The sequence below is a fragment of the Callithrix jacchus genome, chromosome 10, assembly GCF_049354715.1.
Source record: "Callithrix jacchus isolate 240 chromosome 10, calJac240_pri, whole genome shotgun sequence".
NCBI classification, from domain to species: Eukaryota; Metazoa; Chordata; class Mammalia; order Primates; family Cebidae; genus Callithrix; species Callithrix jacchus.
The window spans coordinates 25,480,802-25,550,716 of record NC_133511.1 but is presented as its reverse complement, the minus strand read 5'-3'; the positions used below and the strand labels follow the sequence as shown (position 1 = coordinate 25,550,716).

Sequence of the window (69,915 nt, the reverse complement as noted above, 5' to 3'; positions counted from 1 at the left end):
ACTTCTTTATGAACTCTAATACTCCTTTCAACTGGTTATATCATTATGTTTAAGTTAACAGCTGCTTTTTTTTTTTTTTTTTTTTTGAGATGGACTCTCGCTCTTGTTGCCCAGGCTGGAGTACAATGGTGCGATCTCTGCTCACTGCAGCCTCGGCCTCCCAAGTTCCAGCGATTCTCCTGCCTCAGCCTCCTGGGTAGCTGGGATTATAGGCATGTGCCACCACACCTGGCTAATTTTTGTGTCTTTAGTAGAGAGACAGAGTTTCACCATTTGGCCAGGCTGGTCTCGAACTCCTAACCTCAGGTGATCTGCCGGCCTTGGCCTCCCAACGTGCTGGAATTAGAGGCGTGAGCCACTGTGCCCAGCCAGGTTAATCACTCCTTTATGATATCTTTGCTTACCTCACCTCTTTGCTGACATTTTCAGACAAACTTCTTCAACTATAGCCCTCCCTTAATCTGACTAGTTACATCCTGTCTCTAATATTTTCAATTCTTCTCTGTTTAAGTCTTCTCAGTGTTGGAGGCAGAACAATAATGGCATAAAGAATAACAAAATGAAAATAAACAGCTTTCCCTTAACATCGTTGCTCCCTGCTGTCAGCCACCTGTCCATCTTCTCTCCCCTATATTCTTTGCTCAGTTGCTCCTTAAGTCCCTGTATTCTGGATTTTACCCTCATCAGTATATTCAAACTGTACTTTCAGAGGTCATCACTGATCTTGATAGCTCCAATTGTCTTGCTCAGTCCTCATTCTTTTTTGCTTCTTAAAAGTCTTTGGTAATAAATTCTGCAAATATTTAATGAACACCCGTTGTATGTAATGTGCTGTGTCTTGGTGATTCAATAGTGAATAAAAAGATACAATTTCTGCTTTTGGACTGATAGGAGAAATTGACATCGATCAAACAATCACAAATTACAGTCATTCCTCAGTATAATCTGGGTATTGGTTTCAGGGTCCCTGTGTATACCAAAAATCCATGCATACTTAAATCCTAAAGTTAGACCTGCAGAACTTACTTATGTGAAGAGTTGGAGCCAGGCACGGTGGCTCATACCTGTAATCCCAGCACTTTGGGAGGCTGAGGTGGGTGGATCACCTGAGGTCGGGAGTTCAAGACCAGCCTGACCAACATGGAGAAACTGCATCTCTACTTAAAAAAAAAAAAAATACAAAATTAGCTGAGCATGGTGGCACATGCCTGTAAATCCCAACCTCTCAGGAGGCTGAGGCAGGAGAATTGCTTGAACCTGGGAAGTGGAGGTTGCAGTGAGCACACCATTGCACTCCAGACTGGGCAACAAGAGCAAAACTTAGTCTCAAAAGAAAAAAAGGAGAAAAAGAAAAGTTGGCTCTCTGTATACCTGGGTTTCACATCCCTCAAATACTGTATTTTCAATTTCCTGTTGTTGAAAATAATTCACGTATAAGTGAACCTGTGAAGTTCAAACTTATGTTATTCAAGGGACAACTGTATTATAAATAGTTGTGTTCAATGCTAAGGAGAGGCAAATAGTTCAATGAGAACATCTAATAATAGGGAGATTTGGCATAGTGTCACCGAACCAAGAATTGAAGGATAAGTAGGTGAAAGGAAGTGGAGGGAAGTGATGAGGGTGAAAAGAGTTTCCTAGGTAGTGGGAAAAGCATATTCAAAGGTTTATGAGGATGGAAGAGTCAAGAAACTGAAAGACCAGCAAAGAAAATAATGGTAGAGATGAGAGTGAGAGATAGGCAAGGGTCAAATCATGCAGGTCCTGTAGGCCAAGGCAAGAGATTTGATAGTTACCCTAAGAGCTGTAGAAACTGAAGTGTTTCAAGCAGGGTTGGGGCATGTTATGCAACATATTCAGATTTGCATTTGAAATTATTTGTTGACTGCACTGAGGAGAATGGATTTGAAGAGGGCAAGATTATATGTGATGTTTAAGTGGGAGATAGTTGCATTATTCCAGGTGGAAGACTGTGGTAGCTTAGGCTAGGAAGATGATAGCCAGAGATTACAAGAAAGGGACAGAGATAGTTGCTAAAACTCATGATAATTTGAAATGGACTGACTGGGGTTGGGATGTGAAAGAGAGGCAGGTCATGGATTATTCATAGGATTCCTGTTTGTGCAGCTAGATTCTGTTTTCTGAGATACAGGAAGAAAAATGTGTTTTGAGAGGCAGAGTTAGATTTTGGGCATGTAGAATTTGAGATACACTGTGGGCATCCAGGTGGAGATAAAAGTAGGTAGTTTGAAATTTGAGCATTTAACTTAGATGAAACATATGGCCTGGTGATATGGATGTATGATTCATTTGCATATAGGTCGATGTGGTTTAAGTAAAGGGTAAAGAGCAAGGTCTTCCAGGGAGAGAGTACAGAATGAAAGGAGAAGGCAGCCTGTGTGGTATCTGAGAGTACCCTGTCCTGGCTCTCTTCCCACCTCTTTTCTGCCTCTTAACTATTGCTGTACCCCATGTATTAAACCTTTCCTTTCCTTTTTTTTTTTTTTTTAAACTTGGAGAGCTTAATGGTTTTGTTGCTTCTACTATCCATTTTATGTTGGGTAATTTCAAAATCTGTATTTCCAATCCTTACCTCTCTCCTGAGTTTCTAATATCTACCTTAGCTATATTCTAGCATTTCAACATAGATGTCTTTTCATCTTCCCAAATGCAACACATATGAAATTTTTATTACTCATCTTTCCCCTCTGGATTCACCTGTGATTCCCCTGTTTCTATCTGTGGTATTATTAATCACTCCCGACACTTACTCACTTTTTACTTTTTCCCATTCCTATTTATCTAATAAACATTAAATTGTTAAGCTTCATTTCCCTCCTTTGCATTTCCTTTTTACTACGAATTACTAGTTCAACCCTAATTATTTTGTTCTTGGATTCTTTCAGTAATACATTTAATAATATGGGAGCACATGGCTGTCAAAAGATACAGTTACAGCAAGTTTAGCTTAAAGTTCAAATTGGCTTTTATTTGTGATTCCAGAATCAAACACCTCATTTTATAAAATAGAATGAGTGTTCAGATGAGCCGTGCAGAGGAGTTAGCTTCACAGGCAGAAAAGGGTAGAAGAAAGCAGAAATGGAACAAAAAGTAGATTGGTCGGTTCAAAGTTTCCTTCCTTACAGTGTACAAACAGAGGGAACATCCCTATCATGCTAGCTTAGGTAAACTCCTATGCCTTCTGATTGGCTGTTAGGAATCTTCCGTTTTTGGAAAACTGGCCTGTTTCAGAGGTTAGTTTGATTATGTGGCACCTAATATGAACGACTTCATTCTGGTTTGTTTGGTCTCTTGGGACCTCGTGAGGGAAGCTAGTCCAAACGATGACCTCTCGAACTTTGTTTACATGGCATAGTTTAGAGTATAAATTCATATTATGGTGTCATATTATCCAGGCATAAATTCTGCCTCCTCTACTCCCTAGTTTGTGATAAGGACAAGTTACTTAGCCTCTCTGACTCAATTTTTTTACTTATAAAATGGGGTTAATACGATTAAGCCTTGGAGGTAGAGGCTGTAGTGAGCTATGATCACACCACTGCACTCTAGCCTGGGTGACAGAGTGAGACCTTGTCTCACTCTGAAATCTCATCTTTGAAATTTCTTAAATTTTAAGAGTGGCTTTTGAATGCTAGTGAGATAACTGGTAGCAGGATGGGGGATGGTCACCAGAAAGACCAAGGGATGATTAGAGTTGGTCTAATCATCCAACTCTAATTGGGAGAGAGGCTGCAAGGTTGAGTTGATCACCAATGACCAATGTAATCAGTCATGCCTATGTTATGAAGTTTCCATAAGAAGTTAAAAGGATAGCATGTGGGAGCTTCCTATAGCTGAACATATGGTTCCTTGAGGGTGGCATGCTCAAAGAGGGCATGGCAGCTTTACACCCTCACCTTCTCACATGCCTTGCCCTATGTACCTCTTCCAGCTGGCTGTTCATCTGTATTCTTTGTAATATCCTCAATAATTAATGAGTTGATGTGAGTAAAGTGTTTCCCTGAGTTCTGTGAGACGCTCTAGCAAGTTCATTGAATCCAAGGAGGGGATTGTAGGGGCCCCCAATTTATAGCTGGTCAGTCAGAAGTATGGGTGACAATCTACTTGTGACTGGCATCTGAAGCAGGGGAATTCTTGTGGTCCTGAGCCCTCAACCTGTGGGATCTGACCCTATTTCCAAGTAGATCGAACCACAATTGAAGTAGAAGACACCCAGCTGATGTCCACTGCAGAGTTGATTGCTTGGTGTGTGGGAAAATAACTCCCCCACATGTGGTGTCAGAAGTGTTATGTTGAGTGGTATGTGAGAATGGAGGGCAAAAAATTTTCACGAATTCAATTTCTTTTATAGGATAGTGGTGAGAATTAAATAAAAAACTGCATGTTAGCACGGTGTCTACCAAGTAGTAATAGCGAAATACATTACAGATATTGTGTAGTATTGTTATTTTTTATTCCTAGATGAATAGCTCCCTGCCTTCCCTTATATCTCTCTTGGCTCAATCCATCCTACATCACTGCCATATGTTATTCTGCCTAAGCACTTGCAGTGATTTCTCTTTGCCAGAGTAAATTCAGTTTCCCTGGGTTCCTGTACAGTCTGGAGCCATCCTGCCTTTTCAGCCTTATTTCCTCTCTACTCAAGTCTTCTATTATAGCTAATTTTGTTTCTTTGCTGTCCTGAAAGCCACTGGTTTATTTAAAACTCTGTGCTCTATACTGTCTTCCTTACTAGATTGTCTTCTTATCTCCTTCTAAATCATATGGAGCTCTTGAATTCTCAGCTCCAACTCACCTCTTCTACCAAACCATGCCTAACTACCCTTAAGCCATCGGAATCTGACTGTCCTTGAAATTACTGTAGAACTTACTTTTACTTCTCATTTAACATCTACAGCATTTAGATTGACACTGTTACTATTCTGTTTAGTCTTATATTTTCTTCTTGACATGCTCATTTCTTTCCAATCTTACTTTCTGATATTTCATAATGTGAGCCCTTCACCAATATGTTTACTAAAACTCAAATGTTAGCTGTGATGATGATGGACAATCAAAAATGTCTCCAGACATCACCAGATGTCCACTGTGGGGTCATCAATATCCAGATTGAGAATCAGCATCTAGTATTCACAGAGTCTAGCATTGCTACATGATGATGATGATGAAAAGATGATGTACATTTCCATTGATAGTCAGACAGGGTTTTCTCTCTTTCCAGCAACCACAAAGACAGTATGTTATCCAGGAAGCAGCAACAAAGGATCAGGAATCAGATGACTAGAGTTCTCGTCTCAGTAATTTACTGTCATAATTTGGATAAGTTAGTCTGTGTTTCAGCTACTTCACTTACAAAATGAATAGTTAAATGAAATATTATTAATTGCTTTCAATTCTAAAATTCTTTTCTTCTTAAATCTATTAAGGGCCAACTCAAGTTTGTTATTCTCAATTATTCTTATTTACATATTAAGCATTTTTATTTATATTTTTCCCTATTGTTATTACTGTGTCAAAGATGACAAAATATGAGTAAATATTTTTTACTCATATTTTGTCATCTTTGACACAGTAATAAATATTGTGTCAGTCAGTTTGAAACACAGACTAACTTATCCAAATTATGACAGTAAAAAATAATTTTGTCTTACTGTTATTACTGTGTCTTAGACTCTCCAAAATATTAAGCTTTTTGAGGCAGCATATGTCTTATATTTGTTGTTACTCATAACATCTAGTATTGCTACATGTACAATGAAAATGAAGTTTGGTTGAATTAATTTTGCTTTATTTTCATTTTTGGTAATTTGAGCCTTTATCCCTCAGGAGAAAAACATTTAGTTACTTCCTTTCACTTAGTAATTTATATCACTTAGTTCCTGTCCTGAAATTACTAATAATCAATGAGATTCCTCATTTGGGAGGGACAGATGTTGTAAATGTTGATGCAGAGAGAAAGATATTGACATTATAAATCAGTGCTTCTCAACCTCAGCACTGTTGACATTTTTGTCTGGATAATTCTTTGCTATGGGGGCTGTTCTGTGCATTTCAGGATGTTTGGCAGCATTCCTGGCCTCTACCCACTAGATGCAGTATCGCTCTTTCAATTGTGACAATCAAAAATGTCTTCAGACATCATCAAATGTCTACTGTGGGAGTTGAAACATCCAGGATTGAGAATCAACTATTGTAAATAAAAGGAAGACTAGATGCACCAGATTATGAATGAGGTTTTCTTGTATTTTTTTTAGATTTTACTTTAAGTTTTGGGATACATGTTCAGAACGTTCAGGTTTGTTACATAGGTATACATGTGCTATGGTGGTTTGCTGTATCTATCGCCCATCATCTAGGTTTTAAGCCCTGCATGCATTAAGTATTTGTCCTAATGCTCTCCTTCCCCTTCCCCCACCCCAACAGGTCCGAGTGTGTGATGTTCTCTCTATGTGTTCATGTGTTCTCATTGTTCAACTTCCACTTATGAGTGAGAACCTGCAGGGTTTGGTTTTCTGTTCCTGTGTTAGTTTGCTGAGGATGATGGTTTCCAGCTTTATCCATGTCCCTGCAAAGGACATGAACTTGTAAATGAGGTTTTCTTTACATCATATTTCTTTGTATCTGGTTTACTTCTTAAATTTTTAGAAACAAGAGATCATCTGTCACTTCACCCAGTTATGTCTACTGGTAACATCTTGCAAAAATACAGTACAATATCACACAAGGATATTAACATCGATAAGGTCAAGATAAAGAACAAGGTTCCCTCATGTTGTCATTTTATATCCACACCCAATGTCTTTCCACCTGACTTCTTATTTAAATGGAATATACAGTATAGAACCTTTTTGGGATTTTTGTTTTTTCACTCAGAAAATCATCTGGAGATTCATCCAGGTCGTGTTTCTTTTCCATTGTTGAGCAGTATCTCATGGCATGGATGTATTGCAGTTTGTTTAAACATTTACCCATTGAGGGACATTTGAATTATTTCCAATTTTTTTTTGCAATTGTGAACGGTGTCGCTATAAACATTCACATACAGATTTTTTTGTGTGAATATGTTTTTATTTCTCTGGAATAAATGCTCAAGAATGCAATTGCTGAGCTATATAATGGTTGCATGTTTAATAATAAAAGAAACTGCCAAACTAATTTATTTTCACATACATTTTACATTCCCATCAGTGGTGTATGAATGATCCAGCTTTTATGCATCCTCACCAGCATTTGATATTGTCAGTTTTTAATTTCAGCCACCCTCTAGGTATGTGGTAACATTTCATTGTGGTTTTAATTTACATTAAATTAAATGTAGCTAATAATATTGAAAATCTTTTCATGCATTTGTCATTTGAATATTCTCTTTAGTGAACTGTTTCATGTCTTTTGCTTATTTTCTAATTATATTATTTATTTTTTAAATATTGAATTTTGAGAGTTCTTTATGTATTCTAGATGCTAGTCTTTTGCCAAATAGGTGGTATGAAAATATTTTCTCCTGGTCTATATGTTGTATTTTTATACCCTTAATAGGGCCTTTCACCAAGAAAACTTTTAAATTTTATTAAGTCCAATTAATTTTTCCTTTTACGGATCATACATTTAATGGAAAGTCTAAGAACACTACTTATCTCTAAATCCCCAACTTTTCTTTTTTTCCAAAAAGTTTTATATAGTTTTACATTTTAAAGTCTGCAATCCATCCTGAGTTAATTTTTGTATAAGGTGGATATGGTTTGGATATGGTTTGTCTCCACCGAAACTCGTGTTGAAATTTGGTCCCCATGTGGTGGGACCTAGTGGGAAATGTTTGGGTTATGGGGGTGGATCCCTCATGAAATGGCTTTGCATTCTCACTCTGGTGACACTGGGTTAGTTCTTACAGGAATGGATTAGTTCCCATAAGAGTGGGTTGTTGTAAAGCCAGGATGCTCTTCAGGTTTTACTCTCTTTACACTTGTTCACTTCTCCTTTGACCTTTTCTGTCATGTTATGACGCCTTCACCGAAAGTGAGGGTGACCATGTCCTTGAACTTCCAAGCCTGTAGAACCATGAGCTAAATAAACCTATTTGATTCCTAAATTACCCAATCTCAGGTATTTAGAGAATGACTTACCCTAAGAGAATGGTTCCAGCTAATTTCTGGACTTAAAACCTCCTTGCTAATTGAGTACTGTTTTAACTGGGGGCAGAATGAGTGTCTTAAAAGACTATAGGGACCTAATGGCATTTTTTCTTGCCGATGGGACAGTATCAGAATTAAAATTTGGCTTTGGAGGACATTTTACTCCTAATTGTTGAAGGCAGAGTTTTCCCATTCACAAGAAGGGGCATAAAGCCTGGTCTCTAGTATAGGGGTGCAAAAGGGAGGAGCTTTGGGAAGCTAGTGTTACAGCAAAGGACCGACTATGTGCCTCATGGAGAGGAGACTTATTCCACTAGGTGGCGATGTTGACCTAGAAATATCATGTGCTTCCCAGAGGAAGGGTAGAGAGAGCAATGTTTATTTAGAGGCCTCTTTGCTCCTAGAAAATCACAGAACACAGCATTCCCTTGTGCTATATTCCCAGTTATTGTGGCATTTGCTGATCTTTCCTAACAGGACTATTTCCCTAAACTGTAAAAATTCTCACACATTGCATACACAGAGAGGATAGGAGACATGGCAATTGCGGATAGGAAAGGAGGAAATGTTGCGATAGGACAGCTGGAGATCCTGTTGCCCACACCCAGTCAGGGGTTGGAAGCTGAGATCAGTCCAGAAGCCCTCGCAGAACACCAGGGTGTAGACCTGGCCAGAAATCTTCAGTTTCTTTAGGACCTTTTCCTGCCCCACGTGACGGCTATGTCTTCCGTGAAAGGAAACAGGTTCTAAGAATGGCCAACATGCCGGATGACCCGTGAGTATTGGGAGGTTCTCCATGTTCTCCTAAGCAAGCCTAACATCCGAGACTTCAAGAACGGCGGCCGCCCTGTCAGCCTTTAGATGGATGTAGGATGCTCATTATTTGGTTTGATTTGATTTTAATTTTATTTTTAAATTGAATTAAATTATTATTATTACTTTTTTTTTTTTTTTTTTTTTTTGAGATGGAGTTTTGCTCTCGTTGCCCAGGCTGGAGTGCAATGGTGAGATCTCGGCTTACCACATCCCGGGTTCAAGTGATTCTCTTGCCTCAGCCTCCCGAGTAGCTGGGATGATAGGTGCCCACCACGCCTGGGTAATTTTGTGTTTTTACAAATTTGTTACAAAAAAGTTGGGGTTTCTCCATGTTGGTCAGGCTGGTCTCCAACTCCTGACCTCGTGATCCACCCGCCTCGGCCTCCCAAAGTGTTGGGATTACAGGCGTGAGCCACCGCATCCCGCCCTATTTGATTTTAAAATGGAGGCCAAGAGCCTCGAAAAGAAGGGACAGTGATGAAAGTTAAGGTCTGCACCTATACTCACTGCTCTGATTAATACACCATCTGTTCTGATTCTGATCCTGAACGAGTCCCCACAATGAGGCGGTTTTGTTTGGGGAAATAACTGAATTTCGTTGTCTGGCGCTAAGGAGAACAAAGATACGGGCACATACACAGAGTGGGTTTAAGAACAGGAAGTTTAATAGGTGAAAGAAACAATAGGAAAGCTCCCCTGTGTAGAGGGACAGAGTTCCCACGGGATCTCCCTGGTCGAGGTGGGAAGCGGCTGGTTTTATAGAGGGCTTGAGGAGGCGGTGTCTGATTTACATAGGGCCAGGTGTGGCATTTACAGTCCGCGAAGAGGCTGGCTCTCCCACCCTAATCTTTTATCATGCAGATGTGGTTTCCATCTGCTGGCTGGCAATGACATCGCACACAGGGCGACAAGGAGAATGGAGGAGAAAACCTCCATGTTGTATATACCTGGTCTTTGGCATAGCTGCGGGTATTCACCTATGCCTACCTATCTATGCTTGCAGCTTGATTTTTCTATGCTTGCTGCTTTCTGTTAGAAAACAAATGATTTTGGGGTGCTTTTTATATAAAAGAAAATCCTTACGAAGACTCCTGTACCTTTGTAATCTGCCTAAATAATTTCTTTCTAACTCCTATATTATTCCCTTTAAAGAATTTTTTTTGTGGTGTTTGTCCTATTATTAGGTTGTAAGAATTCATTATATATTCAGGAAATATATAATTCATGATATATAAATATATTTTTATAAATTAAATATAATTATATAAATATATAATTTATTACATGTTTAGGAAATATATTCAGTCCTTTTTGGGAAATATTTTCTCTCAGTCTATAGATTGTCTTTTCTTATACTTAACAGTATATTTTGTAGAGCAGAAGGTTTTACTTTTTAAAAATTATTAATATTATTTTGACTAATATCTTTGGCTAGAGCATTTCTGGTGTATAGAAATGGTGCTGATATCTATATATTAATTTTACATCCTTAAACTTGAACCGAATTCATTTATTAAATCTAAGAGATTTTTGGTGGAGTCTTTAGGGTTTCCAAATATAAGATTATATCATCAGTGAACAGGAATAATTTGACTTTCTCTTTTTCAATTTGGATGTCTTCTATTTTTCTCTTGCCTCATTGCTCTGGTGAGGACTTCCAGTAACATGTTGAATAAGAGTGGCGGAAGTAGGCAACCTTGTCTTGTTCCAATTCTTAGAGGGAGTGCTTTCAACTTTTTCCCATTTGGTATGATGCTGGCTATGAGTTTATTATGTATGGTTCTTATTATTTTGATGTATGTTCCTTTGATGCCTAGTTTGGTGAGGGTTTTTTATCATAAAGGGATGCTTAATTTTATCAAATGCTTTTTCAGCATGTTAGATGATCACATGATTTTTCTTCATTCTGTTTGTCATGTATCTTATTTGTTGATTTGCATATGTTGAACCATTCTTGCATTTCTGGTATAAAAGTCCCTTGATCATGGCATATTATCTTTTCAATGTTTTGCTGGTATTTTGTTGAGAATTTTTGCACCAATGTTCATTAGGGATATTGGTTTGCAGTTTTCTTTCTTTCTTTTTTTTTGTCTTGTCCTTATTTTCATACCAGGGTGATCCTGGCCTTGTAGAATGAGTTAGGGAGAAGTCCCTCCTCTTCAATTATTTGGAACCAATCAGGAGAATTGGTACTAGTTCTCCATTGTAAATTTGGTAGAATTTGGCTGTGAATCCATTTGGTCCTGACCCTTCCTTTGTTAAGAGATTTTAAAATGACTGTTTCAATCTCATTATTCATTATCGATATGTTCAGGCTTTCTACTTCTTCCTGATTCCATCTTGGATGATTGTATGTTTCCAGGAATTATCCATTTCTCCTAGGCTTTCTAGTTTGTGGGTACATAGGAATTAATAGTAGTCCCTGATGATCTTTAATATTTATGTGGTATCAGGTGTAGTGTGTCCTTTTGCATTTCGGATTTTGTTTATTTGCATCTTTTCTTCTCTTGGCTAGTCTAGCTAGCAGTTGATCAATTTTGTTTATCTTTTCAAAGAACCGACTTTTTGTATCACGAGTGCTTCATATTTTTTGTGTCTATATCTATTTTGTTTTATTCTGCTATGGTCTTTGTTAATTCTTTTCTTCTGCTAACTTTGGGTTTGGATTGTTCTTGTTTTTCTAGTTCCTTGAAGTGTGATGTTAAGTTGACAATTTGTGATCTTCCTATTTTTTTGATATGGGCATTAACATTATAAACTGTCCTTTCAGCACTGATTTTGCTATATCCTATAGGTTTTGGTATGTTGTGTTTTATTTTCATTTGTTTCAAAAAATGTTTAGAAATGTCCATCTTTTTTTTTTTTTTTTGAGATGGAGTTTCTGTTGCCTAGGCTGGAGTGCAGTGGCATGATCTCAGCTCACTGCAACCTCTGCCTCCTGGGTTCCCGTGATTCTCTTGCCTCAGTCTCCTTAATAGCTGGGATTACAGGCATGTGCTATCACACCCAGCTAATTTTTGTATTTTTAGTAGAGACAGGCTTTCACTATGTTGGCCAGGCTAGTCTCGAACTCCCTACCTCAGGTGATCTGCCTGCTTCAGCCTCCCAAAGTGCTGGGATTACCGGTGTAAGCCGCAGTGCCCAGCCCATCTTAATTTCTTTATTGACTCAATGATCATTCAAGGGCATGTAGTTTGATTTCCATGTATTTTATATTTTTCAAGCTTCCTCTTGATATTGATTTGTAGTTTTATTCCACAGTGGTCTGGGATGATACTTGTTATGATTTAATTTGTAAAAATTTGTTGTTGTTTGTTTTGAGGCCTAATGTATGATCTTTCTTAGGGAATGCTCCATGTGCTGATGAGAAGAATGTATAATCTGCAGTTGTTGGATGCTCTGTAAATGTGTATTATTATTGGTCTAATGTCTAAATTATGTATAGTGTTTCTTTGTTGATTTTCTCTCTCACTGATCTGTCTAATGCTATGAGTGGCGTGCTGAAGTAAGTCTAGCAATATTTGTTTTATGAATTTGAGTGCTCTGGTGTCACATGCATATATTTAGCGTTTAGATATATTTAGAATTATTACATCTCTTGCTGAATTGACTCCTTTATTATTGTATAATGACATTCTTGTCTTTTAAAACTGTTTTTGATGTCTGTTTTAGCTCATATACTTACAGATACTCCTGCTCACTTTTGATTTCCATTTGCATAGAATTTTTTTCACCTCTTTGTTTTCAGTCTATAAGTATCTTTATAAATGAGTGTCTTGTAGGTAGCACATAAAAATGTGTAATGCTTCACAAGTTTGCATGTCATCCTTGCACAGGGACCATACTAATCTTCTCTATATTGTTCTAATTTTAGTATATGTGGTGGCAAAGTGGCCACACACACTTTTACAAATACATTTATCTATGAATGGACACTTAGATTGATTACATAGACTGGCTATTGTAAATAATGCAACAATCAGCACAGGCATGCAGATGTCCCCTCAACATATTGATTTCAGTTCCTTTGAATGTATGGCCAGAGATGAGATTACTGGATCATACTGTACTTCTAGTTTTAGTTTTTTGAGGAACTACCATACCAGTTTTCATAATGGCTGTACTAGTTTCCATCCCCACCAACAATGTACAAGAGTTCCTATTTCTCTGCATCTTTGCCAACACATTTTATCCTTCATCTTTTTTTAAAAAGCTACTCTAACAGGTGTGAGATGCTATCTCATTTTGGTTTTAACTTGCATTTTCTTAATAATTAGTAATGCTGAACATTTTTTATGTTACCTGTTGACTATTTTTGTGTCATTTTAGAAAATGTTCAGGTCCTTTGCCCGTTTTTTAATTGGGTTATTATTATGTTTTGGCTATTGAATTGAGTTCTTATATAATTTGAGCATTAGCTTCTTATCCGATGTAGGGTTTGCAAATTTTTTTCCATGCTATGGGCTATTTCTTTGCTTTGTTGTTTCCTTTGTGATGTAGAGGATTTTTAGCTTGATGTAATACCATTTGTCTATTTTAACCTTTGCTGGCTATGCTTTCAAGGTCATATATCAAAAAAAAAAAATCAATGATCAGACCAATGTCATGGACCTTTTCTTTCCTATTTTTTCTTCCAGTAGTTTTACAGTTTCAGCCATTATACTTAAGTCTTTAATCCATTTTGGGTTAATTTTTATGTATGGTACAGGACAAAGATCCAGTTTCATTCTTGTGCATGTGGATGTCTAGTTTTCTCAAGACTATCTTTTGAAAAGACTATTTTTCCCTATTGTGTTCTTGGCAACTTTATCAAAAATCAATTAACTAAATGTGTGGGTTCATTTCTTGGCTTTCTTTCTTTATTTCATTTGTTGATGTTTCTATTTTTATGTAAGTACCATGCTGTTTTGATTACAATCAGTTTATAATATGTTTTGAAAGTAAGGTGTGCTTTCAAGATGCCTCCAGCTTTTTTCTTTTTGCTCCAAATTGTTTTGGCTATAGTGGGTCTTTTGTTGTTCCATACAAAGTTAAAGATTAAAAAAATATTTCTGTGAAAAATGACATTAGAATTTTTATAGGGATTGCATTGAATCTATACATTGCTTTTGGTAGTATGGACAGTTTTACAATACACTTCTAGTCTCTGAATATGGGATATTTTCTTTTTTTGTTTAATTTCTTTCATCAGTGTTTTATAGTTTTCAGTATACAGATTTTTTTACCTCTGTGGTTAAACCTATATATACACATTTAATTTTTAAATTGTGATTGTAAACAAAATAATTTTCCTTTAATTTCTCTTTTAGGTAGTTCATTTTTAGTACATGGAAATGCTGCTGGTTTTTGTATGTTGATTTTGTATTTTGCAACTTTGTTGAATTCATTTATTGGTTCTATAAGATTTTTTGTAGAATCTGTATGGTTTTCTATATATAAAATTATGTCATCAGCAAATAGAGACAATTTCACTTCTTTCTTCTTTCCTTTCTTTTTTTCTTTCCTTTCTTAAGTTAGTATGCCTTTTACTTGTTTCTCTTGCCTAATTTCTTTTGCTAGAACTTCCAGTACCATGTTGAAAAGAAATGGTGAGAGTGGGCACCCTTGTTTTGATCCAATCTTAGAGGAAAATCTGATGATTATGTGTCTTGGGGTTGATTTTCTCATGGAGTATCTTACTGGGGATCTCTAGGTTTCCTGAATTTGAATATTGGCCTGTCTTGCTAGGTTGGGGAAGTTCTGGATGATATCTTGAAGTGTGTTTTTCAGCTTGGCTCTGTTCTGCTCATCTCTTTCAGGTACCCCAATCAGTTACAGGTTTGGTCTTTTTACATAATCCCATAATTCTTGGAAGTTTCGTTCATTCTTTTTATTTTTTTCTCTAATCTTGTCTGCCTCTCTTATTCCAGCAAGATAGTCTTCAAGGTCTGATATTCTTTCTTCTGCTTGGTTTGTTCATCTATTGATACTTGTGTTTGCATTGCGAGGTTATTGTGTTGTATTTTTCAGCTCCATCAGGTCATTTATGTTCCTCTCTAAACTGGTTATTCTGGTTAACAGCTCCTGTAATGTTTCATCATGGTTCTTAGCTTCTTTATGTTGTGTTAAAACATACTCCTTTAGCTCAGTGAAGTTTGTTATTGCCCACCTTCTTAAGCCTACTTCCATCAATTTATCCAACTCAGCCTCAGCCTAGGTCTATGCTCTTGCTGGAGAGTGTTGCAATCACTTGGAGAACAGACTCTGGTTTTTTGTTTTCAGTGTTTTTGCATTGATTGTCATCTTATGGGTTTATCTACCTTCAGTCTTGGAGGCTGCTGACTTTTGGCTTGGGTTTCTGTGGTGTCTTTTTTATTGATTTTGTTGTTGTTGTTGTTTTCTGTTTGTTTTTCTTTCAGAAGTCAACCCACTTCTCCAGGGTTGCTGGAGTTTGCTGGGGGTCCACTGTAACCCTATTCATCTAGGTACCTCCTGCACCTGGAGGTATCACCAGTGGAGGCTGCAGAAGAGCAAAGTTGGCTGTCTGTTTCTTCCTCTGGGAGCTCCGTCCCAGAGAGGCACCAACCTGATGCTGGCTGGAGTGCTCCCTGTATGAGGTGTCTGGACACCCCTGTTGGGAGGTCTCACACAGTCTGGAAGAATGGGATTAGGGATCTGCTTAAATTAGCAGGCTGGCTGCCACTTGGCTAAACAAGTGTGCTGCACTGGGGGAAAACTCCCTCATCTGGGCTGCCCTAACTCTTCAGAGCCAGCAGGTAGAAAAGACTAAGACTGCTGATCAGTGGTGACCACAGTGCCCCTCCCACTAGGGGTTTAACCCAGGGATATCAGAATTCTGTCCAGAACCCCCTGTCTGGAGATGCTGAAATTACCATAGGGAGGATCTGCCTGGTGAGGAGGGATGGGTCAGGGTCCCACTTAAAGAAGCAGCCTGGCAATGATCTGTCACAGCCACTGTGCTGTGCTGTGGGGAATTCTGCCCAGTCCCGCTGGCAGGGAAAATGGCTGACTGGAACTGCAGTGATGGTGGTCACCCCTTCCAGTCACGGACGCAATAGTCTTAGGCAGTCTCCAGCCTGCTGTCCTGGCTGGCAGGCATTCCAAGCCAGTGGATATTAGCTTGTGGGGTTCTGTGAGAGTGGGCCCTGATGAGTGAGGCTGCTTGGCTCTCTGGCTTCAGCCCTTTTCCCATGGGAGTGGACAGATTCCCTGCCTCACTGGATTTCCTGGAGCTAAAGTATGCAAAACTCCTGCATCTCAGTGCCTGCCCAAGTGGCTGCTGACTCAAGCAGCTGCTATGAAAACAACAACAACAAAGTATATAGCGGTTGCAGTGTACACTACTCAGGTGACAGTTATGCTAAAATCTCAGACTTCATCAATATACAATTCAACCATGTAACCGAAAACCACTTGGACCCCAAGAGCTATGGAAATAAAAAAAGAAACATTCACATTTCTAGCTTTTCAAGCAAGGGGAATTAAATACATGAAAATGGTTACAAAAGTGTTGAGAAAGCTGAAGAAGCCCAAAAGGGAACAATACTATTCCCCAGAGATCAGTACTTGTGAGAAGCTGTTATCATCCCTAGGGCTGCAGGAGCAAAGGGAACTCGGTATTATCTACAGTCCAAAAGTGCAGGGTAACTGAGGCAAGGGAGAGCCTGCTCCTGAAACTGTCTGTATACTACTGTCATCACCACTTTTCAGGAAGCCAGGAGCCTATATTTTTCAGAGGCAGAGGTTGCTGATGCTGTTAGATTTGCTGCCACAGCTGCCATGAATACGGTGCTACTGTGTTAGCTGATAGCCTCCTGCAGTTGTTTGCTGCTGCCACAGCCAGAGCCACAGGCTCGTTTTGAATTTCCTGCAATTCAGAGAAGAGCAATAATGGGCAGAAATGGAACTGAGAGCCAACAGACAAACAAATGGCACAATGAGGGAACTTTCCCTACCCAATTTAAAGACATTCAACAAGACTATAGTAAAAAAAAGTAGCACAGTGTTCACTTGAAAACAAATTTTCTTACTGTGTTTGGGATGCTGTCACAAAAATACCATATACTGGGTAATTTATCAACAATACGAATTTATTGCTCATAATGCTAAGGGCTGGGAAATCTAAGATTAAAGTCCAAACAGATCACATGTCTGGTGAGGGCTCACCCTCTGCTTTCCAGATGATGCCTTCTTGCTGCGTCCTCACATGGTGACTGCAGCAAACAAGCTCCCTCTGACTTCCTTCATAAGAGCAGCAATCCTACTCATTAGGACCCAATCCTTATGACATAATCACTTCTGAAGGGCCCTACGTCTTAATGCTATTGCATTGTGGATTAGGTTTCTGCATATAAATTTTGGTGGGACACAAATATTCAGACCATAGCATGAATAGACAATGGAATAGAATGGAAAGTTTTATATACACGCACACACATAGCCACACACAAACATATTTGTATGTATATGATACTGTGATAAAATAAGAAATACAAAATCGATGCTGGAACAACACAGGGTTGAACTCTGTGAGTCTCCTTATATGTGGATTCTTCTGCCTCTGCCACCCCTGAGATGGCAAGAGCAACCCCTCCTCTTGTGCGTCCTCCTCAGCCTATTCAATCTAAAGACAATAAGGATGAAGACCTCTATGAAGATGACTTCCACTTAATGAATAGCAAGTGAACTTTGTTTCTTATGATTTTCTTAATATTTTCTTTTCTCTAGATTACTTTATTATAAAAATATAGTATATAATACTTATAATGTACAAAATAAGTGTTAATTGACTGTTTATGTCATTGATAAGGCTTCCAGTCAACAGTAGGCTTTTAGTAAAGTTTTTGGGTAGCTAAAAGTTATATGTGGATTTTTGATGTGCCGGGGTTAGCACTTCTTACCAGCATGTTGTTCAAGGGTCAACTGTTTATTTTGGTCTTTTTGTCCACTGGTCCTGGAACAGAGCTCTAAAATCCTTGTAATTTCCTAAGTGATAAGATCAATATGAGCATCTTTTGATATAATATTTGGTCTTTTGTCCTTGGTTCATGAAGCATTTACATGTCTTATAACAAATCCTTCAACCACACCTGAGTTTATATTAGCAAAGTGAGTTTTGGAAAGCCTTTAGATAACCACAGAATAAGGGCTGGTTGCCAAGGGAATCGACCACGTGATTAGAGGGTTAGAACTTTCAGCCCTGCCTCTTGACCTCTGGAGAGGGGAGGACTGGAGGCTGAATTAACCACTGGTGGCCAATCATTTATTAATAATCAATCATGTCTATGCAATGAAACCTCCATTAAATATCCCTAATTAAAAGGGTGTTTAGAGCTACTGCACTGGTGAACAAGAACACATCTATGTGCTGGAAGGGTGGTGCACTCCAGACTCCACAAGGACAGAAGCTCCTGTGCTCAGGAGCCTTCCAGACCTTACCCTTTCATCTGGCTGTGCATCTGTATCCTTTGCAATAAATCCATCATCATAAGTAAATTATCTCTGCAGGTTTGTGAGCTGTTCTAGCAAACTATTGAACCTGAGGAGGGGAATGTGGAAATTTCTGGTTTGAACAAAAGTTGTGCATAACTTGAGGACTGACAATTTGTGATTGGCCTCTGCAGTTGGGGGGCAGTCTTGTGAGACTGAGCCCTTTATCTGTGGAGTCTGCACTAACTCCAGGCAAATGGTGTCAGAACTGTGTTAAATTTTAGAGCACTCAGTCAGTGTGCACTGGGGAACTGGATAATTTCTTGGCGTGAAAAACCCCACACATTTCGTGTCAGAAGTGTTGTGTGTGTATAGTAAACAGTAATTTTTTTCCTCTTTATAATTAATGTTAAAAATTGCATCACAAATGAATGGAGAAAGGATAGACTTTGTAGTCAATGGTGCTAAAAAACCCAACCCATTCTATGGAGAAAAACAATATTGCCTTTTTACTTAAAGCAGTATTACAAAGGTGGCTTCACATAGGTTAAATATCTGAATATAAACACAATAACAGGACTGGGTATGGTGGCTCACCCCTGTAATCCCAGCGCTTTGGGAGGCTGCGGCAGGTGGATCACAAGGTCAAGAGATCAAGACCAGCCTGGCCAACATGGTGAAACCCTGTCTGTACTAAAAATACAAAAAGCAGCCAGGTGTTCTAGTGCATGCCTGTAGTCCCAGCTACATGGGAGGATGAGGCAAGAGAATAGCTTGAACCTGGGAGGCAGAGGTTGCAGTGAGCTGAGATGGTGCTACTGCACTCCAGCCTGGGTGACAGAGTGAGACTCTATCTCAAAAAAATGGCAAAACAAACAAACAAACATAACAAATCAAAACACTGTCCCCAGAAACCCTCACTGAGGATTCTTCAGAGAGGTAGGAGAACTACAAATATACAATCATAGGAGCTATGAGAGGAGAGTTTTAAGAAGGGGACTGATAGGGTTTGGCTGTGTCCCCACCCAAATTTCATCTTGAATTTCCATGTTTTGTGGGAAGAACCAGTGGGAGGAAATTGAATCATAGGGGCAGGTTTTTCCTTTGCTTTTCTTGTGATAGTAAGTCTCACCAAATCTGATGGTTATTATTAGGGGGAATGTTCCTGCACAAGCTCTCTTCTCTTGTCTGCCACCATGTGACATGTGCCTTTCACCTTCTGCCATGATTGTAAGGCTTCCCCAGCCACGTGGAACTGTAAGTCCAATAAACTTCTTTCTTTTGTAAATTGACCAGTCTTTATCAGTGGTGTGAAAACAAACTAATACAGGGACACTAACTGCTAAAAGAATTTCAGTAAGTACACGAGCTAATGAGGAACTGATAAATTGAGTTATTAGGACATCATGTTTGTTTGCTTCAGAACATCGTGAGGCACCATTTACACCACAGATATGCCTAAAGGATTATCTGCAGCATGCCATGAGGTTTAAAATCCATAAATCGATCTCCACATTCATTCATAGCACTTGCTCTGCATTCCCGTCTTTCTGCAGGTCACCATAACCCCTGAGCAGTGGATACTGTTGTCACCTAGACTGACTCCTGGGTACTCAGGCTTACCAGTGGTTTGAATTCCTAGTTTCTTTGGATTGTATTCGTTTCCCATTGCTGCTATAATAAATTACTGCAAACTTAGTGGCTTAAAACAATACCCCCTAAAAGTTCTAGAGGCCAGACATCCAAAATGAGTCTTACAGAGCTTAAATCAAGGTGGCATCAGGGCCGGTTTCTGGAGGCTCTAAGGGAAGAATCTATTTCTTTGACTTTTTCAGCTTCTAGTGGCCTCCTGTAGTTTTTCGCTTATGGCCTGTTCCTCCATCTTCAAAGCACATCACTCCAATCTCTGCTTCCATTGTCACATCGTCTTTTCTTCTTCTGTGTCAGATCTCCCTTTACTTGCGTCTTATAAGGAGATTTTGATAGCACTTTGGACCACCCAGATAATGCAAGGTAACCTCCCCTTCTCAAGATCCTTAATCATATTTTCAAAGTCCCTTTTGCCATTTAAGGTAACTTTCACAGGTTCCAGAGATTAGGATGTAAAAATATTTGGGGGTTCATTATTTACCCTACCATAGGGATAGAAATCAGAAATCAGGAGTAAAAGACAAAAGAGTAAGCACAGCTCATGGAGGATTTTGTTTCAATGCTCATGATTTTAGGGGTCTAATGGTGGAGGTTGGTGTGGGGAGCCCCTTCATTGTAATGAGGACACGACCCCTGCAGCTCTCTCTGGGATCTTAGGCCAATATGAAATTTGGTGTAGGAAATAAAACAGTTCATGTTGGTTGGTCTCAATTCTGAATCTCGAACAGAAGATCCTCTGCAAGTTCATAAGCTCCATTAGAAGGCATTACAGAAGTTTTTGTCAAAGCACAGTGTCACTCTCAACAGGTCTTTTTTGTAGGACTCCTCTTCCAGGCACTTATACTTACACATATGTGTTGAGTGCATATGTTTTTCTCCTAAAAATAAAGAAGCCTGTTATAAGTGCTGGAGGAGATTGTCTTAATAGTGACTTACTAAATCTCAGCACCAAGAGGAACAGCACTTAACACTGAGTCTCTTTCCCTGGCTCCTGGGTTCATATTCCCAATCACCACCCTATCTGGCTCTGGATACCAAACCCCACAGTGCAAAGTTGGAAATTATCTCTTATTGCCTCCTCTTTTATTCCTTGCCTTACCTTCTAGCAGGGCTTAATGATATTGAGTTCTTTATCCCAGGCACTAGCAAGAGTGATGGTTCTTTGAGGCATTTTTGGAGTCTTCATGAGCCCCACTTACCCCTGAAATAGGCTGTTGTTGAACATAACTCATTTTCTTTTGCAATGCAAGTGCCTTGGCCTGCCATACACTTCCATCCTTCTGTGTATATGCAGGTATTACACTTCAGACCCGTAACTGCAGGGTGGAGAGAATAGAATATTCAGGCTAAATAGTGGGATTATGGGAAAATGAGTTTTCATAAGAGGTTGCATGTTGACTATACTGTCCACTCACTCCATTAGCTGTTATTTGTAGAATTCTTGATTAATGTAGTTTTGTAAATTAAGCTAGGAGGTGGATAAAAAAGGTAACACACAGTCTCTGTGACCTGAATAGGGTCCATCTATATTTGAAGACAAGTTAACATGTGAAATAATAACAAGAGCAAGATAATATATGCATGGGACTCAATGCATAAATTACTGAACCGAGATAAATCCTGTGATGCAGATTAAGAGTATAGCAATAGGCAGATTACTGTGGTTTGGAAAAGTAGGGGAATACTTTAGCTAAAGACTTGAGCTGGCTTTTAAGTAGGTTAGACTTAGGTGAGAGTGAACAGCCTCCTCTTTTTCTCTTATTTAGAGGGAAAGGATGACATTAGTTGCTGGGTTTTGAGCATGTTCCACATTCTGGACATTGTTTCAGGTGCTGAGAATGCAAAAGGAAACAAGTGTTTACATACATGCTGGGGAGACAGGCATTAAACACCCCCCCCCATTAGGTATAGTTGTATTGTAATATCAAGAAATAGTTAAACATGTAATGAGAACATTTAAGAGGGAAGAACTAATGTATTTTAGAGAGCCAAGGAAGGCTTCCATGGGAATGGGTTGTAAGGTGAAGCCTGATGATAAATAAGAGTCAGCCAGGTAAGTGGGTGATGTGGTATGAGCAAAGTGAAGAACATTTCAGGCGGAGGGAACAGCAGTGAACAAAGCTTGTCTATTGAGGAACAAAAATGCTAATGTAACCGGGGCACAGAGAATGGAGTGGGTTGTGCTATGAGACATGGCTGGGCAGGTAAGCAGAAATTCAACTTCCTGAACCCTCCTAGGCCAAAGACATGAGTATGGTTTTTGATCCATGATCAATGAGAATTTATTGAAAAATTTTAAGCAAGGAAGTGATCTAATCCCATTTACATTTATCTAGCAGGTCAACATGGGACTTAAAATGTGCAAACAGAAAACAATTTTATTCTTCTGCCCACTACCCATTTGAGTCCTCTTTCTGAAGTGAGTTCTCCTAGTCCTGCAGGTAATTTCAGACAAGGCTCTTAACTTGTCTATGTACTTTTAGGAAATAGAAATCTTGCCATCACTTTTGGGCACAAGAATAATCTGGGTTCAGTAATTTATGCATTGAGTCCCATGCAGTAATAATAAATAGCTCCATTTCATTAAAAGCCCATGTTTCTCACCAACAGTATACCCATGCACACCCACACACATGCACACACCTATGCACAGACACATAGCTCAGACTTGCTTAGGTGTTTGTAATGGGCAGGAGGGGGTGGCTTTGACTTTCTCTCTATTTCTCTGTCTTGGTTTCCTCCTACTCACCTCTGGCTTATGAGTGATAGTTTCTGACCCATTTCATTTGGTGAGCAGGAGAGGGACAGGTAAAGGACAGGAAAGATTTCATTGGACTGGCTCTAATGCCATCATCTGTTGTCCATGGTAGTTACTTAAAACCCAATCTCTTGGACTTTGTGTTTAATAAAAGCTGACTCATTTTCTTGAGCCAGGAGAATTCATTTTCTTGAGTTCCTAGAGTCAGGGGTACATTTGTGGGTTCTTCAGGCTTTCCCCCACAAAAATATTCAAATCCACTGCTGTATTGTGGGCAGGGTATTTCCCCCAGGTGGTGGTTATATTTTCTTTCAGCTGTAAGAAGTTAGTGGCCCACTTCTTTCCAAAATACTTCGTTCCTCCAGACAGCCCTCCTGGATAGAACTTTAAACAGCTCAAGCCTGACTTGCTTGATACAGCATGGCCCAGATCAGATCCACAGGAGTGTATGCACATCCTCCCTGCTTGTATGTAATGCAGCTCAGCTGTTTCTCAGTTCCACCATTTCAGGGCTGTAGCCACAGGCTCCCTCTCACCTTTAGGTTCCTCAAGCTCACTGTGCCTTTCAAACACCAGAGGACACTATCAATTTCTCCCTGAAGCAACTCTCATGAGGGTTCCCTCTCTCACAGGAGTTTGGAGCAAGCTGCACAGTGCACTGATAATGCTCTTCAGATAATAGTCTCTTTGATCTTTAACCTCTGAGTATTTTCAACTTCAACATTAAAAAATGTATTATTTAAAAATAGGTAATACTTTGATGTGACTAAATGTAAGTAATATAAAAAGAATGTTGTGCAAAGTTGACCTCGCACTCCTGCCAGCTAGTTATCCAGTTTTCATCTGACTAATAATGGAAACCAGTTTTAGTCATTTCTTTTATATCTTTCATATTGATTTTCACTGTATTCAAGCAAATATAAATATGTACATGTATCTTTTTACCTCCTTTTCATAATTGGTAATATACTATACATACTCTGCACTTTGATTTTTTTGAATGATGTATACTAATTGTATAGTATTCCCCTGTAGAGCTGTACCATGCTTGAATTAACCAGTTCCGTACTTATGAGAATTTAAGCTATCTGCACTTTTTGATATTATTTGCTGAAATACATAATGCCAAACATATTTCATTTGTGTGGGAGTATATCTGTAAGATAATTTCATATAAGCAGAATTACTAGATAAAAAGTAAACACTTTTGTAATTTTAATAGGTATTGCCAAATTGCCCTCCAGAGGAGATATAACTAGTTATTCTCTTGCTATCAATGCTTGGAAAATTCTTGTCTCACTACAACTTTAATACTTGAATATTTTATCAAATTTCTGGATGTTGCCAATCTGATAAATGGTATTTTAGTGTTCTTTTAATTTACATTTTTCATAATATGAGTGAGATTGAGCACTTTTTATATGTTTAATAGCCATTTTTATTTCATTTTATGTGAACTATCTACATACTTTGCCCATTTTTCTATTAGGTTGTTGGCCTTTTCCTTTTTGATTTTTTTTAACAGGAAGCATTACATGTCTGTGATGTAAGTTGCATTTTTTTATTTTTGTCATGAAGAATATTTTGATTTTCATGAGTCAAATTTGTCAGTTTTTCTTTTAAGAACTCTGGATTTTGAGTCATAGTTAGAAAGGCCTTTCTTATTTCTAAGCTTATAAACAAATTATGTCACATTTTCTTATAATTCTTTTATGGTTTATTATTTCATACTAAGTGTCAAAAGGTAGAAAAATAGAAATATAAGGTAGAAATATAATCATATTTGAAGTACATTTAATAGGTAGAAAGCATAGGAATTATTCATTACTTTTTAGTGAGTGTTAAGGGAGAGGGAGATTTCAAGGATAACTTCTAAGTGTAGGAGATGTTTGTTGATGAAAGACTGAAGCTCAGAATAGAAATCTAGCTAGGATATCAAATCAGGCATTTCCAGCAGATAGATTGTAATTGAAGCCATGGAAGTGAGTAAGATGATATAAAGGGGTATCTGAGTGGATAGTATAAAGCCTTGAGATATCTCAGTGTTTAGTGATCAGGTAGAATAGAGAATCCTACAAAATACACAGGAGGAAAACTAGAGTGTAGGAGAGAATAAAGGAGAAAAGTGTATCAAGAGAGCAGGGGACCAAAATGAGATAAGTATGGATGAAACGTTAATTAATTTGAAGTCTGAAAATTGCTGTCCTGTTGCCCTGCAATCAGTACATTTTCTTCTGGATTAGTGTGTTATATATGATCTCTCTGACATCCTGAAACTCAGATTGTATTGAGTCTTTAGGTCTGAGCTGCAGCATGTGAATGACACTAGAGAGTAGAGGTTTAGAGAACAGTACCCCTAAGTTGCTTCCTTCCACCCACATTATTCAAACTTACCCTCTTGGAGGTAGAGGAGAAATAAGCTCGCAAGGAGCAGTGTGTTCATTTTCCTCATTGGATGCTTGTTCCTGTGACAGAAGGTGTGCTGAGTGAGGCTTTGGAAAGGACAACCACTAGCTTGCTTTATAAAGCTTAGATGTTTGATCATAGCCAGTAAATAGAAAGGAGGGAGGAGTCCCTGATAAAGGCACGAGACAGAACTGTCCTTTCCCCACTCCCTTCTCTTAAGGAGCTATAAATCTGTACTAGTGTGGAAAGTGCAGGCTGGTGAGCACTGTCAAGGAATGCTTCTGGCTAAAGCTGAAATAGATTTCTATCCCTGAGTTTCCATCCTCTCTTTGCCTTCCTTGCCCCATGTCTATCTTCTCCCCACTTTTTTTTTTTAAGAGACAGGTTCTTACTCTGTTACAGTCCAGGCTGGAATGCAGTGGCTCATTGTAGCGTCAAACTTCTGGGTGTAAGCGATCCTCCTGCTTCAACCTCCAGTATAGCTGGGACTACAGTCTCTACCCACCCTTTTTCTCTGTGTCTGTATGTGTGCGAGTGTGATCAATATGTTTTGAAGGTTTGCTCCCTCAAAATCTCATGTTAAAATGTAATTCACATTATATATATTATTATATAATCCACAATGTTGGAGGTAGGGCATGGTGGGAGCTGTTTGGGTCATGTGGGGAGATCCCTCATGAATTGATTGGTGCCATCCTCATTGTAATAAGTGAGTTCTTGCTTTGGTAGTTCAAGTGAGAGCTTGTTGCTTAAAAGAGTGTGGAACTTTCCCTTCCCTTCTCTCTCTTGTTCCCTTCTCTTTCTTGCTCCCATCCTTGCCATGTTATACACCAACTCCTTTTTGGCCTTCCATCATGATTGCAACTCACTGAGGCCCTCACCAGGAGCAGATGCCAGAACCATGCCTCCTGTACAGCCTGCAGAACTGGGAGCCAATTAAATTTCTCTTTTTTACAAATTACCTAATCTCTGGTATTTCTTTATAGCAATGCAAAAATGCACTAACAGAAAATTGATCACGAGAAGTGGGGTGTTGCTATAAAGACCTGAAAATGTTGAAGAAGCTTGGGAACTGGGTAATCGGCAGAGGTTGGAAGAGTTTGGAGGGCTAAGAAGATGGGAAGATGGGGGAATGTTGGAATTTCTTAGAGACTTGTTAAGTGGTTGTGACCAAAATACTGATAGATATGGATAGCAAAGGCCAGGCTGAGGAAGTCTCAGATGAAAATGAGGAAGCTATTTGGAACTGGAGCACAGGTCACCATTGCTATGCCTTTGCCAAGCTTGGTGCTTGGTGCATTGTGTCCATACCCTGGAAATTTGTGGAAGATTGAACTTAAGAAGATGACCTAGGGTATCTGGCAGAATAAATTTGTAAACAGTAAAGTATTCAAGATGTGATATGGCTGCTTCTAGCAGTGCAATTATGTATGGGAGGAAAGAAATAACTTAAAGTTGGAACTTACATTTAAAAGAAAAGTAGAGCATAAAAATTTGGAAAATTCACAGCCTAACCATGTGGCAGAGAAGGAATGAATGTTTTCAGGAGAGGAATTCAAGTGACCAGTGGAGGAACTACTTGCTAGATATATTTGCATGACTAAAAGGGAGCTAAGAGCTATTATCAAATAATATATTATTATATAATAATAGCTAGTAATATCCAAGACAATAGGGAAAAGGCCATGAAGACATTTTGGAAATCTTTGAGGTAGCCCCTCCCATCACAAGCTCAGAGGCCTAGGAGGAAAGAATGTTTTCAGGGGCCAGGCCCTGGGTCCTTCTGCCTTGTGCAGCTGAAAGGGGCTCAGGTACAACTTGGGTCATTGCTCTTAAGGGTGCAAGCCATAAGCTTTGGCAGCTTCCACATGGTGCTAAGCCTACAGGTGTGCAGAATGCAAGAGTGAAAGAGGCTTGTCAGCTTTCACCTCAATTTCGGAGGATGTATGGAAGAGCCTGGGTGCTCAAGAAGAAGCCTGCTTTAGGACACAGCCCCACAGAGAGGCTCTATTAGGACAGTGCCAAGGGAAAATGTGTCATTGGAGCCCTCACAAGAGTCTCCACTGGGGAACAGCCTAGTGGAGCTATCTGTGAGATCTGTGAGTATAGCCACAGAGGCTGCACCCTGCAAAACCACAGAGGCAGAGATTCTCAAGGCCTTGGAAACCCATCTCTCACACTAGTGTGTCCAGGATGTGGGACATGGAGCCAAGGGAGATTATTCTGGAATTTTAAGATTTAATGACTGCCTTGCTGGATTTCAGACTTGGATGAGCCTCTTACTCCTTTCTTTTGACTGATTTTTCCCTTTTGGAATAGGAATGTTTACTCAATGCCTGTACCACCATTGTATCTTGGAAGTAAATAGCTTGTGTTTGATTTTATAAGCTCATATGTTGAAGGAAATTGCTTTGAGAATCAGATGACACTTTGGATTTTAGACTTTTGAGAGATGCTAGAACAAATTAAGACTTTAAGAAATTGTTAGGAATAGATGATTGTATTGTGCAATGTGAGAAGGACATGAGTTTGAGGGGCCAAAGACAGAATGATATGGTTTAGATGTGTGTCCCCTACAAATCTCATGTTGAAATGTGATTCCCAGTGTTAGAGGTGGGGCCTGGTAGGAAGCGTTTGGGTCATGGGGTAGGATCCCTCATGAATGGCTTGATGTTGACTTTGTGGTGATGAGTGCATTCTTACTCTATGAGTTCATGTGAGGCCTGGTGTTTAAAAGAGCCTGGAATCTCCCCTCCGTTTCTCCAGCTCCCTCTCTTGCCATGTGATGTACTGGCTCCCCCTTTGCCTCCTTCCATGATTGCAAGCTTTCTGTAGCTTCACCAGAAGTAAATGCTGGCACTGCTTCATAACAGCCTGCAGAACCATCAGCCAAAATAAAACCTCTTTTCTTTATAAAATTAACTAGCCTCAGGCATTTCTTTATAGCAATGCAAAATGGCCTAATACAGTGAAACTATCAGATTTCTGGTTCCTTAGAAATGTCTTATGCTTACTAAGTGAAAGAGTGTTCATCATTAGGACAATGACTTATAAAACAGGATGACATATGAATCTCAGAATTCAAAGGTTTCCAGAGTTTTATGTAATATGTAGGTGTACTGATACAGCTTATTCCAATGCTGAAAAAAATGTCCCCAGTTTAAGGCTTGGGCAAATGTGTTTTTTTTTTTCTTTTTCTTTCTTTCTTTTTTTTTTTTGAGATGGAGTTTTGCTCTTTTGTTCAGGCTGGAGTGAAGTGGTGCGATCTTGGCTCGCTGCAACCTCCACTCCCCCAGGTTCAAGGGATTCTCCTGCCTTAGCCTCTTGAGTAGCTGGCATTAGAGGTGCCTGCCACCATGCCCAGCTAATTTTTGTAATTTTAGTAGAGATGGGGTTTTGCCATGTTGGTCAGGCTGGTCACAAACTCTTGACCTCAGGTGATCCACCCTCCTTGGCCTCCCAAAGTGCTGGGATTACAGACATGAGCCACCCATGCCCAGCCAAGGGTTGTTTTTCTCCTGAGCATCCATACCACAATTCCCCTAGGCCTCTAATACTAGAAGAGCTTTAGCTTTAGCTCTTCTAGTATTAGAGCCAGAACTTATCTTAACCATTCTCAGATACATCTCAAATAATGTCCTTGCTCTTTACTCCTTAGGGAAACAGTCCATTTCTAACATCATTCCATATCCTTCAGTTTTATTTAGAAGAAACTTCTAGAAGAAGATTTCTTGATTTTTGCCCCTTAAACATCTCAATCTTCTTGGTAAAATGTAGCCCTTTCAATGGCCATCTTCAAGGTCACTCCTCCCCGCCTCCTCATTCCAGTTACAGCCATTGTCTCATTGTCTTCCCTGCCCAGGTGCCCTTGTCTGTGTGTGACACCAGCTGGATAAGGCCTTTGACATCTACCTTAGCTAGTGGGTCTGGATTTCATTTCGAAATAACAGTCATTAAGATCTTCCTTGTTTCCACTCAGCCGTGTCCTTCTTCTTGGGTATTTGATACTTGGCACTTTCTAGGATCCTAATATGGATTGTCTGCCTTTCCTCCTTTATATCCTTTATTTTATGGAAACCCTGTGAAATATGTATAATTGTCTCATTTTTACAGATGAGATAATAAGTTCAGAATGGTTCAGTAACTTACTCAAGGCCACACGGCTAGCAAGTAGCAGAGGATTTGAATCTATGACAGTGTGTAGTGAACTTATATTTGGGATAAAAGGAGATATCCTTTCTAGAAGTGATCACCGAGGCAGACGAGTGGGCATTTTGCTATATTCCCCAACCACTGAAGTCCTTTGTTATTGATTTTCTGGAACTGCATTATAGTAAATGAGAAATTCAATTCTGTAATCTTTGGCTTAAGTACTATGTATTAATTTCCTATTGCTACTATAAATAAATAAGAAATTTAGTGGTTTAAAACAACACAATTTTATTCTCCTAGAGTATTGGAGGCCAGAAGTCTAATGGGGCTAAAAGCAAAGTTATCAGCAGAGTTGATTCTTTCTGTAGGCTCTGAAGAGATAATCTGTTTCCTTGACTTTTTCAGCTTCTAGTGGCCTCTTGTTTTCCTTGGCTTATTGCCTGTTCCTCCATCTTCAAAGCATATCACTCCAATCTCTTCTTTCATCATCACATTGGCTGATTTTTTTTTTCTGTAATCAAATCTTCTCTGCTTCCTTCTTATAAGGACATTTGTGATTGCATTAAGGGCCACTGGGGTAATGCAAGATAACCTCACCAACCCAAGATTCTTGATTTAATCAGAACTTCTGAGCCCTTTTTGCATAAAAGGTAGCATTTACGGGTTTCAGAAATCAAGAAATTAAGATGTAAAAATCCTTGGGGGTCATTATTTAGCCCACCACATACTCTCAGAGGCACAATCATTGCACCATCCCCTTCAGTCCTTTTGTTTACCCATAAGCAATCACTTCCAGCAAGATATGTCTTTCTCTGCCTGGCCTTCTTGCCCACCTACATTCCTTATTACCCGTTCATTTGGGCCATAGCAAACACCTGCTTTTCTAACAGTCTGTTAGGTTGTTTGACACATCTATACTTTGATGTTTTGTGTTCTCTTGGCACCCTCCCAAACTCCCTTCTTCATTTAGCTAACTCCTCACTAGCTTTCAAAGTCCTGCTTTTCTACTCCCTCTTCAAGGAAGCCTTACCTGATCAGGTATTTTAATTTGAATGCCTGTATTTAAGCCCCTATAGCTAGCTGTGCTTGATGTATTTATGGTCCTTTAAACTAGATTCCAAGTTCTGTGAGGTCATGAATTAGTGTCTTAGACTAGCACTTACTGTTTCATATTGTGATCAATGATGGTTCCTTGAATATCAAAGTTGATAAATTAATGAGTGGCAATTATAGGAGCAGAGACTTCAACTCAACTTTGGGGAGAATTTTATAATAAATTGAGCAAAAGACACAATGGAGGCCTTTGGGTAGTAAGTTTCCAGTTGCTGGAGGATTAGAGTAAGCATTGTCCTGGGAATGGCCATACTGCCCCAAATAATTTATAGATTCAATGCTATTTCCATCAAGCTACCATGGAGTTTCTTTGTAGAATTAGAAAAACCGACTTTAAATTTCATATGGAACCAAAAAAGAGTCCACATAGCCAAGACAATCCTAAGCAAAAAGAACAAAGCTGGAGGCATCACGCTACCTGACTTCATATATCCTGAAGTGTGTTTTCCAACTTGGTTCTATTCTACCCATCACTTTCAGGTACAGCAATCAATCGTACTTTTGATCTTTGCACATAGTCCCATATTTCTTGGAGGCTTTGTTCATTCCTTTTCACCCTTTCTTCTCTAATCTTGTCTTCACGCTTTATTTTATTAATTTGATCTTCAATCTCTGATATCCTTTCAGAGATCGATTGATCTTGATCAATCTTGATTGATTTGGCTACTGATACTTTTACATGCTTCACAAAGTTCTTGTGCTGTGTTTTTCAGCTCCATTGGGTCATTTTTGTTCTCTAAACTGGTTACTCTAGCTAGCAGTTCCTATAATCTTTTATCAAGGTTCTTAGCTTTCTTACATTGGGTTAGAACATGCTCTTTTAGCTCAGAGGAGTTTGGTTTTACCCACCTTCTGAAGCCTACTTCTGTCAATTTGTCAATCTCATTCTCTGTTCAGTTTTGCGCCCTTGCTGGAGAGGAACTGTGATCATTTGGAGAAGAGGCATTCTGGTTTTTGGAATTTTCAGTGTTTTTGCACTGGTTTTTCCTCATCTTTTTGTATTTATCTACCTTTGATCTGTGAAGCTGATTACCTTTGGATGGGGTTTTTATGTGGGGGGTCCTTGATGTTGATGTTGTTCCTTTCTGTTAGTTTTTCTTCTAACAGGCACCTCTTCTGCAGGTCTGCTGTAGCTTGCTGGAGGTCAACTCCAGACCCTGTTTACCTTGGTATTACCAATGGAGGCTGCCGAACAGCAAAGATTTCTGCCTGCTCCTTCCTTTAGAAGCTTTGTCCCAGAGGGGTACCAGCCTGATGCCAGCCTGAGCTCTCCTGTATGAGGTGGCTGTTGACCCCTGTTGGGAGCTTTCTCCCAGTCAGGAGGCACAGGGGTCAGGGACTCACTTGAGGCGTCAGTCTGTCTTTAGTAGAGCTTGAACAATGTCAGGAGAAGCTGCTCTCTTTGGATCACAGGCAGGAAAATTTAAGTCCACTGAAGCTGTGCCCACTGCTGCCCCTTCCCCCAGGTGCTCTGTCCCAAGGAGGTAGAAGTTTTGTCTGTCAGTTCCTGACTGGGGCTGCTTCCTCCCTTTCAGAGATGCCCTGTCCAATGAGGAGGAATCTAGAGAAACAGTCTGGCTACAGCTTCTTTGCCCCACTGTGGTGCATTCCATCCAGTCGGACTCTCCCAACCTTCTTAGCACTGTCAGGGGAAAACCGCCTACTAAAGCTTCAGTGATAGCAGATGATCCTCCCCACACCAAGCTTGACTGTCCCAGGTTGACTTCAGACTGCTGTCCTGGCAGTGAGAATTTCAAGCCAGTGGTTCTTAGCTTGCTTGGCTGCATGGGAGTGGTACCCACTGAATGAGACCACTTGGCTCCCTGGCTTCAGTCCCCTTTCTAGGGGAGTGAATGGATCCATCTCCCTGGGGTTCCAGGCACCACTGGGGTATGAAAAAGACTCCTGCAGCTAGCTTGGTGTCTGCCCAAACAGCCACCCAGTTTTGTGCTTGACACCCAGGACCCTGGTGGTGTAGGCACACAAGGGGATCTGCGGAATGCAAAAACTGTGGGAAAAGCATAGTATCCAGGCTGGGTAGCACAGTCCCTCATGACATTCCTTGGCTGTCGGAGGGAGGTCCCCTGGCTCCTTGCATTTAGTGGGTGAAGTTATGCCCCACCCTGCTTCTACTCACCCTCTGTGGGCTGTACCCACTACCTAACCAATTCCAATGAGATGAGCTGGGTACACCAGTTGGAAATGCTGAAATCACCTACCTCTGTGTTAGTCTCGCTGGGAGCTGAAGACCAGAGGTGTTTCTGTTTGGCCATCTTGTCAGATTCCCCTGGGGCTGCTAGAGAAATCTTTCTAAGCCTCATTTTCCTTATATGAGAAATGAGAATGATAATAGTAACTACCTCATAAGATTACTATGAAGATGAATTGAGATAATGCATGAAATTTCTTGGCATAGAGTAACACTCAACCAATATTTGATACTATTATCTAGTCATTAAATCAACAAAAATGGTGCTGACATTTCTGTGAGAGCATTCTGTGAAAGAAAAAAAGTTAACGATTCAAAGAATTAACAGAAATCTTTGGTACTTCAGTGGTTGGTGTTACTATGTATCCTACCTGAAGACAAAATTTGACCTATTTTCATTTTAGAATTTCCATGTAACTCAAGCTAGTAAAAATTCCCAGCATGAGACTCCTTCCACTAGAGAAAAGCATAAGAAAAGGTAAAGGGGACTTTGTCTTTTACCTTAGGTACCAGCTCAACCACAGGTGGGTAGAGTGTCAAGTAGGTTCTTGGGGGTCCCTGATTCCAGGACTTGACTCATGGATGGCATTTCTGGCCCTTTCTTGGGCTAGAGGGAAGCCCAGGGCCCTAAAAGGTGAGTCCCAGGCCAGGTAGCATTCACCACGAGCTGACTAAAGAGCTCTTGGACCTTAAGGGAACATGGGTGGTAGTCTGGCAGTACTCACTGTGGGCCTATAGTGTTGGTGGCCATGGGATAAGGCTCCTCTGCTTTTGGAAAGGGGAGGGAAGAGTGGGAAGCACTGCATCTTGTTTGAGTACCTGGTCAGCTGCAGGGCAACAGAATACCAGGTAGACTTCTAAGGTTTTTTAACTTGAGTCCCTGGATTTTGGATGGCACCTCTGTACCCATGTATGGCCTGGGGGAACTTGCTACCCTGAAGGGAAGAACACAGGCCTGGCTGGTTTTGCCACCTGCTGATTGTAAAGGTCCAGGGCCTTGAGCGAACATAGGCTGTAGCACGGAGTGGTTACAGCAGGCCTTGGACAAGACTCTGCTGTGCTAACTTCAGGTCTGATTCAGCTCAGTCCTAGTGGCAGTGGCCACAAGAGTGCTTGTGTCACTTCATCTCCAGCTCTAGGTGGCTCAGAACAGAGAGACAGAGAGAGTTTGTATCTTTAGGAGAAAGTAAGGGAAGAGAACAGGAATCTCTACCTGGTAATACAGAGAATTCTTCTGGATCTCATCCAAGACCATCAGGGCAGAACCTTTGCGAGCGCAAAAACCAAAGTGGCACTGTGCTTGGGATGCCTCCTAAAGCAGATACAGCTTATATAACAACGTCCAAGTCCTTTCCAGTACATGGAAAGACATTACATCACATAGACATGTGTTCTCAGACCAGAGGGCAATTAAACTATTAATAACAAAGGTAACTAGAAAATCTCCATATGTTTGAAAATGTAAAATATGTGAAATACTCCTAAGGAATACATGGGATAAAGAGAAATCACCGTGAAAACAGGAAACATTTTTAAGTAATTTGCAATGACAATACAACATATTAAAACTTGTAAAATGTAAGATTCTTACAGGCAAATTTATAACCTTAAATGAATATAAGAAGAAAAGGTTTAAAATGAATAATCTAAACAACCATTTCCAAAAACTAGCAAAAAATAGCAAAGTAAACCCAAACGAAGTAGAAGGATTGTAAATCATAAGTTTGAAAGAAGAAGGTTAATAAAATAACAAACAAAATAACCAAAGATATTTTTAAAAGAGTAATCAAAGTGCTAAAACCCTGGAAAGACTGATCAAGAGAAAAGGCCAAATTACCAATACGATGGATAAAAAAGTAGATGATACTACAGAACCTATAGACATTAAAAAGATCCTAAAATGATCTTATAAGGAATATTATGCCAATGATTTTAAAATACAGATTACATTTGCAAATTCATAGAATTCATTCACAAGTGTAGATTAAATGGATTACTACAAAATGAACATGCCTGTATAATACAGTTGAAGACATGAAGCATTACCAGCACTCAGAACCAATGCCCCTGCCACACATTACCTTCCCCTTATTAAACTTCTCTTCTCTCAAAACGTACCTACTATCCAAACCGCTAACATAATGAAGTTTAATTTTGCCTGTTTTAACTTTATATAAATTAAATGTGTTTAAATTTATAAATAAACATGTTTTTGGTGTATCTCTTCACTTAGCATTATGTTTGTGAGGTTCATCCATGATAGCTGTGGTTGAATTTATTAATATTATATTTAATACATATTATGGATGTCAAACACATGTTATTCATTTTTCTTTTAATAGACCTTTAGGTTATTTTCAGATTGGGGCTACTATGAACCAAGTGATGATGTATATTTTTGAACATGTCTTTTGGTGTAAATATGAATATATCTGTATTGGGAATGTGTCTAAAAGTTAGAATTGCTGGACCATAGGATATGTATATGTTTACTTTTTGTAGTTAATGACAAATAATTTTCAAAATATGGTTGTTTTTATTTATACTCCTACAAGTTTATTTATACTCCTACTAGAACTCCAGTTGCTCTATGTCCTTTCTAGTATTTGCATTGTCACATGCTTAGAAATATCTTCTCCCACTCTGTGACTTGTTTTTTCAATCTCAATTTATTATTTGATGAACAGTGTTCTTGATTTTGATATGATCCAATTTATTGATCTCTTTTTAAATGATTTATGGGTTTGTGTACTGGTATTTGAGGATTTTTGCAAGTATAAAAGCAATGTTGTAAATATTTCCAGATGGTCAGTTACTATGAGGACTATCCAAGGATCACAAGTTACCAACCCCTTATTTAGGCCCTGAAATGAAAGAGAGGGAGTAATGAAGGAAAATTCGGTAATCTTTAGAACGAATTAGGATAATAGAGGGAACCCAGATACTTGTAGTGAGAGGATAGGATATAATCCTCTTAAAAGGTAGGAGAAACATAGTAAATCATTCCTCTTTACTCCTAAACATTTCTAAAGTGATAAAATTTATTTAAGTATTATTCCTTTGTTGGCATCCAGTAACCCTCCTGTGAAGAAAAGAAAAACTTTTCTTATTACAATCTCATATTCATATATTGTCACTTCACAATGTACCACTAAACATTTTTTTCTTGACAAAAATATTTTTATTAACTCTACACATACTTTTAAAATAATCTCAACTTTTATTTTAGATTGAGAGGGTACACGTGCAGGTTTGTTACATGGGCATAATATGTGATGCTGAGGTTTAGGGTACAAATAATCCCATCACCCAGGTAGTGAGCATATTACCCAATAGGTAGTTTTTTCAAACCATGTCCCCTTTCCCCTTCCCTTTCTAGTAGTCCCCAGTATCTACTGTTCCCATTTTTGTGTCCATGTGTATCCAATGTTTAGCTCCAAATTATAAGTGAGAACATGAGGTATTTGGTTTTCTGTTCCTGCACTAATTAACTTAGGGTGATGGCCTCCAGCTATATCTGTGTTGCTACAAAGGATATGTTTTCATTCTTTTTTATGGCTGCATAGCATTCCATGATGTGTACGTACCACATTTTTCTTTATCCAATTCACTATTGATGGGCTGCTAAGTTGATTCCATGTCCTTGCTATTGTGAATAGTGCTGTGATGAACATATGAGTGCATGTGTCTTTTTGGCAGAATGATTTCTTTTCCTTTGGGTATATACTCAGTAATAGGACTGCTGGGTCAAATGGTAGTTGTGTTTTGAGTTCTTTGAGAAATCTCCAAACTGCTTTGCATAGAGGCTGACCTAATTTACACTTCCATCAACAATGTATAAGCATTCCATTTTTTTCTCTGCAGCCTTGCCAGCAGCATATGTTATTTTTTCACTTTTTAATAATAGCTATCCTGATTGGTGTAAGATGGTATCTCACTGTGATTTTGATTTGCAATCCTCTGATCATTAGTTGTGCTGAACATTCTTTATAAATTTGTTGACTGCTTTTGAGAAATGTCTGTTTATGTCCTTGATTTGCAATTCTCTGATCATTAGTTGTGCTGAACATTTTTTATATGTTTATTGACGGCTTTTGAGAAATGTCTGTTTATGTCCTTTAACCGCTGGGGTTATTTGTTTCTTGCCTGTTGATTTGCTTAAGTTCTCTAGATTTTGGATATTGGGCCTTTTTTGAATGCATAGTTTGTAAACATTTTCTCCTCTTCTGTGGTTTGGCTGTTTACTCTGTTGCTAGTTTATTTTGCTGTGCAGGAGCTCTTTAGTTTAATTAGATCCCACTTGTCAATTTTTTTTGTTGTTGCAATTGCTCTTGAAGACTTGGTCATAAATTCTTTCCCAAGGCTGATGTCCATAATGATGTTTCCTAGGCTTTCTCCTGGAATTCTTATAGTTTGATGTCTTACATTTAAATCTGATCCATCTTGAATTAATTTTTGTATATGCTGAAAGGTAGGGGTCCAGTTTCATTCTTCTGCATACGGCTAGCCTATTATCCCAGCACAATTTGTTGAATAGGTAGTCCTTTCCCCATTGCTTGTTTTTGTTGACTTTGTTGAAGATCAGATGGCTGTAGGTGTGTTGTGTGGCTTTATTTCTTGTTTCTCTATTCTGTTCCCTTGGTCTATGTGTCTGTTTTTGTAACAGTCCCATGCTGCTTTGCTTACTCTAGCCTTGTAGCATTTTTTAAGTTGGGTAATGTGATACCTCTGCCTTGTTCTTTTTGCTTAGAATTGCTTTGGCTATTTGGGCTCTTTTTTAGTTCCATTTGGATTTTAGGGTAGTTTTTCTATTTCTGTGAAAAATGATGTTCATAGTTTGTCAGGAAGAGCATTGGACCTATAGATTACTTTGGACAGTATGGCCATACTAATGATATTGGTTCTTCCAATCAATCCATGAGCCTGGAATGTTTTTCTCTTTGTTTGTGTCATCTGTGATTTCTTTGCAGCTGTCTTTCATAGTTCTCCTTGCCAGTATGCTCTTTGGTTTGTTGATAGTGTACATTACACTTAATCCTTTCCTTGTTTACTTGCATATACATTTCATGAAAGTAGGAACCTCACATATCATATCTATCATTGTTTTTCCAGCTCTTAGGACAGTGCCTGGAATCCAGAAGTGGAATCAATAAATATTGCTGAAAGAATGAAAGCCTTGAGTCAGGCAGAGCCTCCTTTTCTCTGCTGAAATAAACCAGCAAGAGTGGCCTCACCCTGTGGCAATCAAAGCATTGTCCAGAAGGAGGCGGGAAAGACAGTGTTTCAAAGGCCAGGGCTGCTGGAAGGTCCCCAGTCCTCTGCTGGAAGAGGATTCCTATCACAGTTGTTGGCTCAGGAACTAAAACTTCAACTGAGGTAATGTGGTCTGACCATACTATAAACTACTTATCTTGCAAGTGTGTGATTTGAGGGTGGGTCGGCAAGAACATCAACTTCTTTTCACATTTCTGTATTAATTAACATTTATAATCGTGCTTGGAATCGACAAGGGGGCTCACGCTCACCTGCTCTCTCCTGCGGGCCTCGGAGATAGCATCCTGCATGGTGCAGAGGCAACTTGGCTGTGACCCAGACCCAGCTCGAGGAGAGAGAGAAGATGGTGCTGTAGGACAAACTCAGGATTGCAGCTTCCAGTGAAACCGCAGATGGTGAGTGGACACCGCATTTCCAGATGGATCTTTATTGCCCACAGACCAGGAGATTCCCAGGTGTAGGAGCTGCACGGGCTGCCAGTGTGGCTGTTTGGGCTGGCACGGCTGTCTGGGCTGGGGCCACAGCGCAGCAGCACTCCATACAAAATACACTGGTTTGGTTGCCCTGTTAAACCGGCAATTGGAGATTTCAGAAGGCAGATTAGGACATTCATCTGATTAAACAGGACTTAAACAGAAAGCCAGGCCAGGAGATTTCTGGGCAGCAATGTGGTTCCAGCCAGCACAGTGGGTCGCTGCATGGGAAATCACACAGATCCCAGCGCCCTTTCAGCAGGCGACTGGAACACCTGGGAGAGAGTCAACCATTCAACTTAAAAAAAAAAAAAGGGCTCCAAGGCAGGGAGCCAGGTGATCAGGCTCGGCGGGTCTCACCCCCACAAAAACAAACAAAACAGCAATTGGAAACACTCGGGATTGAGAGTTTCATGGCAAGCACAGCTGAACCCAGGACAGTGCAGCTCGGAGGGGAAGGGGTGTCTGCCATTACCGAGGCACTCGACCCCTACGGAGGTACACTGCCATTGTACCTGCAGCCTGCCATTGCCGAGGCAACCCGCCATAACGGAGAGAGTCCGCCACTACAGAGGTGGGCCACCATCACCATGGCAGCTCTAACCACACCCATATAAACAGAACTACACACGGCAGCAGGGCGGAGCCCATGGCAACAGGGCAGAGCCCACGGCAGCTCAGCTTAACCACTACAGGGAAGCAGTGATTCGACTGCCTCCTTGCTGGGCAGGGCAGTGCAACAGATACTCATAAATAAAGCCCTGACTCCCCGGGACAGAGCACCTGAGGAAAAAAAAAGGGGTTTTATGAGTTCTCCTGCAGAAGACTTAAACGTACCTGCCTAGCAGCCCTGAATGAACCACAGAGCTCACAGCTCAGCACTTGAGCTCCTATAAAGTACAGACTGTCTCCTCAAGTATAAAGTACACACAGTCTCCTCAAGCAGCTCCCTGACCCCTGTATAGCCAAAGATCTGCTCACAAAGGACTGATCAGACTGACATTTGGTGGGCATCATTCAGGGTCAAAGATAGCAGAAGAAGAAACAGGTAGCAACCCTCATGGTTCCGCAGCTGCTACAGGTGTAACCCAGGCAAGCAGGGCCTGGAGTGGACCTCAGTAGTCCTACAGCAGAGGAGCCAGACTGTTAGAAGGAAAACTAAGAAACAGAAATACTTCATCATCAACAATCTGGACGTCCACTCAGAGACCCAATCAAAAAATCAGCAACTGCTCAGACGATAGGTGGATAAATCCACAAAGATGGAAAGAAACCAGCGCAAAAAGGAGGAAAACACCCGAAACCAGAACACCCCAACTCCTACAAGGGACCACAACTCCTCACCAGCAAGGGAACAAAGCTGGATGGAGAATGAGTGTGATGAAATGACAGAATCAGACTTCAGAAGATGGGTAATGAGAAACTTCCATGAGCTAAAAGAACATGTTCTAACTCAATGCAAAGAAACTAAGAACCTTGAAAAAAGATTTGAGAAAATGATAAAAAGAATGGACAACTTAGAGAGGAATATGAGTGAATTGAAGGAGCTGAAAAACACAACACGAGAACTTCGCGAAGCATGCACAAGTTTTAACAGCTGAATTGACCAAGCAGAAGAAAGGATATCAGAAGTCGAAGATCAACTCAATGAAATAAAACAAGAAGCCAAGATTAGAGAAAAAAGCGCAAAAAGGAATGAACAAAGTCTCCAAGAAATGTGGGACTATGTGAAGAGACCTAATCTACGTTTGATAGGTGTACCTGAATGTGACGAAGAGAATGAATCCACGCTGGAAAATACTCTTCAGGATATTATCCAGGAATATTTCCCCAACCTAGCAAGGCAGGCCAATATTCAAGTTCAGGAAATACAGAGAACACCACAAAGATATTCTGCAAGAAGAGCAACCCCAAGGCACATAATCATCAGATTCACCAGGGTTAAAATGAAGGAGAAAATGCTAAGGGCAGCCAGAGAAAAAGGTCGGGTCACCCACAAAGGGAAGCCCATCAGACTCACAGCAGATCTCTCGGCAGAAACCCTACAAGCCAGAAGAGAGTGGGAACCAATATTCAACATCCTTAAAGAAAAGAACTTTCAACCCAGAATTTCATATCCAGCCAAACTGAGCTTCATAAGTGAAGGAAAAATAAAATCCTTTGCGAACAAGCAAGTACTCAGAGAGTTTGTCACCACCAGGCCTGCTTTACAAGAGCTCCTGAAAGAGGCACTACACATAGAAAGGAACAACCAGTACCAGCCATTCCAAAAACATACCGAATGCTAAAGAGCATCAACAAAATGAAGAATCTGCATCAACTAATGGGCAAAACAGTCAGCTAGCATCAAGATGGCAGTATCAAATTCACACATAACAATATTAACCCTAAATGTAAATGGACTAAATGCACCAATCAAAAGACACAGACTGGCAAATTGGATAAAAATTCAAAACCCATCGGTGTGCTGTATCCAGGAAAGCCATCTCACATGCAAGGATACACAAAGGCTCAAAATAAAGGGATGGAGGAAGATTTACCAAGCAAATGGAGAGCAAAAAAAAAAGCAGGAGTTGCAATTCTCGCCTCTGATAAAATAGACTTTAAGCCAACAAAGATCAAAAGAGACAAAGAAGGTCATTACATAATGGCAAAAGGATCGATACAACAAGAAGAGCTAATGATTCTAAATGTATATGGACCCAATACAGGAGCACCCAGATATATAAGGCAAGTTCTTAATGACTTACAAAGAGACTTAGACTCCCACACAATAATAGTGGGAGACTTTAACACTCCATTGTCAATATTAGACAGATCAACCAGACAGAAAATTAACAAGGATATCCAGGACTTGAACTCAGACCTGGAATAAGCAAACCTGATAGACGTTTACAGAACTCTCCACCCCAAATCCACAGAATATACATTCTTCTCAGCACCACATCACACCTACTCTAAAATTGACCACATAATTGGAAGTAAATTACTCCTCAGCAAATGCAAAACAACTGAAATCATAACAAACAGTCTCTCAGACCATAGTGCAATCAAGTTAGAACTCAGAATTCAGAACTGAACTCAGAACCACACAGCTTCATGGAAACTGAACAACTGGCTCTTGAATGTTGACTGGATAAACAATGAAATGAAGGCAGAAATACAGAGAAGTTCTTTGAAACCAACGAGAACGAAGACACAAGATACCAGAATCTCTGGGACACATTTAAAGCAGTTTCTAGAGGAAAATATATAGTAATAAGTGCCCACATGAGAAGAGTGGAGAGATCCAAAATTGACACCCTAACATCAAAATTGAAAGAGCTGGAGGAGCAAGATCAAAAAAACTCAAAACCTAGCAGAAGACAAGAAATAACTAAGGTCGGAGCAGAACTGAAGGAGATAGAGACACGAAAAACCCTTCAAAAAAATCAATAAATCCAAGAGCTGATTTTTTGAAAAGATCAACAAAATAGACAGACCACTAGCCAGATTGATAAAAAAGAAAAGAGAGAATAACCAAATAGATGCAATAAAAAAACGATAAAGGGGAAATCACCACAGATTCCACAGAAATTCAAACCATCATCAGAGAATATTACAAACAACTCTATGCACATAAACTAGTAAACCTGGAAGAAATGGATAAATTCCTGGACACGTGTGTCCTCCCAAGCCTAAACCAGGAGGAAGCCGAAACTATGAATAGACCAATAACAAGGTCTGAAGTTGAGGCAGCAATTAAGAGCCTACCACACAAAAAAAGCCCAGGTCCAGATGGTTTCACAGCCAAATTCTACCAGACACACAAAGAGGAACAGTTACCATACCTTCTGAAACTATTCCAAATAAGACAAAAAGAGGGAATCCTTTGCAAATCGTTTTATGAGACCAACATCATCCTGATACCAAAACCCGGCAGAGACTCAACAAGAAAAGAAAACTTTAGGCCAATATCCATGATGAGCATAGACTCAAAAATCTTCAGTAAAATACTGGCAAGCCAATTACAACAGCACATCAAAAAGCTTATCCACCATGATCAAGTAGGATTCATCCTGGGGATGCAAGGCTGGTTCAACATACCCAAGTCTATAAACGTAATTCCCCACATAAACAAAACCAAAAACAAAAATCACATGATTATCTCAATTGACGCAGAGAAGGCCTTTGACAAAATTCAACAGCCCTTTATGCTAAAAACCCTCAATAAACTCGTTATCGATGGAACATATCTCAAAATAATAAAAGCTATTTACGACAAACCAACAGCCAATATCATACTGAATGGGCAAAAACTGGAAGCATTCCCTTTGAAATCTGGCACTAGACAAGGATGCGCTCTCTCACCACTTCTATTCAATATAGTACTGGAAGTTCTAGCCAGAGCAATCAGGCAACAAAAAGAAATAAAGCGTATTCAAATAGGAAAGGAGGAAGCCAAATTGTCTCTATTTGCAGATGACTTGACAGTATATCTAGAAGACCCCATAGTCTCAGCCCCAAAACTCCTGAAACTGATAAGCAACTTCAGCAAAATCTCAGGATATAAAATCAATGTGAAAAAATCACAAGCATTCCTCTACACCAATAACAGACTTAAAGAGAACCAAATCAAGAACGAACTGCAATTCACAATTGCTACAAAGAGAATAAAATACCTAGGAATACAACTCACAAGGAACGTAAGGGACCTGATCAAGGAGAACTACAAACCACTGCTCACCGAAACAAGAGAGGACACAAACAGATGGAGAAACATTCCATGTTCATGGTTAGGAAGAATCAATATCGTGAAAATGGCCATACTGCCCAAAGTAATTTACAGACTCAATGCTATCCCCATCAAGCTACCATTGACTTTCTTCACAGAGCTGGAAAAACCACCTTGAACTTCATATGGAACCAAAAGAGATTCCGCATAGCCAAGTCAATTCTAAGCAAAAAGAACACAGCAGGAGGCATCATACTACCAGATTTCAAACTATACTACAAGGCTACAGTAATCAGAACAGCATGGTACTGGTACCAAAACAGAGATATAGACCAATGGAACAGAACAGAGGCATCAGAGGCAATACAACATACCTACAACCATACAGTCTTTGATAAACCTGACAAAAACAAGCAATGGGGAAAGGATTCCCTGTTTAATAAATGGTGTTGGGAAAACTGGCTAGCCGTGTGCAGAAAGCAGAAACTGGACCCCTTCCTGACACCTTACACTAAAATTAACTCCAGATGGATTAAAGGCTTAAACATAAGACCTGGCACCGTAAAAACCCTAGAAGAAAATTTAGGCAAAACCATTCAGGACATAGGAGTAGGCAAGGACTTCATGAACAAAACACCAAAAGCATTGGCAACAAAAGCCAAAATAGACAAATGAGACCTAATCAAACTCCACAGTTTCTGCACGGCAAAAGAAACAGTCACTAGAGTGAATTGGCAACCAACAGAATGGGAAAACATTTTTGCAGTTTACCCATCTGACAAAGGGCTGATATCCAGAATTTACAAAGAACTCAAACAGTTTTACAAGAAAAAAACAAACAAGCCCATTCAAAAGTGGGCAAAGGATATGAAAAGACACTTTACAAAAGAAGACATACATGAGGCCAACAATGATATGAAAAAATGCTCATCATCACTGGTCATCAGAGAAATGCAAATCAAAACTACATTGAGATACCATCTCACGCCAGTTAGAATGGTGATCATTAAAAAATCTGGAGACAACAGATGCTGGAGAGGATGTGGAGAAATAGGAACACTTTTACACTGCTGGTGGGAGTGTAAATTAGTTCAACCTTTGTGAAAGACAGTGTTCTTTCCTTTGAGGAAAGGCGATTCCTCAAAGACCTAGAAATAGAAATTCCATTTTACTCAGCAATCCCATTACTGGGTATATTTCCAAAGGACTATAAATCATTCTACTATAAGGACACATGCACACGAATGTTCATTGCAGCACTGTTTACAAAAAGACCTGAAACCAACCCAAATGCCCATCGATGATAGACTGGACAGGGAAAATGTGGCACATATACACCATGGAATATTATGCAGCCATCAAAAACGATGAGTTCATGTCCTTTGTAGGGACATGGATGAATCTGAAGAACATCATTCTCAGCAATCTGACACAAGAACAGAAAATGAAACACCGCATATTCTCACTCATAGGTGGGTGATGAACAATGAGAACACATGGACACAGGGAGGGGAGCACTACACACTGGGGTCTATTGGGGGGAATAGGGGAGGGATAGCAGGGGGGAGCTGGGGAGGGATAGCCTGGGGAGAAATGCCAGATGTGGGTGAAGGGGAGGAAGACAGCAAATCACACTGCCACGTGTGTACCTATGCAACTATCTTGCATGTTCTGCACATGTACCCCCAAACCTAAAATGCAATAAAAAAATAAAATAAAATAAAATTTACAACAGCTATATACTATCTTATAATGAAAAATGTAAATAGAAGCTTAAACATGTTTAAAAATATGAAATGTAATTTAGTTGGGAAATAATGCAACATGATTAATTTCTGAATGTGGCTTTCAATGGTTCTGAGAGATTTTGCTTCAAGCATAAAATATCTCCTTGAGCAGATTCGGACTACTGTAAAAACTTCGCTCTATTTTTGTTTCTCGTCCTAGTCTTTCATACTATAGAATGGCATTTTATGAAGTTATAAAGGGTAATGGGCTAATGTGGTGTGGGATGTGGCTGTGTATATACCAACAACTGTGCACAGCACAGATATTTTTAGAAGGAGGCTCAGAAGATCCAGAAACAATGGTTACAACTTTGTTGCTAGTTTCTGTTGTACGGCCTTTTTCTTTATTGCTTTCTAACCCCATTGTTTTATATGAATTCTTAGATATTTTATTTGAATGTTTTTCATATAGATAGGCTTTTCTTTTTTTATTTTAAAACCATTCAAAAATGTACTTTTCAAGTCCATGATACTCTCCATATTATTAAAACTTTCTTCAATCATTGTTAAGCAGTCAGCTACTAACATCAAGTCTTTTGCACTCTTGTATATAGTCAAATGAGAAGAATGCTTAAAATCTTAATGTGAGCAGTGAGTGGTGGATTTTATGGGGTAGAATGTCATGCTACAAGATTGCAGCACATCTTAGCTTCATGCTTTACACCTGTAGGTGAGCATCAGTACAGTTTATTAATTTATTCAATGAATACTTCAATCCTGTGCCAGCTGCTCTGTGTGTTATTGGGAATGGAAAGAGAAATAAGACACAATCTAAGCAACCAAGATGATCAGGGTCCAATGCAGGAAATTTTGAATCAGCAGTTTGCAGTATTTTAGCCCATTACAAAATGTATGCTGAGTAGCACTCATATCAGATATCAGGGTCACACACAGTTGTAATTATAAGTCCACTCCTTTCCCCCTCTTTTATGAATGCATGCCACATATTTATGAGAGGGAGTGCTATTTTCATAGATATGATTGGGATGGCTGGAGAGGTCACTAGTAACATTTCTAGAAGTATACAAATTGCAATGATCTTAAGCACCAACCCACAGACTCTGAAAATAATACTCTAGATCCAGGAATTTTAATTTTTAAAACAACCTTTGTGGTTCAAGAGACTTTGGGAAACATGGTTCTATGGATTTCCCTTCAAGCTGAGATCAGGCTGTGATGTTTGATACAGTTTTACCAAAGTCTGCACTGTCAGGTGTCAAATGACAATACATGTGAGTCACCAACAACTTCTGATGGGTAGTGCTTTTTCAAAAGCAGTTCAGGTCTTCATAATTTTCCCTCCAGGGATGGAGACAGGTGAAGATTCCATACTTCTCCTGGACTAGTATGATCTTGCAATATGCTGGGAACAAATACTTGGGCAAAAAGAAACACTTTCTAGGGAAGTTTGCACAGAGGAATCTCCACCATAAACTTAAGATGAGGTGTGGAAGTCTGAGGACTCAGAGACACTATTGGAGCACTGTTATATTGGGCAGAGCTAGAAGAGACACCTCAGTATCCCCTGATGTGTCATAGACAGCCGTGGCCTGCAGTAGCACCTGCAGTACTTGTCTGAATAGCAGTGGCTGTAAGTAGAATTCTCTTCTTTCTGGGGGTGAAGAGGAGGAAGGAAGGATAGAAAAAAGCTGGGGCCCAGAGAAGGCAATTGATTCAAGCTGAGTTGCTCAGTGACCTTGCCAAGGGATTTGGAATGGGACTGGATTCCAGAGTGGGCTGACTGCTTTCATGAACTGAGAAGATACAAACAAGAGCTCTCGATAATGGCCATTTTCTAAAAAGCAGATAAAGAGGCAGAGAAAGACATCTAAAAATCAGAGAAAGGGAATATATATATATATACTCACAAACGGACACAGAGAAGAAAGGAGGTGTTTGTATATTTGTGTTAAAGTTTATCCCTCCGCTTTTCTAGTTGTGTACCATGAAACACCATGAGACTCTTAGAATAAGTTCTCCCTTTTGTTTATGCTAGCTTGATTCCTGTTTCTAATATTTGAAAACAACAGAGTCCTAATTAATGTTCTCATACTGATTACAAAATTGCCAGCCAAATGGTGTGATGAAATGGAGGTTGATACTTTGTAAGAGGAAATTTGCTGACATTCCAAAAGTGACCTGTTTACAAGACTGGATGTAATCAGAGTCACCTGTGTGCACTTAGATAGGCACTGACCAGTTTCATCAAGCCCTCGAAACTGTCAGAAAGTGTTAGGGAAGAGTGTGGTCTCTAAGATAACTTATAAACTTGCAACTCCAGATGTAGCCTTTTGTTGAAGGAGGCAGGTTCTCACCTTGAAAAAGAAGGAAGGACTACACGTGAAGGGCTATGTTGAGTCTTGGATCTGGAACGCTGGTTGTTTCAGCAGGTTTTTTTTTTGTTTGTTTGTTTTTTTAAGGTTTCAGCTAAAACCCTGAGGCAAGCATTAGGGGACAGTTTCTGCCTTTGGTTCTTGACACACAATGCTGAAAACTTAACGTTTTCAGGGGATATAGGGCCAATGCCTGAGGAGGAAGATTTGAACTGTGGCTTGGCACTGTTAGCAAGGTGTGGTGAGTGTCAGTTCTTCACAGCAGGGAAAAGGAGAGTAACCAAATACACGTATTCAGATTGCGTGTGTGTAGATGTGAGTAGGGAAAAGATGTCATTAGTAAGTACAGCTAACATCTATGGGGATTTCTGATGTTCCTGCCTCTGGGCCAAGCTCTCAAGATGTGTTTTCTTATTTAATCCTTATCCCAGTCCTAATATACTATTATTCTTTCTGTTTTATAGATGAAGAAATGGGGGCACAAAGGCCTCACAGCTATCAAGTGAAGAATTAGAATTTGAATCTGGGAAGTTTGCCTGGAAAACTCACCCTTCTATCTTTTGCTCTCACTGTGCTCCTTTCTGCTACATGTTTAATACCATCTCTTAGTTCTGGGCCTCTAAGCTCAAATGCCAGGAAGAGTGTAAATTAGTTAACTTGGTTATACCTGAGAGAAAGCGTGGAACAGGGGAGACTTACGAAACTGTCTGAAAGGGCAGCAGCTATGTAGCTCTGGCTGACTGTGGCCATGTGGGATTTCAGGCTCAGGATTGGCACATCTTTCTTTCTTTCTTTCCTTTTTTTTTGGTTGAGATGGAGTCTTGCTCTGTTGCCCAGGTAGGAGTGTAGTGGTGCGATCTTGGCTCACTGCAATGTCAGCCTCCCGAGTAGCTAGGTTTACAAATGTGTGCCACCACACTCAGCTGATTTTTGTATTTTTAGTAGAGACAGGGTTTCACTGTGTTGGCCAGGCTGGTTGCGAACTCCTGACCTCGGGTGATCCACCCACTCAACCTCCCAAAGTGTTGGAATTATAGGCATGAGCCACCACAGCCAGCCGGCAAATCTTTTGATAATTAAAAAATACCACAAATCTGGATATTTATGTGAATGTTTCTGATATTTGATGTGACACAATTTCGAAAAAATCACCATGCCAGGAAGGCCTGACAAAGCACATCTGTTAGCAAAATGTGTGACCAGTATTAACCTCTGTCTTCAGTCATTAAACTCAGAAAGAACACTTTTTGGGACTTCACCTTTAGTAGTCAAGGAACCCACAAGTTTGTCTCATGCTAACTCGCCACATCTGGACCACATCGCTTGTATGGTGCTCTCACTCTAGTGAGCCTGCAGTTATTATTATTTTTCTATTTTTGCCTTGGTAACATAGAAGCATGGGCGATTTTCGCTTTGCTGAATGGATAGCTTCTTAGCTCTCGCTGGCTGGGACTTTCATTCAGCCTGTTGGCTTAGCAGTTTCTCCTCCTGCCCCTCCTGCGTCTCTCGCCCTGTTCTGTGAGTTGGGTCACATTGGTATACCACAGCAAACCCCATGGTAGGCCCGCTGACTTTCAACTTAGTGTCTACTCCACATGCAAACAAGGGTGGCTCAGGAAAGCTATCCTTAGAGTGGCTTTGCCACTGTGGCCGCTATGAGAAGACTCTGTCCCAGGTTGGTACAGGACAGTATGAGGGGATCTCCTCCTAAAGACCCAGTCAGGGAGTAGGGCAAGATTTCACTCTGCCAAGCTGTCAACCCCACTCCTAGAGCCCCACATGTGCAAATGAAATATTTCTTCTCCTACGGTTCTTCCATCCTGCCCACCCCCAACTAGCCCTTTCTCCTAAGGCTAGAAAAGCAGAGGACATTTTCTTTTTTCTTTCTGTGAATTGTACATGTTTTCTTTCTATGATAGATTAGACCTGAACCTCATAGTCTTATGGGGCATGATGTTATAATTTGAAGAAGTTTTCTCTGAGTTACCCAGTTTTAGTTTTTGACTTTCTAAATGAATAGCTAAAGAGATCTGGCAAGTTCTTTCTCCCCACTGTGCCCCAGAACAATTATCTGGCTTCTGCATTGTTTCTGCATAATCTGATTTTTGAATGTCAGTCTCTGAGTATTAGCTCCTGGCTTTATATTACTTTCCTTCTGAAACAAACCCAATTCACCCCTAGGCAATAAAGTTGGCTGCTGCAGGAACCACACAAAATAAAGAGAAAATAAATTTTATTTTTTAGCACTTTCTACATTTTTTGCACTTTTTAAACACAGTCTCAGAAGCCTCGGGCCCTGCCTGCAGGGCCTTGGTTGTTAGGCCATATCTACCTTAGCACTTCTCAAGAAACTAAGGTTAGGCTTAGGATGTCAACTCTGAGCTTTATATATTCGTCATGCCAATGTAATGTTTCTTCTTTCTTTCTTCTCTTAAATTATCAGTGAAAACTTTTTATACCTCTTTAGAAATCTAAGTTTCTGAAATGATACTTTGCTATAAAAATCATCAGCCATCACTTTTACCAACATGTGCTGTATTACCAAACTATATTGTGTGTCTCCCTTTTCTCTGCCTCCATAACCATTTTTCTATCCTTAATTCCCAGTCCGAGGATTTTTTCTAATAGTTAGAAATCGAACATGTTATTTTCTTTTTTCTTCTTTTTTTTTTTTTTCTTAGGTTCAGGGAGTATGTGCGCAGGTTTGTTACACGGGTAAATTGTATGTTGCCGGGGTTTGCTGTACAGATTATTTTGCCAGCCAGGTGATGAGCATAGTACCAGATAAGCAGTTTTTTGATCCTCACCCTCCTCCTACCCTCTACCCTCAAGTAGGCCTGTTGTATTGTTCCTTTTTTGTATGTCCATGTGTACTCAATGAACATGTGAATTTCTGCTACTCTCTGTAAGGCTGCCTTGAAACTCTAGGCAGTGACCAATCCAGGTTCCAGGGGCTCTCTCTCTCATGCCTGGCTGCCCCTCTGCCTCAGAGCTGAGGTCCTCCAACACTTCAGTGACTTCATTTAGAAGCAATGCAAACTACTGCTGTCCAGGCTTTCTCTGTGTGTCCAGGCAGCTGTTTTAAATGTACGAAACTCAGCTGTCCAAATAGTAAATGGTTTTCTTGACCTAGGGTAGAACTTGTTATTTATGATAATAGGAACAATTTGTGAGTTAGAAGTCTTCCCCTCTGGCTGCAGTTGAGCAGACAAGACAAACACTGTCTTTAATCCGACCTTTGCTGCACCCTGGATTCAGTGGGAAAAGTATGTATTAATTAGAGAGAAAAGCCCTGTCAAGAAAGAAAGGTCAGGAAGGTAGAGGCAGGGAGAAAAAGCAGGGGTTGTAACAGTATCATTAGGTGAGGCCCAGGAGGGTAAGTAGCACAGTGGGTTTAATAATGTCATTATTACAACATTTAAGGATTGTGCCCCTTTGGGTTCAGGGCCATTCTCTGACCTTGATGCTCTCTTTCAATCACTTGCTATGGGAAGAGTTAAGAATGTGCGGGTTTGTCTTCCTAAGATTGAAAGATATGAGAGGACTCAAGATAAGGCCTTTGGAAAAGCAGCGGGACTGGTAGAACTGACTTAGCATTTTAAATCTTGGTGATTGTGCCTGACTCTGGGTTTGGTCTGAGAACAGGTTCTCCTCTAATACTCCTGGGCCAGCCCCGATAGGCATTCTCCTAGAAGAAAACCACTTACGTCTAAGAGTTTGGAATATGGAAAAACACTTGGAGGCTCCCAGAAAATCCCCAAGAGAAGGAGGCCTGTGGATGGGGGAAAGATACAAGGTGAGCATCCCCATGACCTTTAGTGGAGCTCCTTCTCAGGATCTACAAAAGCCTCTGAATATACATCTGTCATTAGGTTCCTCTGGGTTGTAGAGGTTGAGCTCTTACTCTATCTCAGTGAATCAAAGTTCAGCTAACTTTTTAGCTGCTCACCCATCTGAGAGAAACCAATCTGTTCTGGACTGCAGCCCCTGACTTCAAAGGCCACCTAGAAGAAACTGTTCTTGATCTCCTGCCCACTCCAACACACAAGCAAAATCTCTTCCGTGGTGGCAGTTGACCTTTAAGAGTTCGCTCTTGCAGCTGAGCCCACTGCCAGGTCTTTCCCTTCCTATGCAAGAGCATCAGCTGTAGGCCCTGGTTCACTCCCCTCCCTGAACAGGTGACCTCTGAGAGTGGCCAGTGCTGAGCGAAGACCTACCCTCTGGTTAGTGTGGTTAGTCTGTGTGGCTCCTGGGAATCCCAAATACTAAGTGTTTCATGATTTTACATCAGTTATGTCCTTGTGTTTTGGCCTTTGGGAGAATAGATGGCAGAGTACTTGGTCCACTTTTACTTGGTGAAATAGAAATAATGAATCCCATAAAGTTCTGTTGCATGGCAGTGGGCCCTCCTTTTCCCAGAATAACTTTAAAACACATTTGTATGAACCTAAGGTCAATGTTATCACTCTTATGTGTTTTACACAAAAGTTTTCTCAGGCAGGAGAGAATAGGCAGAGGTCACAGCTAGGGAGCTGCAGCATCCAGTCCCTCCTTTCCAGCTTGACTTGTCAGTGTCCCAGCAGCCTGCAGTGGGAAGGGCAGGTGAGGAGGTCTGCTGAAGCTGCAGCCATGGAAAACAGCTTGAGAACTGCTGTTTGGGGGTGGCTTTCAGGAATCCCCCATCCCTATGCTCATCACTCCCAAAGGTGATGGGCTACCATCACACATGGAAGGCAGGAGGCTGGCGAACTGGAATAAGGCTGGAGGGAGGGACTCAGGGGAATGCCCTCTCACCCTCAGAGACTGACATCCTGGTGACTCAGGTGAGGCAAAGTCATAGGAGCAGGGCTATGGGGCTCCTTTCACCAAGTTCAGTAAGTTATGCCCTATGCCGGGCATGTGGCAGGAACTGAACTAATGGAAGGAAGTGACTCAGAATTCTTTTTTTTTTGTTTGCTTGTTTTTCTGAGATGGAGTTTGGCTCTTGTTGCCCAGGCTGGAGTGTAACGGCATGTTCTCGGCTCACTGCAACCTCTCCCTCCTGGGTTTAAGCGATTCTCCTGCCTCAGCCTCCCAGGTAGCTGGGATTACACCCAGGCCTGGCTAATTTTTTATTTTTAGTAGAGATGGGGTTTCACCATGTTGGCCAGAATGGTCTCGATCTCTTGACCTTGTGATCCACCCACCTCAGCCTCCCAAAGTGTTGGGATTACAGGTGTGAATCACCACACCTGGCCCAGAATTCTTATCTGATGCCCCATTCATACTACATTCCTCCATCACCTGCCAACATGGTCACTGGCCTGAGAAGTATGAAGACATGGAAGGTGGTTTTCCTCTGTGTATGTATTGGGGGTGACATTTTAATTGAGCCCTGTTTCTTATGTGTAAAATCGAGTCATTGGGCTACATTGCTTCTATGCCCAACTCCTCTCTTATATGCATATGGTAAAATGACACCTTCCATGGTACCTTCAAGGCTGTCTGAGGCTAGAAAGTTTGGAGGGAAGTTAAGAGGAGGGTAAAGGGGGCTTGGTCAGCAGGGTGATGTGGATTGGCCATGAAACAGATCGGGATGGGGGCAGTTCAAGGGTTTCTCAGGGGTATCAAAACAGGCAATGTCCTGGGTTGCTCTTGGCTGCTAGAGGGAGCTTGGGTCTGAGGCAGGCCTAAGTGCCAGAATACCTAGTTATCTAGTCCCCCCAACTCCCGTCAGGTCTGGGAGTGATACAGATTAGATGGCATGGAGAAGAAACATGACCACACCCTGGCCACATGCTTCCTTTCTCTGCCTGTGAGGAGGCTGTAATAGAGCTCGTCCATCAAGCCAGTCTCTGCCATCTTGCTGACTCACTGGATCCGTGGTGATTCTGCTTTCTGGGTCTCTGCTGAGCAGGACCGGGGCACTGCTCCTTTGAAGTTGGCAGAAGTGGTATCTTGCTGAGTGCAGGAAACTTTCTTTTGGGGACTTTTGTTTTTATTTTGTTTTCCTTTGTTTCCCTAAAGGGGCAAAGTAAACACAACTCTGGGCTGACTATAAGGAGCTTAATTTGGTCTCAAATCTACCATCTTCTCCTCTCTCTGTAGGGAGATAAGGGATGGGTACAGGTTGTGTTTCTGGGCAGGACAGGAGAAAAACAGGATAGGACAGGGAGGGGCAGGGCAGCATGGCCTACAACTCCTGGTATGGGAAGGAGCAGAGAGGAATGTCAAAGCTTTGGGCAGGAGCCAGGCATGGAGGGGAGAAGGTACAGGCTCTAGGCCCCAAGAGAGGACTTGGGGCAGGGCTGGGAAAGTTCTGGAGGCTCAGTTATGAAAGGTGGGGAAGAACGGGCAAGTTGGACAACACAGCCTCCTTTCTCTGGGAGGGAGAGGTGGCCCCAGGTGTCCAAGGCCTTTCTGCAGTCCATATTAGGCTGGTAGAGTGAGAGATGTTGATAGGCTGAGCAGCCGGCAGAAGCCATGGCTGAGTCTAGAAGTCAGGACGGGGGCATCAGCTTTTTCACAGGGGTTTTTCACATGATGGGCTTAGAATTAGGGGCACAATGGGGATTTTCACTTATCTATTAACAAGTTTAAAATATCTTCAAAATTTCTGTTATTTTTATTCTGGGAAAACATTATTCAAAATGCCTTGGATGAACTATACAAGGAAGACTTGGGTTGGGTGGAGACTCTGATTCACACCCACCTGTTTAATAATTGGGTGCCCAGGTCATTATGCAGGAGTATCTTCCTAGGCCAGGAAAAAGGCCTGGAGGCCCATACTTGGTGTTCCTAACTCAGACCCTCTGGGGCTTATGGCCATGGGTTGCTGCCTGTATCTCACATGTTCTAAATGCAAGACCCATAAAGATGGTCTCCGTGGGAATTGCTTTTCTGACGACGGCACATAAATGCTGGATCCTAGCCATGCTTTGGGACCCTTAGTCTCAGTGGGCTTTTGCTGATGAGTGTTGTCTCTGCCAGACAGAGAGAGACCCATTTTTCTTTTGAGACCCTTTTCTTACTCATTCTACCTCTTTCCCCATTGTCCTGGTCATTCTAGAGGAGACTCACCTGGACCTCCAGCTCTAGGAACCCCTCTCCAGACTGTAAACATTGTGGTGAAATGAACAGATAATGTCCTATTTAATCAGATGCACACCTTGTTACCCTAGGAAGAACACTTCAACTTCAAGAATCTTTGGTCATCATCTGTAAGATGAGGTCAATCATTTTCAGCCCGCCAGGTAGTTCAGAAAATTCAAAGAGATCAAGTGAGTAACATTCCCAGAAGAATGTCTAGTGTCAAGTAGAGCCTTAACAAATGTTTGTTTTGTCCCCTTCCCTATGTGTAAATTTATTAACAACTACCTCAGATATACCTGTGATGGTCCTTATTTTTATCTATTAGGTCACAGAGGCACAGAGAGGCTAATTAACATATTTAGGGTCACACAGCAAGTGGGTAGCATACTTGGACATCCATCCCAGGTGTGTGGGGAATACCTTCATAGGATTATGTGAAGGATTGTAATTGACACGTAGCACAGTATATATTGAGCAATGGGAATGAGTCCACTCAGATAAATGGGCCCCACCCCCACTCTGTATTCACCACAAGGGAATCTGCCATTACCATTGCCTGCCTTCTCTGTAGTGACTGCTAACTGCAAGGTTAAGGCTAGGAATTTTATCATATCAAGTGGAATTAGAGACTGTCAATAGAAAGACTTTTGTACCCTTCCCTTGTGCCTCTCAGGTTACCTGTATCCAGTCACACCATTAATATTTTTATAAAATGTTTCTGATGATCTGATGTATGCAGGGCATAATTATAGGTACTATGGAGAAAGCAGTGAATGCAACATTTGAAACCTGGGTGTTTTCATCTTGTGAGGGAAGAGAAACAACATGCACACACATAAGGAAAAGTTATAGGTGCACAAATTGAGTTAAGTACCCTGGAGAAAAACCAAGGAGGGAAGGGACAAGGAAGTGCGGTTAGGGAGTTTTGGTCTTTTATGTATATGGTGGTCAAGAAATGCCTCATGGAGAAAGTGGCAGCTGAGAGCAGAAAGAGGGGTGGCAGGAAAGTATGACATCTTCTGGAGGAAGTAAGGAAAAGTCAGGGAACCAATAGAAAAACTCATCTCCAGCCTTCCCTAACTTCCCTTCTATGTACCCTTTCCAAAGACCAATCCAAATAGATCTTCCTTTTTGTCACCATAACAGCAGTGTAAATTTCTCCCACTGGAGTAATTTATGATCTTTGTCTCTCTTGAAAAAAAATGGATGAATAAAGCACAGGAGAAGCTGAGATGGTCTTCACATATTCCCCACTTTATCCTGGCCTGTCCTATTCATCTCATCCATCAACAATGTGTTCTACAGTGGGAGACAGACTATATCTGGAGTATTGACTCTGTTCCTGATGCCTCACTGTGAGGGTCAAAGTTCCACTGGAGGTCATGCCAAGGTGATAATCCAGGAAGGTTGTAGTGCCTGAAAAGGACGAACTCTTTCACAGATGCTTAGATGAAAGGGGGTCATGTGGATGTGGAGTTAGAGATGTTCTATGTAGACCAACATATGAAAACACAAACAAAGAGCTTCTATGCCAATATGTATTAATATCTTATCATAAAATGAAATGGGATGTCTGGGTGGGCTGAGTTCCAAGTAGCTGGAGGAATGCAAATGCAGACAGGATGTACCCTCTTCTGGGAACGTTGTAGAGCAGATTCAGGTGGTTTGAGCTGAAATTTATGATTATGTGATTCCAGTGGGATGCCTGAGGGCAGGTGATGAGAATAAATACTGCTGGAACCTCCCACTGGGGTGTTTTTAGGAACAGGCCCCAGGATGTGCCGGTTGCTTCTGCTGGGCATGGTCCTAGTGCTTTTTATGGATGAGGGTGAGCTCTGAAGAGGGACCCACGAATGGGTGGTGAGAGCATGTATGGAGAGGGAGAAAGGGATTTCTATACTTGGCTTTTGGGGCTGCTGTAAAATAATTTATGGACAATTTTTCTTCTCTTCACAGGAGACAGAGTCCTGACATGGAGATGTACGGTGTAGTTGGTTTGTCACTTTTGGACAAATAATGCCACAATGAGGGAGAGATTCTTGCGTTCTTTACACATTGTCCTCTCCCCACTCAATACTCCAGTGTCTTCTTTCCTTCCTAGACTTGAGAGGGTCCCTGACTTCTTTGGGGTTCATAGCTGTTACCCAATCAAGGGAATAAGGGCCCCTGATGGAGGCTGGGAGTAGTGTCAACTTTCTTCTCATGAGGTTTGCACCACCCCGATATAAATGTTTCCAGGTGGGGACAGACTTCTGAAGCACAATCACTTTCCCTACTGCTGTCCTTTAAAGTGCATCTCTTTTTTAGGGATTCGACATTGCAATTTCTGTAAACACTTTGATGGATTCATTTGCCAGGGTGGCATGAAAAGTTGCTGGAAGTTTAATGTACTTTTGACAAACAGGAGTTGTGCCACAGATAACTATTACTTTAATGATCCCACTTCAGGTAGGTGGGGGGTTACAGAGAGACACAAAATGTCACCAGTGGTGCCCACAATCCTGGGAGCCAAGGAGTGGAGGGAATCTGGAGTCATGGGAGAGGGTGGCTACAGAAACACAAACAAGGTGCAGACACAGTTTGGGGGCTTATTCCAGTCCACAGAAAATTGAGGAGCTTCTAGAGAGAGGCTGTTGATAGAAAGATGATGGAATGAGGCAAGCTGACCATATTTGCTTTTCTTCCCTTTAGGGAGATATCTGTTTCGTTATACAACACTGTCTTGCAGGCCTTGTGATGAGGGAATGTTCCAAGAATTCCACGACCTCCTGAGAGAAACAACTTGCTGCATTAATCACAACAGGTGTAATACTGGCAGAGATAATCCAGATATTACAAGAATTCTTGGAGCAGAGGCTCAAAATGAGATAGTGTATGGTCCATTGAATTAGGAATGATTAAGGTTGTTAAACTTTATCTCCTTGTAGTCTTGGCCCCGGCTTTTTAAAAATCCAATGGTAATACCATCATCTTACATTTTCCCTCAAACCACTCTCTTCTCTATTCCAGCATATTTACCTTCGGAAGCTCTGTCTTTCCAGTGTCCATGTTTCCATTAACAGGAAAGGGTAAATATCTAGGTCATAAAAACCTCAACTCTTGCCTGCAGGTTGGATTCCTCGGTCTTTGCTACCTGGTACCGCCTGGCAGTCTCCACTTGCCCTTAAGTTCTAATGCTAAACCTGAGCTAAAGTTGGAATTCTAAAGTATCTTGCAAAGGAAGCAAAGTACTTTTATGGTAGAGCTTCTGGGGGAAGATCAGGAGAAAGCAGATTGGATAAAAATAGGGAAAAAGTTACCAGAAATTTTGGGAGAATGATTTGAGAGGAGAGTAGGAAAGTATTTGATGTGGTGGGGGGTGGGCAGTTGTAGGTAAGACTTATATTAAGAAGGGGTTTGGGAAAGTCAGTGTGAAATTATAAAGCATTCTCTGACTTACATGAAAGAAATAGTCAGTGTACTAGATGTGAGAGTCACAGTGCCTGTCACCATTTTTGGGAAACTACTACACAGCTGCTCCTGACAACATAGCTTAAGCTACAAAGTTTCTAATTATCTTCCCCTGATCACACTTGGCTGAGTGTTGGCCAGTTACTCTGTCTGTTGGCATGTGCTGTTGTTGGAATAGCCCCTCCAAAATTCATGCCGAAATTTAATTGCTAATGTAATGATATTGGGAGGTGCGGCATTTAAGAGGTGCTGAACTCATGAATGGATTGAAGCTGTGAGCATGGGGGTGAGTTAGTTATTGCAGGAGTGGGCTCCTGATCAAAAGGATGAGTTTGGCCTGCTTTCTTCTCTCTGTCTTGTGTGCTTGCTTGTTCTTCCACCGTGTTATGATGTAGTAAGAAGGCCCTCATCAGATGCCAGCATCACGTTCTTGGAATTTTTAGACACCAGAACCATGAGCTGAATAAATTTCTGTTCATTATAAATTACGCAGTTCTGCTGTAGTGCTAGAGAATGGGTTAAGATAGCATGTGAGGGATGCCAAGCCCTCAAAAATATTCAAATATTACCTTGTATTCAACACACCCATTGATAAAAGCTGATTGTTTTCCATCTATTGACACAACCCTGTAACAAAAAATGCTAAGGAGAGATGAGTTTCAGATCATCACTGTAGTCTTATAAGTTATGAAATAAAAAAATTAATCCCTGAATTATTATTGGTTGACTTTAGTTTTACATTTTTAAAACCATTTTAGCCATCCTACGTATTCGAATCTACACGCACTATGATATGTATTTTTTTAGCTTATAATTATATTCACACATATAGTATTATCCCAGGTTTAATCTCATTCCTATTGACATCCAGGATTATGACACCTCATTAGTTTGTATAATATTGTATTTACATAAGTAGAATTAAATATTTATATCTAAAAATAAATTAAACATACTTTCAATATATGTATGATGGAATGTCTCCTAAATTTTTAATATTAGGACGAATACAATACTTTAACATCTTGAGAAATACAAAATAGATTCTTTCATTCAGGGTTGATTAATTGGTTTAAATGGACAGAATGAAGACGCTGGCAGTAGGTTTTAAAAATGCAATGATTCATGGTATTTTCTAGCTCTGAGCCCAGCCCAGCACCAGAGTTGCCTAGAAATTGCAGTCCTTGTATCCTAGACTGCCTTTCAGTTTTACCTAGGCCCCCAGGGCACTCTGGCTTGCAGTGGCAAGTCTTGCTGAGAAACTCAAGTTCTAGCTGCTGGGATGGGTGATTCCCCTCTGGCTATGGTTGGTCAAAATTCTTCCCTCTGTGCACAAGTGCTGGCCAAGCCCAGAATGGCTTTACTCTCCTCTGTGACAGGGCAGACCAGTTCAATGCCAAGTCCCCCAGTTGCTGTGCTCTCACTTCCCCAAGTGCACAGGGTCTCTGTGCCACATGGGCACTGCCAGAGGATGGGGGAATGGTGGTTTCAGCAATTCAAGGCTGTCTCTTCTAACCCTTTTTAATGCCTCTCTCAATGATATAAAGATAAAACTAGGTACTGTGATTGTTCAAATAACTTGATTTTTGTTCTGGTGATGGTGCTTTTCTATGAGCATATAGTTGTTAAAATTTGGTGTTCCTGCAGGCTTCTATTCCACTATGTTGCTCGGTCCTTCTTTGTGTATTATTTAAATGATCCATAATTAATTGAAAATTTTATTTTTCTTTTTCTTAAATTTATTTCTCTTGGCCAGGCCTGGTGGCTCATGCCTGTAATCCCAGCACTTTGGGAGGCCAAGTGGGGTGAATTGCTTGAGCTCAGGAGTTAAAGACAAGCCTGAACAGTATGATGAAGCCCCATCTCTACAAAAAATACAAAAATTAACTGGGCATAATGGCATGCACTGTAGTTCCAGCTGCTTGAGAGGCTGAGGTGGAAGGATCACTTGAACTCAGGAGATTGAGTCTGCAGTGAGTTGTGATTGTACAACTGCACTCCAGCCTGGGTGACAGTGAGACGCTCTCTCAAAAATTTGTGTGTGTGTGTGTGTATTTATGTATATAAATGCAGTTGTGTCACATGAAATATATTAGTCTGGGCTTTTAGTGTACTATTTGCTGAAATACTGTGGTTTTAATGCAGATCTGTTGGGGCAGGGTAACCTGCCCCCTGTCCCTCAGTCAGGGAATCAGCTCCCTGTTGCTGTGAACAGCAACTGAAAAGAGGCTGTGAGTCATGAAGGCTGAAGGTGAAGGCTTTAGAATTCTTGGGTTAATTTTAAAAGGCTTTGCTTAGAACTATCAACATAGTACTGTGAACTTTCAGTTAGGACACATTGGAGGCAGCAATATAGTTTATGAGCCTCCATAAATCTTTTTACAAAAAGACATAACATTAGTATAGCAAAGGGAAAGTGCCATAGACAAAATCAGGTACCACCAGGGTTCCCTAAGCCCTCAGATATCTCAGATATACAGAAATATGTCACTAAAATTCCTCTTCACAAAATAGAGCTTGATCCTTAGGAAGAAAGGAACTGTTAGTAGAAACAAAATTGAGCAGGGTACAAAGACTGAGGTTATCAGAGAAGCTAGAGAACACATGTCTCTGTATGAAGATGTGTTCTCTAGCTTTGAACATGGAGTGGACATAGAGCAGTGACACCACAATAGCAATGGGCACACCTAGCACCCGTAGTTTGATTTCTAAATATCCTTTCCATTAAAGAGAACTAGGTAGGGCTGCTTGCAGGGAAAATACAAAATGAGCCTGGAATATTTAGGCCAGGGCTGAAATAAGGAAGTGTTCAAAGAATGATGGAAATGCTGAAAGGATATTGAATCAAGCTTAAAGGGACCCTCGCTGGCCAAAATTGAGCAAAAAAGTGATAATGATCAATATAACTCATTGAAAAAAATAGGAATGATGGGTTTATACTTATGTGATAAAACAGGTAAATAAGGAGAGGAGAAAACTTTTCCTTACAACAGATTGCCAGCTAATAAATTAGATTCCTCCTAATAAACATAGAAGGAGTATTGAAATTGGAAAATTACCATCTGACAAGAATGCTAAGAAATAATTCACTAATTCAGGCAAAAATGCTAAGATTATCACTATCTTGTTAGTGTTAACAGATGATAACACTATTAAGTGATAAAACTTATTGGTGAAAAGTGAAAGATACCAGGACATTGACAAAATCTGACAACCTTACCAAAAAATAGTAATTACAAAGGGGAAATGAGTAACTCAATAGAAGAGAAATCATTTTAATTATAATTAATTAACATCACTAGTAAAGAGATAAAATTATATGATCCTAGATAGAATGCACTGAGAACACAGCACCACTTCTGTGAAATTTTGGTCAAAGATCTACAGTCTGCATTTAATCAGGCTGAGACATTCCCAATTTGGGGGGAATTACATAAAATGCTAGTTTATAACTGTTAAAAGTATTAAGGCCATAAAAATAAGACTGTGAACCTATTCCAGATTAGAGGAGACTAAAGAGACTTTCCAAATAAATGCAATATCATGATTCTAGATTGAATTATTTTGCTATGAAAAATATTACTGGGAAGTTGATAAAAGTTGCATAGGGTCTGTGGATTACATGATAGTAATTTGTCAATACTAATTTTGTAATTTTTATGATTGTATTGTGGTTATATGAAAAAAATTTCCCTGCTTTTAGGAAACACATAGGAAAGAATTCAGAAATAATGAGGCATTGTATTATTAACTTGTATCATTAGCAAATAGTTCAGAATAAACACACTCTGTAGTATTAGAAACAGTAGCTCTTCAATCAAACTATAATCAATCTAAAAGATATGTTTTAGCTTAGCGTTTGGCTGTGTTAAATACAATTTGAGAAAAATGTATGGAAAAACTTAGAATGGAGATGGCTAGAAAACAAAAAACACTGTAAGAGATACGTTCAAAAATCCTTGTAGAAAACATTTCAGAAATGAATACTATACTTTTGGCTTTTGGTTATAATGTGGAGAGTTGTTGGAAACAATGTATGACTTTGAAATAACGAGAAAGATGGATTCAATAATAAATAGTCAAATATTTTAAAAATGTGTGGATTCAAAATGAAAAGAAACTGAAATTCCAGAAAGGAAGACTCCTTTTGAGGTGAGCAGAGATCAGTAGGAACTTTAAAGATGTCTACCAAGACTTTTCACAGTTGATAGAAGAACAAGTTTGCCATAGACAGACATTTTGAACTTCAACCAACCAAAGCTTCAAAATAGTCCTGACCCTGCTCAAATCTGATTTGATCTTGGTGATGAAGTCCTCCATGTAACTACTTCACAAAGAAAAAAGTGTGCTCCCTCTAGGGGAAGATAATGCTTTCTACAGTGTTGGGAATATAATAAAAATTTATGTGATGTGAAGAATCAGGAAAAAAATAGGTAATAGAAGCAGAACCCAGATGATCCAGATGTTGAGATTATGACATAATGACTTTGAAATAACTATGAAGATATATTAAATGAGAGAAAAAGATGGACAAGATGAAAATATAAATAATTTTAACAGAGAAATATAATGTATTTAAAATAACCTAATGGGAAAGCCACTAGCAAGATGATCATGTAGGACACTCAAATGATCACCACTTGCAGAAACATTAATTTAAACAACTATCTATCCATGCAAACACTTAGACAAGGGCTAAGAAATACAGGTGAGAGATTACAAAACTTTAGTGGAGTACACAAACAAGAAAAGATGGATAGAAGAGGGTAGGAAGAATAGTCTCACATTACCCATATCACTCCTCCCCCAAGCCCAGGCAGTACAACATGGAGAGAGATACCCTCTGCATGGGGTAAGGATAGTGAAATCAACACTCAATGTCACCACAGACCCCATATAGACAATCCCCTGGCCCCATGAACCCCAGTAGCAGGCTATCCTCTATAAGGCTCTGGGCCTGCCCCTATGGACCTAGGCTCTAGGTTTTCACCTAGAGAGCCAACCATCAATCTGGCCTCCAATATCCAGACTATAGACTTTCCCTTGTGGCCTCAGGATTCAGGCTACTCCCTGTAGACCCAGACTCCAGGCGATCACCTGCAAACCCATGCTCCAGATTTGCCCTAGTGCCATATTAGCTCCTGTGGACTGAGGCTCTATACAAACCCCCACAGGCCCAGGCTCCAGGTCCATTCCAAATCCAGGCTGACACCTATAGCCCTATCTTCCACTGGCACCAAGTTCCAGACCTGCTTCAGTGGATCCAGGGTTTAAGGCCACCTGAGGAGCCCTTAGCACTGGACTGGTCCACATGAACCCAGACTCCAGGCTCACCCTTCCAGACCAGATTCCAAGATGACACCTTCAGATCAGAACCTAGATTCACCACTGTGGGCTTAGGCTTTATGCCCACTCTGGTGCTAGATGGCCTACATGGACCTAGCCTCCAGTCTCACCACTGTGAGCCCATGCACCAGGCATGCCCCTGTAAACCCTGCCATAAGGCCATCCCCTATGGACTCAGGACAAGGACAATTCCTGTGGACCCAGGCACCTGGCTCATCTCATTGTCAGGCCAGCCCTCTTGGACCCAGGCACCAAGATCTTCCACTTGCTAACCCAGATACCAACCTGGCCCCAAGATCTTTCACTTGCTAACTCAGACACCAACCAGCTCTCCTGAGGACTCACATAATAAGCCTGCTCATAGACCCTGCCAGGCAGCATACCCAGAATCCTTATATGTGTTAATTGGTAAAGGGTTTTACCTGCAAAAGCTAGTCTGTAAAGACTGGAAGAAGTGCATAATTCTTCAAATGCACAGGCACAAACATAAGGCCACAAGAATCATGAAAGGCAATGATAATAATAAGAGTAACACCAGCAAAGCCAAAAAATAAAGTGTCAGTATATGACCCCAAAGTAATGAAGATCTATGAACTGCCTGACAAAAAATTTAAAATAATTATCTTTTAAAAACTGAGTTGCAAGAGAACACAGAACTAAACAAAATCAGGAAAGCCCAGTACATGAACAAAATGAGAATTTCTTTTTTTTTACTTTATTAAAATACTGAGTTTTTTTCACATGTATATTTTTGTCTCCCCACCATTTCCATGTCTGACCACCACTACTACTATGTCCTATCATAACATTCCATACATACTTAAAACCAAGCAAAGGGTGGAGTTCCATCTTTAAAAACTACAGGCATTTTGGACAACACATTCTTGGCAATGGAATCTCGACAACATTTATCAAACATGGTAGGGAAAATTCTCACTCTGCATTATAAAAAGGACAGCCAGATATCAACTGTTACAGAAATAAAATAAGATGGAAAATTTTTAACAAATTGTTTAAACTATTTTCTTAAAGAGACTTCCTCCACTGCCAGAGATCTTAAATAGCCTCCTGGTCAGTCATCCGGAAGCAATTCTTCATATAATTGATGAACTTGGCTTCCACTTTGGGAAGAGAACCACCTTTTTCTATACTTGCTTGCATGTTTGCTTTAACGTCTTCTACAGAACTAGGTCCTTTTGGTGTTTTAGTTTTTTCCTGTTTTTTGAAGGATTCTTGTCCTTTTGATCTTGGTGTTGATGATGGTTTTGAGTCTTTTCCATTCTGATTTGACTTTTGTGCATTTTTGGCTGGAGTATTGCATATAGATTTCTTCACTGGCACTTTTTCTTCAGTTTCCTCATCATCGAAATCATCATCATCATCTTCATCATCATCATCTTCATCCGCAGCAAGTTTTACTTTTTTCTGTGGAACCTTGCTACCACCTCCAGGGGCAGACTGCTTTCCAGACATACTTAAGAGTTTCACATCCTCCTCCTCCTCATCTTCTGACTCTGCATCTTCCTCCACAGCTACTAAGTGCTGTCCACTGATATGCACTGGCCCTGAACCACACTTCAATCATAAGACCACTGGTGGTGTTATTTCAAAGCCCCCAAGGGAAACCATTGGCTGTACAGACATTTTCAAAGTTGCCAGTGTTACTTTAATTGGACTGCCTTCGTAATTCATTGCCTCTGCTTCAACAATGTGCAATTCGTCCTTTGCACCAGCTCCTAAACTGACCGTTCTTAAAGATAACTGGTGCTCATTTTCATCATTATCCACCTTAAAGTGATAATCTTTGTCGGCCTTCAGTTCACAACCAAAAAGATAGTTCTGGGGCCTCAGGGGGCTCATGTCCATGTCCATCGAATCTTCCACTCGGTGGCGACACGCACTTAGGTGGAAGAGAAGGCGAATTTCAACAGAGATAGAAACCCTGAAAAAGAACCAAACACAAAATCTAGAACTGAAGAACACAATGACTGAAATAAAAAATTTGATTGAGAGCTTCAATAGCAGACTCAATCAAGCTGAATAAATAATTAGTGATCTAGAAGACAGGTCATTTGAAATTACCTAATCAGGAAAAAAAAAAAAGAAAGAAAAAGGAATTAAAAAGAATGCAGAAAGCCTACAGGACATATAAGACACTGGCAAGGAAATTAATTCACATATTATGGGAGTCCTAGAAGGAGCAGAGCAAGGGAAAAAGACAGAAAGCCTTTTTTTTTTCTTTTAGAAATAATGATAGAAAGCTTCACAAATCTGTAGAAGTAAATGAACATCCAGATCCACAAATCCCAAGCAACTTCATAAGTTAAATACAAAAAGACCTTCTATGAACACATTGTAATCAAATTCTCAAGTTGAAGACAAAGAGAAAATTTTGAAAGCATTCAGAGAAAATTAACTCATCATCACATACAAGGAATCCTTTGTAAGACTCTTAGTGGCTTCTCATGAGAAAACTTGCAGGCCAGGATAGAAGGATGATATATTTGAAAGGCTGAAAGAAAAAAAAAAACTAGTTAACCAAAGACACTATTTTCAGCAAAACTGTCCTTCAGAAATGAAGGGGAGATAAAGACTTTCCCAGAAAAAAACCTGTAGGATTTTATCACCACTAGACCTGCCTTAGCAAAAGTGCTAAAAAGAATGCCTTAAATTGAAACAGAAGAATGCTAATAGCGTAAAAACATATGAGAGTATAAATCTCAGTATAAAGATAAGAATACAGTCAAATTCAGAATATTTCAATACCGTATTGGTAGTGCATAAATCAGTTTTAACTCTAGTAAAAAGTTAAAATACAATGACATTAAAAATAACCATAACTATAATAATTTGTTAATTGGTAAGCAATATGTAAAAGATATAAATTGTGCATCAATAAGATATAATGTGAGGGAAGAAAAATACAAAGTGTAGAGTTTTTGTATGCAGTTGTTATCTGATTAAAATAGACTATTATAATGATAATAGGTTTTATTTAAGCCTTGTGGTAACCAGAAAGAAAAAGTCTGTAGTAGATTCACACACACACACACACACACACACACACACACACACAATAAAGGGATCAAGGCATATCACTATAAAAAATCATCACATCGTGAAGAAAGATAGGAAGATAGTATGTTTGATGTTTGGATATATGTGTAAATTGCAAAATGGTTAAATTAAATTAATTAACATATCTGACTCATATACTTGTTATAATAAGAACATTTAAGATCTACTTTCAGCAACTTGTAAGTATAAAATACATTATTATTAACAATAGTTACCATGCTGTACAATAGATCTCTGGAATTTATTCATTTTGTCTGACTGAAATGTTGTAACTCTTTGATGTTTCCTGAAGCGAAGATTCCCCACACAAATTGTGGTTGCACAATCCAAAGACAGAGTGCAGTCTGTGTGCAAAAAAGGACTGCAGAATTTGTGCATGGTATTTCTCTCAGATCTCCTGGTGTTTATCTACACTGTTTCTTTTGCTGCAGTGTCCTTTATCTTTAAATAAAGACCTTATAAGTAGCCTTTATGCATTTTTATATGTTCCACATAAAATAAGTATGTTCTATGAAGTCTGGTGAGTTCTTTCAAATATCTGAACTTGAGAAATCATCACAATGCCTCAAAGAAATACTTGATAACTTCCAAAAATAGAATTAACATAAGCAATAGTCACTTACTACAGTGCAATAAACTAGATGCTAAAAACCAACCTAAAAATGCAATGCAAGCTGGAAATGTAGCAACATGCTATTTAGCAACTCTTACATTAATAGAAAAATTTAAGACAAAGAGACAATTTCTTAACAGCAAGTAGGAGGAAATATAAAATATCAGAAATTATAAAATATACCTAAGGCATTTTTTTCCAGAGGAAAAGTCATAGTATTAAATATACATAAAAAGAAAAAGAAAAAAATAACAACCAAAACATCCAACTCTAGATAGTAGACAAAAAATGCAATGAAATCAGAAAGAAGAAATGTTGTAGCCAAGTGGAAACTAAAACCTATAAAAAGAAAGAAAGAAACTAAATCATTTTACCAGAGTAAGTTGCCTTCACTAGAGGAAGACAGAAAAGGAAATAAAGAATAAAGAGAAGACCAAAAAACAAGCAGAAAACAAATAACAAAATGGCAGGAATAAGACCTTACTTATCAATAGTATCAATGTAAGTAGACTAAACTCTGATCAAAAGACATAGATTGGCTGAATGGATGAAAATACAAGACCCATTGATTTGTTGCCTGCAAGAAACATACTTCACCTGCAAAGACACACATAGACTGAAAATGAATAGATGAGAAAAGATATTCCATGCCAATGAAAATTAAAAAAGAGCAGGAGTTGCTGTACTTATATCAGACAAAACAGCAAAAACTAGAAGAGATGAAGAAGTGATATCATTATATCACTATATAGAACTGGAAATCCATAAGAAGAGGAATGTTGGAAACTATACAAATACATGGAAATTAAACAATATCTTCTGAATTGCTCCTAAATGACCAGTGGGGCAATGAACAAATTAAGAAGGAAATTGAAAAATTTCTTGAGACAAATAGAATCGAAACACAATATCCCAAAACCTATGGGATACAGCAAAAGCAATACTAAGACAGAAGTTTATATGCCTACATAGAAAACAAAAACAAAAACAAAAAACCCTTCAAATGAACAAACTAACAATGCATCTTAAAGAATTAGAAAGACAAGAGCAAACCAAACCCCAAATCAGCAGAAGAGAAATAATAAAGATCAGAGTAGAAATAAATGAAATTAAAATTTAAAAATACAAAAGATTCATGAAACAAACTGTTGTTTTTGGAAAAGTGAAACAAAATTGTCAAGCCTTTAAGCACACTAAGAAAAAAGGGAGAAGATTCAAATAAATAAAATTGGAAATGAAAAAGAGAACATTAGAACTGATACTGTAGAGAATCAAAGGATCATTAGTGGCTAATAGAGGCAACTATATGCCAACGAATTGGAAAATCTAGGAGAAATGGACAAATTCCTAGATACACACAACCAACCAAATTGAATCAGAAGAAATCCAAAACCTGAAGAGATGATTATTAGTAGCGAGATCAAAGTCATAATAAAAAGTCTCCCAGTAAAGTAAGGCCTGAGATCCAACCTTTTCACTACTAAATTCTACTGAACATTTAAAGAACCAATACCAATCCTACTCAAACTATTCCGCCCAAATTAGAGGAGGGAATACTTTCTAACTCATTGTATGAGACCAGTATTATACTGATACCAAACCAGAGAAAGACATATCAGAAAAACAAAACTACTGGCTGATACCACAGAAATTCTAAGAATTATTAGTGGGTACTATGAGCAATTATATGCCAATAAACTGAAAAATCTAGAGTAAATGAATAAATTCCCAAGCACATACAAGCTGTAAATATTCAACCACGAAGAAATTCAAAACCTGAAGAGCCCAGTAAAAAGTAACAAGACCAAAACAGTAATTAAAAGTCACTCAGTTAAAAATAGCCCAGAACCTGATGGTTGCACTGCTGAAGTCTACCAAACATTTAAAGAACTAATGTCAATTCTACTCAAAGTATTCTGAGAAATTGAAGAGAAGGGAATGCTTTCAAATTCATTCTATGAACCCAGTATTACCTGATACCAAAGCCAGAGAAAGACACATCAAAAAAGAAAACTACAGGTAAATATTGCTGATGAATATTGGTGCAAAAATTCCAAACAAAATACCTAAGCCAACAACACATTAAAAGGATCATTCAGGTCATCTTTTCCTCCTCATATTCATCTCTGCTACTTGCTTCTGACTGTTGCCACATTCTTTGAAGCTAACAGCTGGATTCTCACCAATTTGAGAGACCGTGTTGAATCATCTGATTCAAAATAAATCCCATTCAGGGGAGGTCCCAAGATGGTCAAGTTCCGGAGGCAGCTCTGGAACGCAGCTCCCAGTGAAGGAGATGCAGAAGCAGAAGCAGAGACAATTCCAAATGAGATACTAGGTTCATTTTGTGGGTCTAGTTGGACAGTGAGTATAAACCAAATAGGGCAAGCTGAGGCAAGGTGGGGCACACCCACCCAGGTGGTGCATGCAACTGACCAGAGGACTAGGGAATCTCCCGCTCTGGGACTTTGGTTTGGATACAGCACTCCACCGAAGCCCTCTACAACTCACAGAACAGGTGATCTTCAGCGGGCTGAAAAGCCTCAGCAAGCTGCCTAAACAGGTTAGAACAGCAACTTTGGCTGGCACTGGGGCTGTCAGCATACATCTAGGTGGAAGCACTGGCTGATGCAAAAAAACCGGTGAATACCGAGAAAGCAAAAAAACCGGTGGGACCAAGCAACTCACTCCCAAGAAAGAAGGGGAACTGAATGCAGGGAAACTGGCCATACGGCAGGACGGGTCTCCCCTACAAAGCCTAGGAGGCTAAAAAATTCTCACTTCAGAGTTTCGCACCCAGAACATCAGTTCGAGAGTGATCAGGAACCAATGAGCTCAGCGGTGGGGGAAGGGCAGCCGCCATTGCAGAAGCCAGCCTGCTTTTCCTGAGCAAATATAAGACCCAGGAAAAATACGCAGCAGCTCCACTGAATCCATGGCAGCCCAGCAGCGCCTCTGCAGGTAGACAAAGGAAAGGCAGTCTCCCCAGGCAGCCACCTGAGATCAAACCTACATAAATTCAACAGATGGGAAGAAACCAGCGCAAGAAGGATGAAAACATAAAAAACCAGAACGCCTCTCCCCCACCACGAG

At 40.0% G+C, this 69,915-nt stretch overlaps 2 protein-coding genes, 1 non-coding gene and 1 pseudogene across 3 annotated transcripts; 1 reads left to right on the top strand and 3 right to left on the bottom strand.

Moving 5' to 3' along the window:
* Nucleotides 1–12,757: 12,757 nt before the first annotated feature.
* On the bottom strand, nucleotides 12,758–12,864 carry LOC118145901 (U6 spliceosomal RNA). The gene has a single exon (XR_004731388.1). It is a non-coding gene; the product is annotated as a U6 spliceosomal RNA (small nuclear RNA).
* A 7,654-nt stretch (nucleotides 12,865–20,518) lies between these two features.
* PATE4 (prostate and testis expressed 4) lies at nucleotides 20,519–25,272 on the bottom strand. The gene is made up of 3 exons (XM_002754620.7): nucleotides 25,198–25,272; nucleotides 21,245–21,361; nucleotides 20,519–20,923 (listed from the first exon to the last, which is right to left on the bottom strand). The coding sequence occupies exons 1-3, from the start codon at nucleotides 25,253–25,255 to the stop codon at nucleotides 20,802–20,804; spliced, it is 297 nt and encodes a 98-aa protein (XP_002754666.3). The 5' UTR covers nucleotides 25,256–25,272; the 3' UTR covers nucleotides 20,519–20,801.
* A 30,815-nt stretch (nucleotides 25,273–56,087) lies between these two features.
* On the top strand, nucleotides 56,088–62,305 carry PATE2 (prostate and testis expressed 2). Its single transcript, XM_054241709.2, has 4 exons — nucleotides 56,088–56,163; nucleotides 56,292–56,315; nucleotides 56,643–56,783; nucleotides 57,027–62,305. The coding sequence occupies exons 1-4, from the start codon at nucleotides 56,112–56,114 to the stop codon at nucleotides 57,224–57,226; spliced, it is 417 nt and encodes a 138-aa protein (XP_054097684.1). The 5' UTR covers nucleotides 56,088–56,111; the 3' UTR covers nucleotides 57,227–62,305.
* A 1,837-nt stretch (nucleotides 62,306–64,142) lies between these two features.
* LOC100405645 (nucleophosmin pseudogene) lies at nucleotides 64,143–65,014 on the bottom strand (annotated as a pseudogene).
* Nucleotides 65,015–69,915: the final 4,901 nt, after the last annotated feature.

Bases quoted from the DNA above. Each gene is read 5' to 3' on its own strand.
- PATE4 (XM_002754620.7), bottom strand. From the start codon at position 25,255: ATGAGGAAAATGAACACACTGCTCCTTGCGAGCTTATTTCTCCTCTAC. The intron at 21,362-25,197 runs GTAAGTTTGAAT...TCCACCCTGCAG, and splicing joins TCTCCTCTACCTCCAAGAGG to TTACGGGTCTGAAGTGTAAT. The intron at 20,924-21,244 runs GTAAGTGGGGCT...CTTTATTTTTAG, and splicing joins AACAACAGCCTATTTCAGGG to GAGAAAAACATATGCACTCA.
- PATE2 (XM_054241709.2), top strand. From the start codon at position 56,112: ATGTGCCGGTTGCTTCTGCTGGGCATGGTCCTAGTGCTTTTTATGGAT. The intron at 56,316-56,642 runs GTACGGTGTAGT...TCTCTTTTTTAG, and splicing joins CAGAGTCCTGACATGGAGAT to GGATTCGACATTGCAATTTC. The intron at 56,784-57,026 runs GTAGGTGGGGGG...TCTTCCCTTTAG, and splicing joins CTTTAATGATCCCACTTCAG to GGAGATATCTGTTTCGTTAT.